This window comes from Cervus elaphus, chromosome 2 (genome assembly GCF_910594005.1).
Source record: "Cervus elaphus chromosome 2, mCerEla1.1, whole genome shotgun sequence".
Classification (NCBI taxonomy): Eukaryota; Metazoa; Chordata; class Mammalia; order Artiodactyla; family Cervidae; genus Cervus; species Cervus elaphus.
Genome location: NC_057816.1, coordinates 45,262,561 through 45,334,649, shown reverse-complemented (window position 1 = coordinate 45,334,649; position 72,089 = coordinate 45,262,561). Strand labels below are relative to the sequence as shown.

At 38.1% G+C, this 72,089-nt stretch overlaps 1 protein-coding gene across 1 annotated transcript; it reads right to left on the bottom strand.

Moving 5' to 3' along the window:
- Positions 1 to 25,597: 25,597 nt before the first annotated feature.
- On the bottom strand, positions 25,598 to 70,208 carry LOC122706527. The gene is given in 7 exon segments (XM_043921765.1): positions 25,598 to 25,710; positions 26,657 to 26,766; positions 26,932 to 27,230; positions 36,578 to 36,733; positions 62,173 to 63,021; positions 63,298 to 66,486; positions 70,137 to 70,208. Coding segments are annotated over 7 exon segments (4,788 nt in total).
- Positions 70,209 to 72,089: the final 1,881 nt, after the last annotated feature.

The window sequence follows — 72,089 nt, the reverse complement described above, 5'->3', positions numbered from 1 at the left end:
CTAACAATCATGATACTGCTGATAATTACTATTGCTGTGACACTTAACAAGGTTCAAAGCATCTTTGGCATTAAAATTTCATTGGAACTTAAAAGTATCTTGTAAGGTAGCTAGCGTAGTCCTCACCTGCATTTTACAAGTGTATTTATTTTAACATGAATAAATTTGTAGCGCTGCTCCTGTCTCTCAGTCATGATATAGGAATATTGAATGCCATGGTTTATATTACCTGCACATAGCCTCTGTTTCCTTTATTGAAAATTATCTTCTCATTGAAGATCCTGAAAAGTTGATTACAAAATGTTGTTGCTATTCTGCAAGGAAAAGTGATCTGATTTCTAACTTATTATTAGGAGCCAAGTAATGCAGTATTGCTAGTAATTCTCTCTCTTTTTCTCTCAAGCTTGCAGAAGAATTAGAAAGTAAGTGTCCAAACTTGCCTCATGATAGAAAATGAAATTAGCTGATGAATAAAGTTTCAGACTCACACGCTCCTCCAACACCACTGAGTTTTTAATGGCCTGTGTTTTAATTGCTTCTTCAGTTGGGCAAAAGCAGCATGTGATTGAGAGGTAGGGAAAAAGGGATGTGAGATGTTGATGGTTTTTCCTTTTGATAGTGTTATAGTACACATTACACATTTCTTAAAGGTTAAAAAAAGGATAGAGTAGGCAATATAATAACATATTCTGCTTCATAGAAATGTTCCATTTAAAATGTCTTGCCAGCATTAATTTATTTATTCATCACTGTTTTAAGCTGAAGGTACAAAATTTGCATAAGATTTGGCCACTAACCTCAACTGGCTCGCAGTCTAGTGGTAGAGACATGTAACCAAATGATGCTACTGAGTGTAAACTAGAGGCCTTGGTAGAATTATTCAGTCCATATCTTTTGTGTTATTCCAGAAGGTAATATACACATGGAAATACAATAAGAATGCTTTAGGAAAAATCTATGTGTATTTCACATTATTCATATTCTATGATGAACAAGATAAGCTGTTCTTTAACTTTCTTAGACGTGGAATAAATGTTGAATCGGGAACTGCATTCTGTTGTGTGTGTATGTGTTTAATTCTCAGTGTTTTGATTGAAGATACATTTCTACCAGCCAAATTGGGATTTCAGGAATGTGTGCATGAAGACATGAGGTGTTCCACTTAAGAGAACTTGGAAATAAAGGTCAAAGTGTTACTTCCTGAGATTTAGACAAGTAATTTAACATACTATTGATTAGATTAGATATATTTAGGCATAACTCAGAGATATCGCTGGTTCAATTCCAGACCACTGCAATAAAGTGAACAGTGAAATAAAGCAAGTCAAGCAAATTTTTTGCTTTTCTGGTGAATATGAGTGGTATATTTACACTATAGTATATTAAGTGTGCACAGCATTATGTCTAATAAAAACAATATACATACATTCATTTAAAAATACTTAATTGCTAAAAATGCTAACCATTTTCTGAGCCTTCAGTGAGTTGAAATCTTGCCAGTGACAGATTTTGCCTTTATGTTGATGGCTACTGACTCAGCGTGGTGGTTACTGAAGGCTAGGATGGCTGTGGCAATTTCTTAAAATCAGAAAATAATTAAATTAATTTCACTGTTATGGATTGACTCTTCCGTTTGTGAATGATTTCTCTGTAGTATGTAATGCAATTCAATGGCATTTTACCCACATAGAACTTCTTGTAAAACTGGAATCAATCCTCTCAAATGTTGTCACTGCATTATAAACTCAGTGTATGCAATATTCTAAAGTTTTTGTTGTCATCAACAATCTTCACTATAAATAGTTTTCATCTCAAGGAGCACTTTCTTTGCTCATCAATAAAAAGTACCTCTTCATTTGTTCAAGCTTTATCATGTGCTTGCCAAAATGCAGTCACATCTTTAGGCTCCACATCAAGCCTCTTAACATTTCTACCATTTTTGCCTTGAACATTACAGTCAAGCCTTGAACCCTTCAGAGTTGTCAGTTCTTTCAAACTCCTTTGAATGTAGATATTTTGATATTTTTTTTATTTATTCTTTTTTTTGTCATACATTGATATGAATCAGCCATAGATTTACACGTATTCCCCATCCCGATCCCCCCTCCCACCTCCCTCTCCACCCGATTCCTCTGGGTCTTCCCAGTGCACCAGGCCCGAGCACTTGTCTCATGCATCCCACCTGGGCTGGGGATCTGTTTCACCATAGATAGTATACATGCTGTTCTTTTGAAATATCCCACCCTCACATTCTCCCACAGAGTTCAAAAGTCTGTTCTGTATTTCTGTGTCTCTTTTTCTGTTTTGCATATAGGGTTATCGTTACCATCTTTCTAAATTCCATATATATGTGTTAGTATGCTATTGAAAAGATTCACCATTCTAGATGCCAGTGAGAACATTTGTTATTCATAAAAAAAATATGCATGATATTTTTTTTTATGAATAACAAATGTTCTCACTGGCATCTAGAATGGTGAATCTTTTCCAGAGGGATTTCAATTTACTTTGCCCGGATTCATCAGAGGAATCGCTATCTATGATGGCTATAACTTTACAAAATGTACTTCTTAAATTATAACACTTTGAAGTCAACATTACTTGATCCATGGACTGCAGATTGGATGCTGTATTAGCAGGCATGAAAACAACATAATTTCTGTTTTGCATATAGGGTTTTCGTTACCATCTTTTTAAATTCCATATATATGCATTAGTATACTGTATTGGTCTTTATCTTTCTGGCTTACTTCACTCTGTATGATGGGCTCCAGTTTCATCCATCTCATTAGAACTGATTCAAATGAATTCTTTTTAATGGCTGAGTAATATTTCATAGTGTATATGTAACCCTATATGCAAAACAGAAAAAGAGACACAGATGTACAGAACAGACTTTTAGACTCTGTGGGAGAAGGTGAGGGTGGGATGTTCTGAGAGAACAACATTGAAAGAAGTATACTTTCAAGGGTGAAACAGATCACCAGCCCAGGTTGGATGCATGAGACAAGTGCTCAGGGCTGGTGCACTGGGAAGACCCAGAGGGATGGGATGGGGAGGGAGGCAGGGGAGGGATCGGGATGGGGAACACATGTAAATCCATGGCTGGTTCGTGTCAAAGTATGACAAAAACCACTACAATATTGTAAAGTAATTAGCCTGCAACTAATAAAAATAAATGGAAAAAAAAAAAAGAAAACAACATAAATTCATTATACATCTCCATCAGAGCTATTTGATGACCAGGCACATTGTCAATGAGCAGTAATATTTTGAAATGACTCTTTTTCTGAGCAGTAGATCTCCATAGTGGACTTAAAGCAATCGGCAAACCATGTTATAAACAGATTTGCTGTCATCCAGGCTTTGCTGTTCAATTTACAGGGCCTAGGCAAAATGGATTTAGCCTATTTAATAGGTAGGCAAAAATTTAGATAATTCTTAAATCTGTTGTTTAGTGTATCAACCTTATGTTATTTTCTTAGTTAGATCTTCTGGATAACTTGCTATAGCTTCTATATTAGACCTTGCTGTTTCACCTTGCACTTTTATGTTACAGAGATTTTTCTTTTTCCCCTTAAATCTTAAGAACCAATAACTACTAGTTTAAAACTTTTCTTCTGCAGCTTCCTCTGAGAGAGCTCAGCCTTTGTAGAGTTGAAGAGAGTTAGAGCCTTGCTCTAGATTAAACTTTATTTTAAGGGAATGTTGTGGCTGGTTTCATCATCTATCCAGACCACTCAAAATTTCTCCATATCAGTAATAAGTGTGTTTCACTTTCTTATCATTCCTGCGCTCACTATTCCGTTCAGTTCAGTCACTCAGTTGTGTCTGACTCTTTGCGACCCCATGGACTGCAGCATGCCAGGCTTCCCTGTCCATCACTGACTCACGGAGCTTGCTCAAACTCACGTCCGTTGAGTCGGTAATGCCATCCAACCATCTCACGCTCTGTCCCCCCCTTCTCCTCCTGCCTTTAATCTTTCCCAGCATCAGGGTCTTTTCAGATGAGTCAGTTCTTCCCATCAGGTGGCCAAAGTATTGGAGTTTCAGCTTCAGCATCAGTCCTTCCAATGAACATTCAGGACTGATTTCCTTTAGGATGGACTGGTTGGATCTCCATGCAGTTCAAGGGACTCTCAAGAGTCCTCTCCAACACCACAGTTAAAAGCATCAATTCTTCGGTGCTCACCTTTCTTTATAGTCCAACTCTCACATCCATACATGACTACTGGAAAAACCATAGCCTTGACTAGATGGACGTTTGTTGGCAAAGTAATGTCTCTGCTTTTTAGTGTGCTGTCTAGCTTGCTCATAGCTTTTCTTCCAAGGAGCATGCATCTTTTACTTTCACGGCTGCAGTCACCATCTGCAGTGATTTTGGAGCCCAAGAAAATAAAGTCAGCCACTGTTTTCCCAACTGTTTGCCATGAAGTGATAGGACCGGGTGCCATGATCTTTGTCTTTTTAATGTTGAGCTTTAAGCCAGGTTTTTCACTCTCCTCTTTCACTTTCACTATATTGTGTTCACTGCAGTAACAATTTAAATTTCCTTCAAGAACTTCTGTTTTACAGTCACTGCTTGGCAAACTGGTTCAAGAAGCCTAGCTTTTGGCTTATCTCAACTTTCGCCATGCCTTTCTCACTAAGCTTAATTGTTTCTAGGTTTTGACTTAGTGAGATAAATGCAACTGTTCCTTCCATTTGGACACTTAGAGGCCATGGTAGGGTTATTAACTGGCCTAATTTCAATATCATTGTTTCTCAGGGAACCAGCAACTCACAGAAAGAGAGATGGAGAATTGCAATCAGTGGAGCAATCAGAACACACATGATATTTATCAGTTAATTTTGTGATTTTACATGGGCAAGTTAAGTGGCACCCCAAAGCAATTACAATAGTAACATCAAAGGTCACTAATGACAGAATCACCATAACAATGGTGATAAAAATGAACAAACTTGAAACATTATGAGAATTACCAAGATGTGACCCAGAGACACAAAGAAGGAAAGTCATTAGAAAAAGGGCACCAGCATTGCCCCAAACCTTGTTTTCTAAAAAATGCATCTATGCATGTCGATAAAACAAAGTGTAATAAATTAAAGTACGCCTGAACATTTATGCATTGATGGTACACCGTGGCTCCAATATTCATAATATCTTGTCTTAATCTAATTGAAGTTATTGGCTCATCAGAAGATTAAAAGCACCACCTGTTAAATAGGATAAAGACTGGTCAATCATGAGAATATGGATAAAAGAGGACCTACAAGTCAAGTGTTGACACTGTCCATTAAATACACTATTCCATGAAAAAGCTGGCCAAGTAGGACATAGCATGTTTTAGAAAGATTAACGTTCATATTCCATGTTCAGTCTGGGGCGTGAATATGAATTAAATACTAGCACATCCTATGACTGTATAAAGAATCCTGCATTTGTAATCGGAGCTGCTTGAATTAAGCATGGTTATAATTTTTTATCACTTCATTTATCAATTGCTGAGGAATCATTTTCTTTGCTTTATTTTTCAAATTAAGTCAAACAACCTTTGGTCAATTCTTTCCTGTCTTTCCTATATCCCTGCTCCATGATGCCCTACCTGAGGGGAAATATATTGATCCAGGACTATGAAATAATGAATTTAGTGATATTTTGAGCTGAAGAAATGGAGAATAATAGCCATACTCTGGCCAGATTTATAAAATGCCATCACATTGCTAAGAATCTTATATAAATTAACTTTATTACTTATTAAGTTTAATAATTTATTGAGTTTCATTTATTTAGATTTTATCTCACAATAATCAATATAAATTAATATTAAATATATAATTAATATATACTATATATTATCTTATATATAATCTTATATTATATAATTATGTATATTTATATAATGTATTATAATTATATATTCTATAAATATAATACATGAACATAATCTATTATCTTATATTTATTATATATAATAATATATTAGTAATGTAATTAATATACATTATAAATGTTATAAATGTTTACATAAGTTATAATATAAATTTATTGTATATTACAAATATCATATCTTATCTATAATATAAATATTATGTTTATATATTATACATTATATTACTAATATATAATAATATATCTTATAATGTATATTGCATTTCATTATATATTTATATTTAATGTATATTTATATATTTCTATATAATGTCCATAGAATTGTAGATAACATATATAATATAGTATATCTAATATATAATATATGATATGTTTATATTATTATATATATTTATAATATACCTTATATTATGTATTATATTTTATTTTATATTTTATATAATATATAATATCTAATATAGTATGATATATATGGCATATACATAATGTATATAATATATAATTATATCAAATGTGATTACATATAAAATTATATGATCTGTATATAATTATAAAAATATATATTCTTTAATATATAAAATATAAAATATATATTTTAACATATTCAATATAATATATGTGAATTATTAATATAATAATTTTATTATTATATATTTACTTTGTATTATAGGGGACATACTTTAAAAAATGGCATTTATATAAATATAAATAAAATTAATATTATAAATTATACTACAACTATATAATATATTATACATGTTATATATTGTAAAATACAGAATTACATATATAATATACAATACAATACATATTTATACATTTATATTCATAAATATATTAAAATATTGTATTTATATACATTTGCATTTATAATATATATACTATATACAATAATATACTTTATATAATTAGTGTATATATATAATTAATCTATATAATATATATAATGTATTATAAATATTAATTACACATATTATATAATTATATATATTATACTATATAATATTATTAAAATATAATCTGTATTATATAATATAATTATTATATATAATATATATGTATAATATAACTATAATCATATTGTATATAAAATATATATTGTATTTATATATTATACATAAATATATATTTGTATATTTATATATTATATAATATATAAATATATAATTTAATGAAACTTTGATATTTGATGACTGTGATGTTGGGCAAATTAGCCAACCTAACAACAGAAAGGAAATAATAAATTTATTAAATTATAAAACCTAATAAAATAATAAATTAATAAATCAAATACAATAAATTAATAAATGTAATAAATAAAATTTTCAATTTATAATAATTTAAAATAATCATAATTTTAATTTATTAATTATATTGTATTATAGATTATATACTGTACACTATATTGTATATATTAAAATATTATCTATATTGTATTATATTATTTTATGTATTATGTTATATATTGTATTATATAATCATATATAATTATATATCAGTAATATATTATAAATATATTATATATAATTTCATATATAATATTATATTATTAATATATAAGCACTATATCATATATTATCAATTATATAATTCATTATATAATTAATTAAATATAATTGAATATTAATACATATAATTAATCATATAATTATATGGTAATATTTATATTGTATCATATTATATATATTATTAATGCATAATTATATTTTATATTATATTATTAATTACATAATTGATTAAATATAATTAAATTGCAACATATTATTAATGATATAATTAAATAATAATATTTGTATATTTTATATAATAATCATACATTATATATAATAATCATATATAATATATAATAATATAAATATTATTGTATATGATATATTGTATCATATATGTATAAATATATAATATTTATATTATTATATATTATATATGATTATTATATATAATATATTATATATATTACTGATATATAATTATATACATCATATATTATATTATATGTAAAGAATATATATATTATCTAAATAGATACAGAAAAAACTTTTGACAAAATTCAACATCCATTTTGATAAAAACTCTCCAGAAAGCAGGGATAGAAGGAATATACCTCAACATAATAAAAGCTATATATGACAAACCCACAGCAAACATTATCCTCAATGGTGAAAAATTGAAAGCATTTCTCCTAAAGTCAGGAACAAGGCAAGGGTGCCCATTCTCACCACTACTATTCAACATAGATTTGGAAGTTTTGGCCACAGCAATCAGAGCAGAAAAAGAAATAAAAGGAATCCAGATAGGAAAAGAAGTAAAACTCTCACTGTTTGCAGATGACATGATCCTCTACATAGAAAACCCTAAAGACTCTACCAGAAAATTACCAGAGCTAATCAATGAATATAGTAAAGTTGCAGGATATAAAATTAACACACAGAAATCCCTTGCATTCCTATAAAAACAGAGGGAAAAATTAAGGAAACAATACCATTCACCATTGCAGCAAAAAGAATAAAATACTTAGGAGTATATCTACCTAAAGAAACAAAAGACCTATACATAGAAAACTAGAAAACACTGATGAAAGAAATCAAAGAGGACACAAATAGATGGAGAAATATACCGTGTTCATGGCTTGGAAGAAGCAATATTGTGAAAATGAGTATACTACCCAAAGCAATCTATAGATTTAATGCAATCCCTATCAAGCTACCAATGGTATTTTTCACAGAACTAGAAGAAATGATTTCACAATATGTATGGAAATAGAAAAAACCTCAAATAGCCAAAGCAATCTTGAGAAAGAAGGGAATTGGAGGAATCAACCTACCTGACTTCAGGCTCTACTACAAAGCCACAGTCATCAAGACAGTATGGTACTGGCACAAAGACAGAAATATAGATCAATGGAACAGAATAGAAAGCCCAGAGATAAATCCACATACTTATGGACACCTTATCTTCAACAAAGGAGGTAAGAAGATACAATGGAGAAAAGACAACCTCTTTAACAAGCGGTGCTGGGAAAATAGGTCAACCACTTGTAAAAGAATGAAACTGGAACACTTTCTAACACCATACACAAATATAAACTCAAAATGGATTAAAGATCTAAATGTAAGACCAGAAACTATAAAACTCCTAGAGGAGAACAGAGGCAAAACACTCTCCGACATAAATCACAGCAAGATCCTCTATGACCCACCTCCCAGAATATTGGAAATAAAAGCAAAAATAAACAAATGGGACCTAATGAAACTTAAAAGCTTTTGCACAACAAAGGAAACTATAAGCAAGGTGAAAAGACAGCTTTCAGAATCAGAGAAAATAATAGCAAATGAAGAAACAGACAAAGAATTAATCTCAAAAATATACAAGCAACTTCTGCAGCTCAATTTCAGAAAAATAGATGACCCAATCAAAAAATGGGCCAAAGAACTAAACAGACATTTCTCCAAAGAAGACATACAGATGGCTAACAAACACAGGAAAAGATGTTCAAGATCATTCATTATTAGAGAAATGCAAATCAAAACCACAATGAGGTACCATTACACGCCAGTCAGAATGGCTGCTATCCAAAAGTCTACAAGCAATAAATGCTGCAGAGGGTATGGAGAAAAGGGAACCCTCTTACACTGTTGGTGGGAATGCAAACTAGTACAGCCACTATGGAAAACAGTGTGGAGATTTCTTAAAAAACTGGAAACAGAACTGCCATATGACCCAGCAATCCCACTTCTGGGCATACATACTGAGGAAACCAGAATTGAGAGACACGTGCACCCCAATGTTCATTGCAGCACTGTTTATAATTGCCAGGACATGGAAGCAACCTAGATGCCCATCAGCAGACGAATGGATAAAAAAGCTGTGGTACATATACACAATGGAATATTACTTAGCCATTAAAAAGAATACATTTGAATCAGCTCTAAAGAGGTGGATGAAACTGGAGCCCATTATACAGAGTGAAGTAAGTCAGAAAGAAAAACACCAATACCGTATACTAACACATACATATGGAATTTAGAAAGATGGTAACGATAACCCTATATGCAAAACAGAAAAAGAGACACAGAAGTATAGAACAGACTTTTGGACTCTGTGGGAGAAGGGGAGGAGGGGATGTTCTGAGAGAATAGCATTGAAACATGTATATTACCAATTGTGAAACAGATCGCCAGTCCAGGTTGGATGCATGAGACAAGTGCTCAGGGCTGGTGCACTAGGATGACACAGAGGAATGGGATGGGGAGGGAGGTGGGAGGGGGTTTCAGGATGGGGAATGCATGTAAATCCATGGCTGATTCATATCAATGTATGGGAAAAACCACTACAATATTGTAAAGTAATTATTGCCAACTAATATAAATAAACAAAAAAAATTTTTTAAAGAAAAAAAAGAATTAAATATCAATGACATCATCTTTTACTATTGCAAATATTCAATGTGAATAATAAAAAAAGAGTCTAGAACTTATCTTCATGATAGAACTAATCCAAGCAGTAGGAAATAAAATTTGAAATGCTTCACTTTAAAAAATGATACAATATATGATATAATTAATATATAAAATTAATATAATAATTATTATAAATTAAATTTTTATTTATTACATTTATTAATTACATTTAATTTATTAAGTTTTATAATTTATTAAATTTATTATTTACTTTCTGTTGTTAGGTTAGCTAATTTGCCCAACATCACAGTCATCAAATATCAAAATTTCATTAAATCCAAATCTGTTAGACTCCAAAGCTCAGGATTTTAACCCAATGATGCATAAACTTTGAGTCTGTTTGTAATTTAAATTTTATGAAACTGTTCACAGTAAGCAGCAATGATGATCTATGAGCTGAGCTCTCTCTTAGAGCTATTATCATGCCTACCTAAAATTGCAGTAATAGAGCCAGAAAAGAATATAGTGCTTGTTATCTCACAAGATAGACTTTGGGGGCAAGGATTCATCTTTTAAAGTTAACTATTCAAATGCAAATGGAAGTATTCCTGTAATAAGAGAGATTAGAAAGTGGTTTTTTGAGTTTATGTCTTTGTCCTTGTGTCAAATTTCAGTGTAAGCCAAAAATACATTTATGCCTAGCTTGATTTTAGATATCTTGAAGTAGGTATTGAAAAAATTTTATTTTTAATTTTTTCCCTTGTTGGATTCAGTTCCTGGATATGTAACTTACATATATATAATTACTTTTTATTGTTTTTTGCATACTCTTCTTGCTTTTTTTGTCTGCTTATTCTATTAGTTATAAAAGATTTTAACACTTCCATCATGATTGTAAATTTCTCTATTTCTTATAATTGTCAATATTTGTTTTATATGTATTGAATCTATGTGATTGTGTGCATAGACATAGAATTATGATATTTCTGTTGGATCAACTTTGTTATCATCATGTAATATCACTGTTCTTCTCTAGCAATTTTTTTTTTTTGCATCACTCTGTTTACTCTGATAGTAATATACCTGTACCTTATTTGTTTTAGTTATTTCTCTGTTTAAGATACATCTCTTTTAAGCATAACATACTTTTAAAAAGTTTATTATGCTTTTGTATTCTTTATTTGTTAATCTAGTCTGACCACATTAGTTTTTAACTTGTAATATTTATTCTGTTTGTATTTATTATAACTACTGCTGTAGTTGGGTGTGTATTAATCTTTTTTTCTTTTTGTATTCAATAACACTGATAAAGGAGGAAAGGGGGCATGTTTTTAAAAAATGGCATAGCCTGAGGACATGGTATAAACTGATTAGAACCAAATAGGTCTAAGAAGGCAGATAAGTTACTTCCACTAGACCTGGAGCCTCAGTATACACTCATTGTGAATATATCAGCAAGCTAAACGACATACCCACCAGCACCGCGACAGTTCTGAGGCTAATCATCAAAGACCAGAAAGCGGATGGTGGCAATTTCTGGAAATCCCTGCCCCTTCCCCCCAAATAGTTGAAATAATCCTTCCACTCATTAACCTATGAAATCACCCAACCCATAAAAACTAACCACATCGTACTTCTCAGCTACTCTCTCCATCTGAGGTGGCCCATACTCTGTGGAATGTGTTTCTCTCTAAATAAATTCACTTCTTACCTATCACTTGTCTCTCCTTGAATTCACTCTGCAATGAGATATCAAGAAACTGAGTTTCATTAAGTCCTGAAACCAGGTGTGTGGATAGAATTATTGCTGTAGGATTTGATAAATCTATACTCTCCTTTTTGACTCTGAGGTTTTTCTCCTACATTCTGTGTTAATTCCTATTGCATTTCTGTCTTTCTTCTTTTAACAACATAAGAACTATGTAGTTGCCAAGATGTCTTTTTTGTTGACAAGTGCTGATCCTGTCTTTCCAACTAGATCAACTTTCAGTCATCATCAAGACCACTGAGGACGACTTCTGTGTTTTTCCTTTGAGACAACTTTTTGGGCACTAACAGCCCGTTGGGAAACTGCCTTGGAAGGGATAAAATCTAAAATCACAGGAGCAAGTCTTGAACAAATTGTGCAGCTAGAGACATCGCATCAGCGTTGAGTCTAAAATGGGCTGCTGCTGCTGCTAAGTCGCTTCAGTCGTGTCCGACTCTGTGCGACCCCATACACGGCAGCCCACCAGGCTCTCCCATCCCTAGGATTCTCCAGGCAAGAACATTGGAGTGGGTTTCCATTGCCTTCTCCAATGCATGAAAGTGAAAAGTGAAAGTGAAGTCGCTCAGTCGTGTCCAACCCTACCAGGCTCCTCTGTCCATGGGATTTTCCAGGCGAGAGTACTGGAGTGGGGTGCCATTGTCTTCTCCCCTAAAATGGGTTAGGCTGCATCAATTCCCACCCTCTGGGCTGTGTACTTTGGGATTGGGAAAGATTCAGACAACAGGAATTTAAAAAAAAAAAAAAAAAAGTATTAAGTTATGTAATCATGTTTGGCCACAATATGAGTTAAGAAATTTAAAATGGAGTGAAGTAACCTATGTTCAAATTTTCATGGACTTTTATCTAGGCAATGGAGCCCAAAAGGAATTGAAGGCAGGCGTAGGTCAGAGGGGTAACTCTACAAAGGACACAGACGGCATGTTTGCTGACTCTCCCCCACGTGACTAATGTGGACTCCTCCTCCCTCGAGGCACAGGCCCTTTTGGCTATGCATTCGGTAGCCCAATCTGCCCAAGACATGAGGCCCCAAATTCAGAAAACGGCTGCTTGTCCTCCGACTCTGAGGAATAACTTGTTCCAATTAGCTTAGTCAGTTTTCAATAACAGGGATACGGCCAGAAAAACTGATCCCATTGAGAGAAAAATGCAAACAGCCCAAATGAGGGCAGTGGTTTTGTCTCCTCAGAGTCCATCTAGGGAAAGTGTTAGCTGCTCAGTTGAGTCTGACTCTGCGACTCCATGGACTGTAGCCCACCAGGCTCCACTGTCCATGGAATTCTCCAGGCAAGAGTACTGAAGTGGGTAGCCTTTTCACTTTTCAGGGGATCTTCCCAACCCGCGGATCGAACCCAGGTCTCCTGCACTGAAGGCAGATTCTTCACTACCTGAGCTACCAGGTAAGCCCTAGGGGAAATCAACTTTTCTGGGCCAGTCTGGCCATGGTGGCCTGCTAGGCCCATGGGCCCCCAGACAGGACTAATATACCCTGTGTGGGCAAAAGGGATGCTGGAGAGAGGATTGCAACTGATGAGCCCTTTGCAATCAGCCAGGAAATCAGAAGCAGGAATTCCCCAGACATCAGAGAGTGATAGTGGCTTCTCAGCCACTGATGGTTTTGCAATCAGAAGACTGAAGTGACCCCAGGCCAAAGATGGCCCTGCTTAGAGACACGATCTATAGGGAGATACTGGTGACATAAGAGAAGTTGGTTAGCAAATAAGTGTCAAGCTAATAAGTTTCTATTATAGAGGCTTATTCTGTTTTGATTTTCACTTAAATCTTAAGGAAAGCAAGTCCAGGTCTCTCAAACACTAAAGAGAATATCTTGTCTTTTCCTAGTGTTCAGTCTGGTGCCAGACTTTCAGTGAAATTCAAATGTGCGTATTCTGAATTTTATCCACAGAGATTATCCTACTAGATTGATCCTTCTCTTTTAGTACATTCAACTGTCTTAAAATTTCCAAATTCAAACCACCCCATTCCTTGATTGACATGATGGCTTGTGTGTGTGTGTGTGTGTGTCTGTGTGTGTGTTTGCCTTTTTTTGCTTGTTTTTTTGTTTTTTAAGTGTGAGAAAAAGATAAACTAAAGAAAAACTCTCTTCTGGAATGCTAAAAAATCAGACTTTTTAATTGTAGAATTTATAGTCAGTATTAGGCTTCCCAGGTGGTTCAGTGGTAAAGAATCCATCTGGCAAACGAGAGATACATGCCAAACAGGAGACCTGAGTTCAATCCCTGGGTAGGGAAGATCCCCTGGAGAAGGAAATAGCAATCCCCTCCAGTATTCTTGCCTGGGAAATCCCATGGACAGAAATCCCATGGACAGAAAAGCCTCATGGGCTATAACAAATGCGGTTACAAGAAGAGGGACACAACTTAGCAATTAAACAAACAGCAGCATACTTGGGTTTATTTCATGGTTAGAGTAACATTTCTCAACTTTGTTTTAAGTTTATGAACAGTACAAATCCTCTACCAGAAACCCAGAAATGAGTGAGGGATAAAGCACAAAGAGGCAGGAAACAGAAGAATCTGCTTGAAAGCAGTCTTGTTGAGGAAGGAATCATGAGGAAGTAGTCACTCTTGAGAACTGTTCTTTAAATGCTGGTCTAGGCTGTAATCTCTTGGAGTTACAATGTTTGCTTTAGGGCCTATATCACAAGGTGGTAGCAATCTTCTTACACCCTAATGAAATTTAATTTTAAATTTTTCTGTACTTTCCATATATGATTAAATTAAGTACTAAAAGCAAGAAAATTGGGATTTTATTTTTCCTTGTCAACAAGGTTTCCAAAAGAGTGGGTTCTGCTCGTTACTGAGGCGTACTGATTTACAACTATCTCTTAATTGACTTTTGATAACTGCACTGAATGTTTAATAGTATACTATCATTAGCACATTTATTATTAATCTAAATCATACAATTGTGGCAATTAAGTTGGCTGCCTTTAAACACTTGCTTCATTGATCTTTAATTATACTTATAAGAATTGCACTGAATAGGGAATTTGCTAACTGATACAATTCCATTTTGTTGTCCCCTAATTTGTGATCACATCATTTAAATTTGTAAAATAGGACTGAAATTTTCAGTGAAATAGTTTTTGTTTATATGTTGTACAAATTTTCTATTTCTCTTCTTTTTTTTTTTAAAATTTATTCTCCCAAATTTAATGAGTACCTACTGTGTTTCAGACAAGATGCTACTAGGTATTTGGCATAAAATGATGAATAAGGTGAATAAGTTTCCTAGTTTATGGAGTTTACATCATTGAGAATAAATAAGAGATAAATAAGAAGTAAAAATAAAATAATTCAGATTGATACTAGGGCAATTAAAAAAAACATTTTCTAATAGAAATAATAAGTATTAAAGGGGTTCAGAATGAATCTCCCCCAAACATGCCACTTAGGCATGCAGACCATCTTGAGTTGAAGGCAGTCAAAACCCAGAGTATTCAAGAAACATTTTTACTTCCCTTTAACTACCCTAAATAACAGAGATAGGGGTCCTGGCCCAGAAAAAAAGCTATTATCAAGAGATAGCTTGCTATTTGCATGACTTATCCCCATGGCAGGACACACCTCTGGTTACCAAACATCTGCTCTGACCAGTCTGTGGCTCCTCCTCAGTCCAAAGGTTTCCAGCCCAGGCTCCTCTCCCATTTCTTAGCTCAAGATGGCATTTAAGACTGAATGGGTTAAAAAATAGTAGGTAATGGAATTTATGAATTGGAAGAAAAGTCAAAGAAAAATTTCAGAGTAAATAATATAAAGACCAGAAAATAGCAAGAGAGAGATATGGGCAATAAATATATAAAGATCACACACAATTTTACTTAGAGCCACAGATGAAAAGAGGAGAGATAATAGGGCAAATAAATACTTTAAGTGATGAAGGCTGAGACTTCATCCAAGCTGATGAGAACTATCACCTATAAGTTTGAGAAGCTTTGCAAGTCCCAGTCAGAATTAAACAACAACCACTACTTGTGCACATCAAAGGTAAAAATGCTAAAAGCCAAAGAGAAAATTTTAAAAGCAACCAGTTGTATGCACTTTTCTTTATGGATGTTACATTTCAATGAAAAGATTAAAAAATTTCAGAGAAAGCAAGTCTTTTAATTTCAAAGTAGCAAAAAGACCCCAGCTGACTGCTCAACAGAAGTTATTAGAAGTCATAAGAATATAATGATAGCTTCAAAGTTCTGAGAAAAATAACTATCTGTCTTAAATTCTATACCCCCCAAAATATTGCACAGATATGAAAGTAGAATTAAGATGTTTTCTGACAAAAAATAGAGAATTGGTGACCAATAAACTTATACCAAAAGATGCAATAATGAAAAATTTTAGGTAGAAATGCATCACTAAGGAAAACGTTGAATTAAAGGATGGTGTGAAGTGCAAAAAAATATTGAACATTTGGGGAAATATAAGGAATACTCAAATAAATTTTGAAAAACAAAGGACACCAAAAACTTTGGGAGGTGTTGTATGTGTCTATTACTTTGATTGTGGTGAAGAATTCATGCATATTTACATATCTTCAAGCTTATTAAATTGTACACATTCCATATATGCAATTCCTTGTATATCAATTACACCACAACAAGACTATTTTAAAAATAAAATTTGATTGAATCAACAATTGTAATACCTTCTGGGTAAAAATATAGAAAAATTTAAAATGCATGGCAATATTAATAGCTGGTATGTGATAAATACAGTAAAAGAGTCCTACTGTTCCTCTATTACTGGGAAATTTGTAAAGTAATGATTTGTATTGGAATGTAATAAATCAAAGATACATGTTTAATCTCAAATGTAATAAAAAATACATACACAACAAATTACTGTATAAGAAAAAAGTAAAATGAAAACACTTCATTAATCCAAGGGAAACTAAAAAATGTGGAGAAGAATATCATGAAACACATGGTTTTGAAACTGTGCAGCTCAGAATGGGACTTGAACCCCTGGACTTCTAGTTGAGACCACACATCTGATTTTAAGACTTCATCATCATTTTTCAGTCACTCAGTCATGTCTAACTCTTTGTGACCCCATGGACTGCAGCACGCCAGGCTTCCCATTCCTTCACGACCTCCTGGAATTTGCTCAAACAAATGTCCATTGAGTCAGTGATGTCATCCAATCATCTCATCCTCTGCTGTCCCCTTCTCTTCTTGCCCTCAATCTTTCCCAGCATCAAGGTTTTTTCTAATGAGTTGGCTCTTAGCATCAGGTGGGCAAAGTATTGGAGCCTCAGCTTCAGCATCAGTCCTTCCAATGAATATTTATAACTGATTTTTTCATGATTGACTGGGTTGATTTCCTAGCTGTCCAAGGGACTCTCAAGAGTCTTCTCCAACACCACAGTTTAAAAACATCAATTCTTAACCTTATTTATGGTCCAACTAGCACATCAATACATGACTACTGGGAAAACCATAGCTTTGATATATGGACCTTTATATGGCAGGACCTATATATGGCAAAGTAATGGCTCTGCTTTTTAATAGGCTGTCTAGGTTGGTCATAGCTTTTCTTCCAAGGAGCAAGCAACTTTTAATTTCATGGCTGCAGTGATTTTGGAGACCAAGAAAATAAAGTCTATCACTGTTTCCGTTCTTTCTCCATCTATTTGCCATGAAGTGATGGGAGCAGGTGACATGATCTTAGTTTTTTGAATGTTGAATTTTAAGTCAGCTTGTTCATTGTCTTCTTTTACCTTGAACAAGAAGCTCTTTAGTATCCTCTTTACTTTCTGCCATAAGGGTGGTGTCATTTGTGTACTTGAGGTTATTGATATTTCTCCTGGCAATCTTAATTCCAGCTTGTGCTTCATCCAGTCTGGGATTGTGCCTGATGGACTCTGCATATAAGTTAAATAAGCAGGGTGACAATATCCAGCCTCGATGTGCTCCTATCCCAATTTTGAAACAGTCCATTGTCTATTTATGGTTCTAATTGTTGGTTCTTGACCTGAATAAAAGTTTCTCAGGAGGCATGTAAGGTGGTCTGGCATTCCCATCTCTTTAGGACTTAATGAAGCTCATGTTCTTGATGTCTCATCACAGAGAGAATTCAGTGAGAGACAAAGTGTTAAATAAGAAGTGGATTTATTTAGAGAGAGACGCATCCCACAGACAGAGTATGTGCCATGTCAGAAGGAGAGCGTGGCTGAAAAATATGGTGTGGCATATTTTTATGGGCTTGGTGATTTCATAGGCTAATAAACGGGAAGATTATTTCCACTATTTTGGGGAAGGAATGGGGATTTCCAGGAATTAGGCCACTATCCACATTTTGGTCTTTGATGGTTGACCTCAGAACTGTCATAGGCTGGTGGGTATGTCATTTAGCTTGCTGATATTTTCACAATGAGTGTATACTGAGGACCAAGGTCTAGTGGAAGTGGATGCATCAGCCATCTTGGACCTATTTGGTTCAGATAAATTTATGCTGTGTCCTCTGGCTATGTCTGGGTTATGTCATTTTTTTTTTTTTTTTTTTGAGATTTTTGCTCTGCTCCCTTCCCTCCTGTTTCATTCTCCCTTCAGAGATTTTACTTCCACATGCTTATGGAAAGCAGACAGTTGCAATGGTTCATCTTCTATAACTGCTTCAAGCCTTAGTAGAGATGTCAACCTTGGCTGTCAGGGAGTAAAAATCTCTGGATATCTGATCTAAGTGCCCCAGGGGCAGGGCAGCTACTTGTTGTAAGTCAGTATGGGCTGGAAACCTCACAAAACCATCATCTTGCCATGGAACAGTTGTAACTGCTTCCATAGCCTTTCTATGAATCTACTTGATGATGAAGCACTTTTTGCAACAGCATCAGAGTGCAAATAGATCTGTAAATGATGCAAAACTTAAAAAGCATAGTTAAACATCTGATTACATTGTTGGTGAGAAACTTAGTTACAATAACCAGAATTAGGATTGATTACATTTAACTTAACAGGCCAAATAATCCTACTTAAACAATTTCTCTTTGGAATATATCAGAGACACCCTGAAACATCCTAAGGTTAGCTGGAAATCAAAGGAGCTTCAATTAAAATTGGTATTTGGGAAGTTTATCAAAAAGTTTTAAACTTGCCCAGATAAGATCACAAGTCATTATGAGATAATGCTCATTACTTAACCAAAGTTACAAAAGATCTCAAAAGCAAGTGCAGATCATTTGAAAGCAAAGAAGCTCATACTATCTGTTATTAAAAGCAGCATTTCAAGAAAATATTGAAGAAGCCAAATACAATCTCTTGTTCCAGTGCACTCTGAACAAAATCCATTTATCTAACTAAACTTAATCTGATCTCAGAAAATCCTGATCATGCAACTCTTTTCTCAGTACTTTTCCTCATTCTTCCCACCTTCTTTTACTGAAAATTTACGTCTTACTTTCCATAAGAGTTTTTTTTTTTTTTTTCCATGCAGGGTTACTTTTCTTGTGGAAAAATTTATAATAGCTAGAAAAAGGTCTTATTTGACCTCTGGTAAAACTAGATATAAGACCTTCTAGAACTAACAACAAACAAGACAACCTTTTCATCATAGGGATCTAGAATGCAAAAGTAGGAAATCAAGAGATACCTGGAATAAAGAGGCAAGAGTGGTCTTAGAGTACAAAATAAAGCAGGGTAAAGGCTAACAGAATTTTGCTAAGAGAACACACTGGTCATAGCAAACACCCTCTTCCAACAACACAAGAGAAGATGCTACACTAGGACATCACCAGATGGTCAATACTGAAATCAGATTGATTATATTCTTTGCAGCCAAGGATGGAAAAGCTCTACATTCAGCAAAAACAAGACCAGGAGCTGACTATGGCTCAGATTATGAACAACTTATGGCAAATTCCAGACCTAAATTGAAGAAAGTAGGGAAAACCACTAGACCATTCAGGTATGACTTAAATCAAATATCTTATGATTAAACAATGGAACTAACAAATAGTTTCAAGGGATCAGCTCTGTTAGATAGAGTGCCTGAAGAACTATGGACGGAGGTTTGTAGCATTGTACAGGAGGCAGTGATCAAAACCATCCCCAAGAAAAAGAAATGAAAAAAGGGAAAACGGTTGTCTGAGAAGGCCTAACAAATAGCTGAGAAAAGAAGAGAAGCAAAAGGCAAAGAAGAAAAGCAAAGATATACCCATCTGAATGCAGAGTTCCAAAGAATAGCAAGGAGAGATAAGAAAGCCTTCCTCAGTGATCAATGAGAAAAGGTAGAGGGAAACAAAAGATGGGAAAGACTAGAGATCTCGTCAAGAAAATTAGAGATACCAAGGGAACATTTCATGCAAAGATGGGCTCAATAAAGGACAGAAATGGTATGGACCTAACAGAAGCAGAAGATACTAAGAAGAGGTGGCAAGAATACACAGAAGAACTGTACAAAAAAGATCCTCATATCCCAGATAACCAATATGGTGTGATCACTCACCTAGATCATTTCACATCCTAGAATGTGAAGTCAAGTGGGCCTTAGGAAGCATCACTATGAATAAAGGTAGTGGAGGTGATGGAATATCAGCTGTTATTTCAAATCCTAAAAGATGATTCTTTTAAAGTGCTGCACTCAATATGCCAGAAAACTTGGAAAACTCAGCAGCAGCCACAGGACTGGAAAAGGTCGGTTTCCATTCCAATCCCAAAGAAAGGCAATACTAAAGAATGTTCAAACTTTTGCACAATTGCTTTCATCTCAAACACTAGCAAAGTAATGCTCAAAATTCTCAAAGCAAGGCTTCAAAAGTACATGAACCAAAACCTTTCAGATGTTCAATCTGGATTTAGAAAAGGCAGAGGAACCAGAGATCAAATTGCCAACATCCATTAGATCATAGAAAAAGCAAGAGAATTCCAGAAAAACATCTACTTCTGCTTTATTGAATATGCTAAAGCCTTTGACTGTATGGCTCCCAGCAAACAGTGGAAAATTCTTAAAGAGATGGGAATACCAGATCACCTGACTGGGCTCTTGAGATATCTGTATGTAGGTCAAGAAGTAACAGTTAGAACTGGACATGGAAAACAGACTGGTTCCAAATTAGGAAAGGAGTAAACGTCAAGTCTGTTTATTGTCACCATGCTCATTTAACTTATATGTAGAGTCCATCATGCGAAATGCCAGACTGATTGAAGCACAAGCTGGAATGAAGATTGCCAGGAGAAATATCAATAACCTCAGATGTGCAGATGACACCTCCCTTATGGAAAAAAGCAAAGAGCAACTAAAGAGCCTCTTGATGAAAGTGAAAGAGGAGAGTGAAAAAGCTGGCTTAAAACTCAACATTCAAAAAGCTAAGATCATGGCATCCACTCCCATTTCTTCATGGCAAATAGATGGGGAAAGAATGGAAACCATGAGAGACTTTATTTTCTTGGGCTCCAAAATCAATGTAGAGGGTGATTGCAGCCATGGAATTAAAAGATGCTTGCTCCTTGGAAGAAAAACTATGATAAACCTCGACAGCATATTAAAAAGAAGAGACATTACTTTACCAACAAAGGTCCATCTAGTCAAAACTATGATTTTCCAAGTAGTCGTTTATGAATGTGAGAGTTGGACCATAAAGAAAGCTGAGTGCCAAAAAATTGATGCTTTTGAACTGTGGTGATGGAGAAAACTCTTGAGAGTCCCTTGGACTGCATGGAATCCAACTAGTCCTGGAAATCAGTCCTGAATAGTCATTGGAAGGACTGATGCTGAAGCTGAAGTTCCAATACTTTGACTGCTTTTTGGGAAGACCGACTCAGTGGAAAAGACCCTGATGCTGAGAAAGATTGAAGACAGGAGAAGAAGGGGACAACGGAAGATGAGATTGTTGGGTGGCATCACCGACTCAATGGACATGAGTTTGAGCAAGCTTCAGGAGTCGGTGATGGACAGGGAAGCCTGGCATGCTGCAGTCCATGGGGTAACAAAGAGTCAGACACAACTGAGTGACTGAACTGACTGACAACAGATGTATTATTCTTAAACTGATGATTCTAAAGATCTATTTTAATCAAACTAACAAGCTTAAGCCACTTTCAATACCAGATATCAGCTTAGTACTGAATAGTTTTCAAATGACATTAACCTGAAATTCATTCTGGCTGGATAATTTTATTTCTGAGTATTGGAGAAGGAAATGGCAACCCACTCCAGTATTCTTGCCTGGAGAATCCCAAGGACGGAGGAACCTGGTGGGCTACAATCCATGGGATCGCAAAGAGTAGGACACGACTGAGCGACTTTACAAGTGTTTAATTTCCTTTAAATCAAGTAGATAGAGATTAATAGGTTAATTTATAGATTAACTTGGCAATACCACATGGCGACAACACACATGTAGACGTGTGCAAACACACAAAGCACAGAGACCTCAGTTACCATTTAAAAATGCCACCCCTGTGCCAGTCCCAGTGCCAAAGCTGCTGTTGTCACGCCTGACCTGTCTAGTTACATGTTTATTTATTCTTTGAGAAATTTGTCTCCAAATGCTGCCCTTTCCACAACCTTCTGAATATTCCATTTGCTCTGTGTCTTAAATGGAATCATGTTTTTCTACTCAAGAAACCACTGTGTTTCCAATAGCACATCTAAAACTCCAATTCCCATCCCTCATATTTATGTAGACAGATATTGTTAGTTACTACTACAACTTACAAACTTAATTTCCTCTCCTTTTAGCAAAATTACCAACACCAGGGGTGTTTATATCACCTGCAAACTGTTTTCCCACCATATTTAACTAATGTCCGATCTAGCCCCATCCTCCCCATTTCATGATTTTTTTTTTTAAATAGGGCACCAGGATATCTGCAGAGAATTTAGCAGGTTTCTGGCCCAAATTCTGGCTTGGTTTGGGCAGATCTGAACCTGGAAAGACCTTGTTACAATGAGGAGCCTTCTAAGACACTGCTAAAAGGAATGTCCAATAATGAAGGTCAGGACTCGGCATCCTGGGAGCCTACTCACTGGAGAGTAAGACTCTAAAACACTTGTGAATGCCACCAGAAGTTTGCAGCCATAGCCAAACACTAAGTAACATCCATAGCTCCAGGTAAATGATCTCTGCATTCAGATCATCTCCTCTAGTCTGTCTCTGACTCTCTACAGAAGGAAACCCCAGGTACTGTAGGCATGCATATTGCAACATGAGCCCAGACAACTTTTCAGGTGACCTTTTACTAACCTCCTGCTCTCATTCTCACCAACTCCAATAACCAAAAGATAACTCACTCAATGTCTTCAATGTTTAGAGTTTTGATATTAAAAATATTTCTAACTCCACCAGAGACACTAGCTGCTATAGTTCCATTGAGATTAGAATCTAATTAAAATTAGATTAAACCACTAGATTAAAACTTAACCAGTAAATTCACCAGCATTAAAGTTCTAACTTTCCAATCTTTTTTATATTTTTATGATGTATAAGGACTTTTAGATGATACTTTGCAATCTATTTAATCCAGTCCTATTCCTTTTAGTTTGTTCACTTACATTTTATATTTTGCTTTTTAAATAGATGTATTACATTCTTAAATTTTTATTGGGCTGTAGATGATTTACAATGTTGTACTGGTTTCTACTGTAAAGTGACTCAGTTAAACATATACACATGCCCACTCTTTTTTAGATTCTTTTTCCATATAAGTCATTACAGAGTTGAGAAGTGTTGCTTTGGCTATAGAGTAGGTCCTTATTAGTTATCTATTTTATACATGCTTTATACTTTATAATTCATCACTGTAATCACTCCATTTAAGCATCTGCAACATTTTACTCCTCTGTCATATTTACCTTGACTTTCCCAGACAGGAACACAATTACGAACATGTTAAATTTTCCTCATAATGGATTTTCTGATCAAAATAATATCAACTAGACCAAATGTTTTTGCCTACGAAGAACACCCAATACTACCTAAAAATCCTACTTCAATTTGGTGTTCCCATTACATGAAATAGACTTCCCTGATAGCTAATTAGTAAAGAATCCGCCTGCAATGCAGAAGAACCCAGTTGGATTCCTGGGTCTGGAAGATCCACTGGAGAAGGGATGGGCTACCTGCTCCAGTACTCTTGGCCTTCCCTTGTGTGCTCAAACATTCTCCAAGCCAGGCTTCAGCAATACATGAACCGTGAACTTCCAGATGTTCAAGCTGGTTTTAGAAAAGGCAGAGGAACTGGAGATCAAACTGCCAACATCTGCTGGCAAAGCAAGAGAGTTTCAGAAAAACATCTATTTCTGCTTTATTGACTATGCCAAAGCCTTTGACTGTGTGGATCACAATAAACTGCGGAGAATTCTCAAAGAGATGGGAATACCAGACCATCTGATCTGCCTCTTGAGAAACCTGTATGCATGTCAGAAAGCAGTAGTTAGAACTGGGCATGGAACAACAGACTGGTTCCAAATAGGAAAAGGAGTGTGTCAAGGCTGTATGTTGTCACTCTGCTTATTTAACTTATATAAAGAGTACGTCATGAAAAATGCTGGGCTGGAAGAAGCACAAGCTGGAATCAAGATTGCCGAGAGAAATATCAATAACCTCAGATATGCAGATAACACCACCCTTATGGCAGAGAGTGAAGACGAACTAAATAGCCTCTTGATGAAAGTGAAAACATTGGCTTAAAGCTCAACATTCAGAAAACTAAGATGATGGCATCCGGTCCCATCACTTCATGGGAAATAGATGGGGAAACAGTGGCTGACTTTGTTTTTTTAGGCTCCAAATTCACTGCAGACGGCGATTGCAGTCATAAAATTAAAAGACTCTTACTCCTTGGAAGGAAAGTTATGACCAACCTAGACAGATATTAAAAAGCAGAAACATTATTTTGACAACAAAGGTCCGTCTAGTCAAGTGTATGGTTTCTCCAGTGGTCATGTGTGGATGTGAGAGTTGGACTATAAAGAAAGCTGAGCACCGAAGAACTGATGTTTTTGAACTGTGGTGTTGGAGAAGACTCTTGAGAGTCCCTTGGACTGCAAGGAGATCCAACCAGTCTGTTCTAAAGATCAGTCCTGGGTGTTCATTGGAAGGACTGATGCTGAAGCTGAAACTCCAATACTTTGGCCACCTCATGTGAAGAGTTGACTCATTTGAGAAGACCCTGATGCTGGGAAAGATTGAGGGCAGGAGGAGAAGGGGACAACAGAGGATGAGATGGTTGGATGGCATCACCGACTTAATGGACAAGAGTTTGGGTAAACTCTGGGAGTTGGTGATGGACAGGGAGGCCTGGAGTGCTGTGGTTCATGAGGTTGCAAAGAGTTGGACACGACTGAGTGACTGAACTGAACTGTACTGTGGCTCAGCTCGTAAAGGATCTGCCTGCAATGGGAGAGACCTGGGTTCGATCTTTGGGTTGGGAAGATCCCCTGGAGGAAGGGAAAGTCTACCCACTCCAGTGTTCTGGCCTGGAGAATTCCATGGACTATACAACCACTTTCACTTTCTTTTCATTATGTGAAATGATAGCCTCAACAGATTATCCCCTCCTATAAGCAATCCTGATCCTGACTACTCACAATCAGCAGAGAGGCTGATCACAGAGGGCATTGAATCTACCAGGAAAGAAACCTTTGCCTCCTTACCACTCGCACTGCCACATGCATGAATGTTCACATGGTCACCTGTGGAGAATGACAGAAATTTCAGAGTGCTTCTACATTCCTCCCTCTCTCTCTTCAGCAAGTCCTGCCATTTCAGCTCCAACATCTCTCTCTGATCTCACGTCTACTCTGCCTGTCCAGAGCCGCCACCCTCCTTCTGGGTCCACTCTTCTCCTCAGGAACTAAGGACAAACTAGGCCCTCCAGGTCCAATCTTGCTTCATTCTGCCTACACTCTGTAAAGAAACTCTACATTATGACATAGCAAGCAACCTAACCTAATTCAACCATGACAACTACCTCTCCTTTATTTTCTTCTGTAAGTCACATAGGCCTTGGTGCCATTGCTGAGTAGAACCAAGAATGTTGCAATTCACTGTAGTGTAGGTCTTCTTTCAGAGGAGCACAAAATTCAAAACTATGAATGTCTTAAGCATAAAGAAGTTTCTCGTTAGGAAAGAATGCTTTTCTCCATGGAATTCACATGGCTTGGACAATAAGAATCCAAGGGGCTCAGTTTGTATATGCATCCCCTACCACAAACAAAAAGACATATTTTCTTCAAATTACGGGTTTTATTTCATTTAGCGAGCTACTTATTTGAACAGATCATGCCAAGATTTTAGTAATAAATGCCATCCATTATCTACCCTGAGTTTTTAATAAAGTTGGCATTAGTAAAAGACATACAATCTAAAACTAAAAATATTTCTAAGTTCATACATTCAGTATAATACTCTCTCACCACACACACACACACACACACACAAATCATGTTTAACATTATGCCAAAAGGGCAAAAGGAAGTTGTTATCAATATAAATGAATGGAATAATTTTTTTTAATAAGGATATCCTTCAATATATCACTTGTTCATTATAAGCCTGGTTTGTTCATCAGAAAAATGGAGTCCTAGAGCTTAACTTCCTTGCAAACTGTGTGAGCATTGGATTGTTTCTTCCAAGTACCCACACCACTGTCCCTCACATTGAAAGGATTTTGATGCCTACTTGTAGTCCATGTTCTATTTCCCATAAAATCTTTTTCTCCTCCACTTCCTTCCCTGGGTGGTGTATATCTGAAAAAAAAAAATCATACAGATAGCTTTTAGTGGAAAGGGCTTTGAAAATGTTTCTCACAGAAAGTGCTGACTTGCCCAAAAGTCCAGGCACAAGTTCTTACTAACAAAGGAGCTGAAACCAGCCAAAATCTTCAGCAGAAGCAGATCATGTGCAGAAAGCACCTTGCTGTTTTCTCCTTTGCTGCCTGGCGCAGCTCAGCCAGGCTGCTTTCCATGCCCTCAGCCTGCTGGAGACCTTGGCAGCGCTCACAGAGGATCAAAGCTCCAAGGGTGGCCGCCTCCAAGGTGTCCTCCACGTCCACGCTGATCACGTGCACCGGCTGGGAGGTCTCCTCTTCTCTGGCACACAGGTCTGCCACCACCTTGTTACAGACTCTCTCCTTACAGGTGAAGATGGCATCCAAGGGATCTCTGTACCCTTGAAGTCTTTCTGGATGGGACTTGATTCTCTTATATTTCCCCTAAGATTTGTAAGACTCCATTCCTTTGGTAGTATTTTCGGTCTTTACAGGAAAGGTCCTTGCGCATCTTCTTATATGAAGTTGAACATAACACACCACTGGTTGGTTGGGTGCTGGCCTTGGGAGCCTCACTCGGGATACTGCCCCGAAGGCCTGACATTGAAGCCTTTCCTCTTTAGGTTGCGTCAGGCTCCCACGCTCCTATTCACATTACTCATACAGACCACCTCCACCCTGAGGTGGAAGGCATGATGGCGCTCACTTGGGACTCCAGCCAGACCGATAGATTTCAGGGTCTGACTGGGACTCTGGAGCCACAGAGAATATCGGCTGGGTCCCGTTCTTCCAAGCAGTGTTAGCGTCAAGGAACAAAACCCTATTTATATGGAGTCACCTCCCCCCAGTGGAGCGGGAACTCCTGATTGGTTATTGGGTTAAATCTTGAGTGACTGGGTTTTTGCTTTTCAGTATTAAATTAATTGAATTTGGATAGGGGCTCTCACCAGAGAAGTGAATCCAATCTAGTCATCAGAATAATCTGGTGATTAAATCACCCTCTACTGCAATAACTTGCCCACTCACCCACCAGCACTGTGCAACCTTCAGTTAAACCTGTCGGTGCTGGTGTGTATGGGGCTAAGATCAGTTAGACAAAACAACTAATTGACTTGCCTGCCTATCACAGGCCTCTCCGATTACCTGAGGAATGCATACGGAAAACGTCTTTGAAATTTCCAAACCTACTAATTCAGTGATACAAAGAATCATAATGGCTGTTCTGTACTTCTCATGTACGGTTGATAACCCAGAGTGCAGTTGTGTTAAATCATATGAAGATATCTATAGTTATGCCCATCTATCAATAAATTCATTTGCCATTGTCAAAAGCAACCCCTGGCTTTTTCTCAATTCATAATGATTCTGAAGAGAGCAATGTGAACTCCCTCTCCCTTATATGTCTGCAAGAGCAGCTCTGTTTGAACACTCTGTGCTCACAACAGAAGACTTTCCATTACTTTTCATGATACAGTTATCAGAATTGGAAACGGGACCCTTCACTTTGAAATGGCACAGGAGAAAGATCTCTTCACAGAGCCACAGATTGAATGTTCCGATGAATCTGACTGTTGCGGTAATTCTCACATTGCAAAGAGCCCTACATCAATAAGCATCCCAAATCTATTCAGTCCCAAGACACACGGCATTAGCATTGACCAGCAACTTGTTCACAACAGAAATTGGGGCCCCAGATCACTAAATCAGATTCTCTGGGAGTGAAGCCCAAACATCTGGGAAGTACAAAACCCTTCAGATGACTGTGATGGGCACCAAAGATTGAGAACAACTAACTCAAAGCAGAGGTTTCTGAAACTTGGATGGACATCGATAGTTCCCAGGAAGGTGTTCAAAGCCCTGCCTCTAGATGGCAGATGGGATTTCTGAAGAGAAAAGCCAGATGAGAGAAAAGGCCAGGCATAACTGAAAAGGTAGTCAAATCTTAAACATGGTGTGAAAATGTTTTTATTGAAGTCAATGACTGAGACCTAAAGCATTCTTGGGGGAAAAGAGAAGAAAAAAAAAAAAAAAAAAAAAGATAAAGCAAGATCTTACAGTTCAGTCAGTCGCTCAGTCGTGTCCAACTCTTTGTAACCCTATGAACCGCAGCGTGCCAGGCCTCCCTGTCCATCACCAACTCCCAGAGTCCACCGAAACCCATGTCCATTGAGTCGGTGATGCCATCCAACCATCTCATCCTCTGTTGTCCCCTTCTCCTCCTGCCCTCAATCTTTCCCAGCATCAGGGTCTTTTCCAATGAGTCAATTCTTTGCATGAGGTGGCCAAAGTATTGGAGTTTCAGCTTCAACATCAGTCCTTCCAATGAACACCCAAGACTGATCTCCCTTAGGATGTACTGGTTGGATCTCCTTGATGTCGAAGAGATTCTCAAGAGTCTTCTCCAACACCACAGTTCAAAAGCATCAATTCTTCCATGCTCAGCTTTCTTTATAGTCTAACTTTCACATCCATACATGACCACTGGAAAAACCATAGCCTTGACTAGATGGACCTTTGTTGGTAATGTTTCTGCTTTTTAATATCTGTCTAGGTTGGTCAGAACTTTCCTTCCAAGAAGCAAGCATCTTTTAATTTCATGGCTGCAATCACCATCTGCGGTAATTTTGGAGCCCAGAAAAATAAAGTCAGCCACTGTTTCCACTGTTTCCTCATCTATTTGCCATGAAGTGATGGGACTGGATGCCATGATCTTAGTTTTCTGAATGTTGAGCTTTAAGCCAACTTTTTCACTCTCTTCTTTCACTTTCATCAAGAGGCTATTTAGTTCTTCTTCACTTTCTGCCATAAGGGTGTTGTCATCTGAGGTTATTGATATTTCTCCCAGCAATCTTGATTCCAGCTTGTGCTTCTCCAGCCCAGCATTTCTCATGATATACTCTGCATATAAGTTAAATAAGTTGGGTGACAATGTACTTGATGTACTCCTTTTCCTATTTAGAACCATTCTGTAGTTCCATGTCCAGTTCTAGCTGTTACTTCCTGACTTGCATTCAGATTTCTCAGGAGGCAGGTCAGGTGGTCTGGTATTCCCATGACTTTAAGAATTTTCCATAGTTTATTGTGATCCACACAGTCAAAGGCTTTGGCATAGTCAATAAAGCAGAAATAGATGTTTTCCTGGAACTCTCTTGCTTTTTCGATGATCCAGGCAATGTTGGCAATTTGATCTCTGGTTCCTTTGCCTTTTCTAAAACCAGCTTGAATATCTGGAAGTTCACAGTTCACATATCGCTGGAGCCTAGCTTTCAGAATTTTAAGCATTACTTTACTTGTGTGTAAGATGAGTGCAATTGTATGGTAGTTTGAGCATTCTTTGGCATTGCTTTTCTTTGAGATTGGAATGAAAACTGACCTTTTCCAGTCCTGTGGCCACTGCTGCGTTTTCCAAATTTGCTGGCATATTGAGTGCAGCACTTTCACAGCATCATCTTTAAGTATTTGAAATAGGTCAGCTGGAATTCCATCATCTCTGTTAGCTTTATTCATAGTGATGCTTTCTAAGGCCCACTTGACTTCACATTCCAGGATGTCTGGCTCTAGGTGAGTGATTACACCATCGTTATTATCTGGGTCATGAAGATCTTTTTTGTACAGTTCTTCTGTGTATTCTTGCCACCTCTTCTTAATATCTTCTGTTTCTGTTAGGTCCATACCATTTCTGTCCTTTATTGAGCCCATCTTTGCATAAAATATTCCCTTGGTATCTCTGATTTTCTTGAAGAGATCTCTAGTCTTTCCCATTCTATTGTTTTCCTCTATTTCTTTGCATTGATCACTGAGGAAGGCTTTCTTATCTCTCCTTGCTATTCTTTGGAACTCTGCATTCAAATGGGAATATCTTTCCTTTCCCCTTTGCTTTTTGATTCTCTTCTTTTCACAGCTATTTGCAAGGCCTCTTCAGACAGCCATTTTGCTTTTTTGTATTTCTTTTTCTTGGGGATGGTCTTGATTCCTGTCTCCTGTACAGTGTCATGATCCTCCGTCCTTAGTTCATCAGGCACTCTGTCTATCAGATCTAGTCCCTTAAATCTATTTCTCACTTCCACTGTATAGTCATAAGAAATTTGATTTAGGTTATACCTAAATGGTCTAGTGGTTTTCCCTACTTTCTTCAATTTCAGTCTGAATTTGGCAATAAGGAGTTCATGATCTGAGCCACAGTCAGCTCCCAGTCTTGTTTTTGCTGACTGTATAGAGTTTCTCCACCTTTGGCTGCAAAGAATATAATCAATCCAATTTCAGTATTGACCATCTGGTGATGTCCATGTGTAGAGTTGTCTGTTGTGTTGTTGGAAGAGGGTGTTTGCTATGACCAGTGCATTCTCTTGGCAGAACTCTATTAGCCTTTGCCCTGCTTCATTCCATACTCCATGGCCAAACTTGCCTGTTACTCCAGGTGTTTCTTGACTTCCTACTTTTGCATTCCAGTCCCCTCTAATGAAGAGGGCATCTCTTTTGGGTGTTAGTTCTAGAAGGTCTTGTAGGTCTTCACAGAACCATTCAACTTCAGCTTCTTTAGTGTTACTGGTCAGGGCATAGACTTGGGTTACCATGATATTGATATCTTACCATGTGGGACTTACAGCCAGAACTATAATTCTGATTCAAGGGGAGGGCCATGTTTCAACAGAGGTGAGATAGTGTATGTCTTCATAGAATGGTTCCAATGTCACACAGTGGAGGAAATCTTTACTTCTGATTTGTGTGCTCCTGAGTTTATCTCTGAGCCTTGGATGGGTCTTGTGAAAAGTGCCAGCACTGTGGCAGTCAGTACTTGAGCTCTCAGTGCTTGAGAAATGCTCGAGTGTCACTCCAGAGGTCTTCCTGATGTCTGCACTGCCGCCAGGGTCCCCAGACCCTGGGCCACAGACCAGCACTGGTCCATGGCCTGTTAGCAACCAAGGAACACAGCAGGAGTGAGCGAAGCTTCATCTGTATTTACAGCCACCCCCAGGGCTCACATTGCGGCCTGAACTCCACCTCCCATCAGACCAGTGGTGGCACCAGATTCTCATGGGAGCACGAACCCTACTGTGTACCAACCGTGGGAGGGATCTGGGTTGTGTGTTCCTTATGAGAATCTGATTCCTGACGATCTGAGGTGGAGCTGAGACTGTGATGTTAGCACTGTGGAGCAGCTGCAAATACAGATGACCATTAGAGGAGAGGTGTGACTGCGCAGAGACCATAATAAATCAACTCCTTGCAGACTCATATCAGAACCCTATCAACTGAGTGGCAATTAAGCAAGTGAGTTGAGGTGCTCCAAATGTGCAGCTGCCTCTGGTGGCAGGCCTTCAGAGTTACTTTAGTTCACACGTGGTCCACCTATTATTTTACTCACCGCTTCCAACCGTGCCTCTTTCCCACACTGTGCACTTGTCTCAGTCACAGTTTTGGTAAGCTCAGAAGCTAACCCTAGCCAAACTGAGTAAAAAACAAAAACATATGTCCCTACAGGTCTTCTTTGGAAAGGGGGAAAGACCCAGTGATGAGCAGAAGACTCTAAGACTACCAACAAAAAGAAAGCTGTATTTAAAAGTGAATGTCAAAATTACATGTGTTCAGTCATGTTCGACTCTTTGTGACCCCATGGACTATGGCCCACCAGGCCTCTTTGTCCATGGAATTTTCCAGAAAAGGATACTGGAGTGGGTTGCCATTTCCTTCTTCAGGGGATATTCCCAACCCAGAGGTTGAACCTGTGTCTTCAGCATCTTTTGCATTGGAAGGAGTATTCTTTACCACTGAGCCACCAGGGAAGCCAAATACCAAGGGTCCTACTTAAATTATGGGTTCATTGCAACAGATGATACACATTCTCCAAGCCAGCTTTGTATAATGTGGCAGTCATCTATCCAACAAAGGCATGACACCTTCAAAACTACTTCACCACATGAAGACTAAACACTTCGTATTAAAAGACAAGCCTTTGGAGTTTTTCAAAATGAAAAACAAACAACAACAACAAAAAAACTCATGAACATGAAGAACAAACTTCATCAAATATGTCTGAGCTGAAGGTATCATTCTTAGGGGCTCAGCACATTGCTAAAGCCAAGAAGCCCTTTACTCGTGGTGAAGAGTTGATCCTACCTGCTGCTAATGACATCTGTCATGAACTTTTAGAAGAGGTTGCCATTCAAAAGTGGGTCCATAACTAGACAAAGTGATGAAACAGCAAAGGATATTGAGGCATAATTGTGCCGCGGTATGCAATCCAGGTTGATGAGTCTATGGATGTTGACAACAAGGCAAGCATGCTTGTTCTTATGAGACACATTTTTCAGGAGGATATGCTTGAGGATATGTTACATGCACTTTTGCTGTCTACCAACAGCGTCACTGAAGAACTATTCAAGACGTTTAAAGAATACATATCAGGAAAGCTGAATTGGTCATTTTGTGGTGGTATAGTATGGATGGAACAGCTGCCATGACTGGACGACTTTCTGGTTTCACTACTCGAGTTGAAAAGGTCGCTCCTGAATGTGGGTCTATGCACTGTGTCATCCGTAGAAAAATGCTGGCTAGCCAAACACTGTCACCTGAAATTGACAACATTTTACAAGATGTGATTAAAATTATCAGCCATGTTAGAGTACTTGCCCTTAACTCATTACCTTCCATTTGTTGGCACAGCTCTGCGAGGTGATGGACACAGCACACACAAATCTTCTCTTATACACAGAAGTGAGATGTCTTTCTAAAGGTAGGCCATTAACCAGAGTTTTTGAATTATGTGAGCCATTTCAGAGATTTCTTTTAGAAAAACAATCATCACTGGCAGCACATTTCAGTGACAAAGAATAGGTCGTAATACTTGCTTACTTGTGTGATGTATTCAACCTGCTCAACAAACTCAATCTATCATTTCAGGGGAGAATGACAACAGTGTTCAAGCTGGCAGATAAAGTGGCTTCATTCAAAGCCAGAGGGTGCTTATGGGGGCAACGAGTGAACATTGCAACTTTTGCCATGTTTCAAACACTAGTAGACCTAATGTTTACTAATTAGTAGACCTCCTAATTAGGAGAGGGAGCTGGCAACCCACTCCAGTACTCTTGCCTGGAAAATCCCGTGGACAGAGGATTCTGGTAGGCTACAGTCCATGGGGTCGCAAAGGGTTGGACACAACTGAGCCAAGTTACCACCTACCACCAAACATTAGTAGAGAGTTTTAAAGATTAAGCCAAGGACTTCTTTCTCCCAGTTGGTGTGGGACCACCTATTTCAGCTTTCAAAAGAGAATGAGCATTACTTCACAAGCACAAAAGACCCCCAGAGTGGGAAGGAATGTATCTGCAATCCATTTGTGAATAAGTCAGGTGAATCAACCTTTTTTTTTTGGGCTGTGCTAGAAGAGTATCAACTGCTTGGCATCACAAATGATGGTGGCCTTAAAAGTATGTTTGGGACAGCTTCAAATCTCTATATATTCTGGATTAAAGTCAAGATGGAATATCCTCAGATTGCCACAAAAGCACTGAAAAGCCTGCTTTCATTTTCTACATCTTATCTTTGTAAAGCAGGATTTTCTGCAGTGAGAGCAACCAAAATGAGATTATGGAGTAGAATGGACATAGGCAACACACTTTGAGTGTCACTGTCCCCCCTCACCCCTAGAAAGGACCATCTAATTTCAGGAAAACAAGCTCTGGTCTCCCCTGATTCTGCATTAAGTTGAGTTATATAATTATTTCATTATCTATCACAATGTAATAGTAATAGAAATAAAGTGTATAATGAATGCAATGTGCTTGAATCATCCCCAAACCACCACACTCACCCCCAACCCCCCAGTCAGTGGAAAATTGTCTTCCGTGAAACCAGTTCCTATTGCCAAAAAGGTAGGGGATCGCTGTACTATCGTATTTCAGTTAATGAAAGCAAATTGGCCTTGACCCAAGGAATTTTAAACCTCGGTGAGTTGAGAATTTACAAAATGTCTTTCCTTTTGTGTAACAAAATGCATTCCCTCCAGATATTACTTCTGCTTTACTGACACTAAAATCTATCAAAAGGTCTCTAGAGTCCAATTTTTATATCTCCAGTAGGATTGCTAGATTTTGATCCTTAAAATATCAAGCTAACAGAGTTTTGTTATATCAAATATTTATTTAATTTCAATATAAAAGCTTTTAATATTATTATTAAAGTCTCCTTTATATATATGAGATGGATGACAAACCCTAAGAGTCATAGAGGTGGAAGATGTGTGTTTCAGGTGACAAAATTAACCCTATGTATTCTTTTTTATTTTAAAGATTTTTTTAATGTGTTGTTGTTCAGTCACTCAGTTTTGTCTGACTCTTTGGGACCCCATGGACTGCAGCATTCCAGGCTTCCCTGTCTTTCATTGTCTCCCAGAGTTTGCTCAAACTTATGTCCATTGAGTTGATGATGTCATCCAATCATCCCATCCTCTGTTGCCCCTTTCTCCTCCCGCCCTCAATCTTTCCAAGAATCTGGGTCTTTTCCAATGAATTGACTCTTTGCATCAAGTGGCCAAAGTATTGGAGCTTCAGCTGCAGTATCAGTCCTTCCAATGAATTTTCATGCTTTATATTCTTTAGTATTGTTTGGTTTGATCTCCTTGCTGTCCAAGGGACTCTCAAGAGTCTTCTCCAACACCACAGTTCAAAAGAGTCAACCCTTCAGCAACAATATCTACAGACAGTGCTTTTTTTTTTTTTTCATTTATTTTTATTAGTTGGAGACTAATTACTTTACAATATTGTAGTGGGTTTTGTCATACATTGACATGAATCAGCCATGGATTTACATGTATTCCCCATCCTGATCCCCCCTCCCACCTCCCTCTCTACCCGATCCCTCTGGGTCTTCCCAGTGCACCAGGCCTGAGCACTTGTCTCATGCATCCAACCTGGGCTGGTGATCTGTTTCACCCTAGATAATATACATGTTTCGATGCTGTTCTCTCGAAACATCCAGTGCTTTTTTTCACTCTGTGATTCTGTTGCCTTTAGTTGCCATGGATGACTGACTCTTCATGGTAAGCTCTCTTGATAGTTTCAAGAAAGACACAGTATTCACCTTGTAAGTCATTTGTGTTGTTGAAATTTGGGGGTTGATACACCAAGTGGACCATCTCAAATCAGATATCCTGGGCTTTAAATCACCTGTACAACATACTAGCCATGTGATTTAGGGCAAGTCTCACTTTTCTAATCTTTGTATTTTAAATTATAACAATAAAAGTTTTAATGATATCTTTAATAATTTTGTGTACCAAATGAGAATTTTAAAAAATGGCTAGACTGTACTAAGCATTAACTATTAATTAATGTCAATTGTTTGCATATCTTTGCACAAATACATAATGCATTGTTTTGGTTTTACTCTCATAGGGTAGCAATTTCATTTTTTCCTACATTTTGGAGAATGTCTCACACTAGATTCCAAGTTTTAACAGCAGTATTTTGTGACCTTATTGATAACTAGTGGTTTGTTTGTATGTCAGTTTCTCCCAGGGGGCATAGAGGAAAGAATCTGCCTACCAGTGCAGGAGATGCAAGGGGCTCGGATTTGATCCTGGGTTGTTAAGATTTCCCTGGAGTAAGAAAGGGTTACCCCCTCCAGTATTCTTCCCTGAAAAGTTCCAGGGACAGAGGAGCCTGCTGGGTTACAGTCCATGGGGCCACAAAGAGTCAGACACAACTGAGCAACTGAGCACACAGACATTGCCTTTTATTGAATACATCTTCTGCACCTCCTTAAATTCTGTCAGTCAGATCTCTCTTTCACACCTGTGGCCACTTATCCCCCACAACTTCTGGTCTACTGATGCCAAGGCAGACCATGAGGGGTTTTTTCTGAGGCCCGCCGGGCTCAGAGCTGGAACTTCTGTCTCTTTCCAGAAATTTCAGACATATCAAGATAACACAAGACATGGATCTGACATTCTGAAATGTTGCAAAAAGGTTATGTGATCTGGAAGTGAGTGTGAGGTGTGGGATCTGATGTGGTTAGTTCCCCATAGGGCAAACTTTAAGCAAGGGAAGACAGGAGACAGATGGACCAGGAAGATGGGTTGCCTTTATCTCCTTTTTTCTTTCTGATGTGTAGTTCTGAAGAGTGTTTTCTCTATGACTGGTCGAGTGAATGCACTTGAGGTGTTTATTGTGGCTGGTCAAGAAGGAACAGCCAACACAGCGAGTCATCGCCTTGTGTTGCTTCTGATAGCTCAGCTCTCTTTTCCTTCAGTTGCCTTGCAAGTATGTCGTTGCTATAGTTTAGTGACTAAGACATGGTTACATGCAACTCTTTGCCACCCCCGTGGACTGCAGCCCACCAGGCTCCTCTGTCTGTGGGATTTCCCAGGCAAGAATACTGGAGTGAGTTGCCATTTCCTTCTCCAGGGGATCTTCCTAACTCAGGGATCGAACTTGTGTCTCCTGCATTAGCTGGTGCATTCTTTACTGCTGAGCTACCAGGGAAGCCCTTTGAAATTATATGCCCTATAAAAATCTTTGGCTCTTCCCTGGTGGCACAGATGGTAAAGAATCTTCCTGCAACATGGGAGACTGAGATTCAATCCCTGGGTTGGGAAAATCTCCTGGAGAAGGGAGTGACTACCTACTCCAGCATTCTTGCCTGGAGAAGTCCATGGACAGAGGAGCCTGGTGGACTAAAGTCCATGGGGTCACAAAGAATCAGACATGAATTGGTATCTTACCCTTGGTTGAGGCTTTGTTTCTAGGAATTCAAAGCTATGACACACCTCTTTATTCATAAGTCTTCAAATACAGTAGCAGTCTTCTCACTAGCTCTCATTTATGCATTCATTTATTTATTCCATCACAAAATCCATTACTTATGTTATTTAAATGCGATGTGCACAACTGGAGATACAAAGGTGACCAAAATACGTTTTCATGCTTTATGGAAATTAAAGTCTAGTAGCAGTGTCTCTACAAGTATCTGTATTAAAATTGTAGAGTAATAAATGCCTTGAAGTGAAATATATTTGAAGGGCAGAGTTTGAAGGGAACAATTTTAGCTGGGAGATTACAGAAATCAAATACTCTGCTGCTGACATTTGTTCTGGGTCTTTTTGTTCAAGTAAATGTGTCACTTTTGACTGAGTCAATGAGTCAATGTGTGGATAAATAAAGTAATAGCTTAAATACACTATAAGCTCGTCTTCATTGCTGAAATGATTTACTATGTTAGAAAGTTTAAGAACTCAAAGATATTGTTACTTATAATGGGCTCAAAATGATTATATTTAGTTTAAATATTTAAATAAATAGGTTTAGACATTCCCCTACATGAGAATATGATTGTTATAGAAAAAATAAGAAAATAAAAATGAATAACATTCATAATTCCACCAGCATTAAACCACTAAGTTAACATTTCAGATATTTTCACAGGTATCCATTTTTAAAAATTGGATTATATAGGAGATAAAATTTTTGTCATCTTAGTATTATTCTGTGAATATTTTTCCATATCAGTAATGCTAGAGAAGCTTTCAAATGATTGCATAGCTAATGTGCTTAATCATTTCATTGTACTCTTGTGCCATTGTTTATCTATCCAAAGCTTTTTTGTGGTCATTTATTTTGTCTCAACTTTTTTTCAATATCTTAAATTATTTTACATTAAGCTTTCCAAGTTAGTGTAATCTTTCTGTGTAATCTTTGTTACATCCTTACATAAAATTTTATAAGTACAATAGTTATATTAAAGAACACAGGCATTGCTACAATTTTTTTCAATTGTTGTTTAGTTAGCAGCCAAAAATATTATCTTAACATATAGGCTTACCAGTACTAAGAAATACTGCCACTGTTCTAGGATATAAAATGGATTTTATAATTGAAAATACATGTCATTGATTGGGAGAAACTCATGTCTCATCTGTAAGCCAGAGATGGTAATAACTACTTCATATATTTTGTCAAGATTAAAAAAATATTTTATAAGTAAATATGTGAACATTAATCTGGACAGCAAAAATAGAAAAGATTAGATGGGGGAAAAGGACACAACCACAGATAAAATAGTTAAAAATTTACAAGAGAATAGCTGTGCAATTCAAAGATATTTTATTTCAAAACTTAGAAGTGAATAATTTCTGAGCAAAATATAAAATTTTTAAAGTTGACACAAAATTAGAAATCTGCAATGGAAACATCATAATAGATGAGATTGCAAAGTGATTAAAAATCTATTGTAAAAGGACAATAGGATCAGAAGGGTTTATTAAATAGTTTCTGTTTTCCTTTAAATATTAATAGCAAGTGGTATTCATATTCAAAAAACTTTTCAGACCATAGAAACAAATGGAAAATTTTCAAGATCAGAATATTTTTAGAGGTAACATTTGATTGGGAGTTCACATAAAAAGAAGTCCATAGAATGTATTTATATATATACATAGACAAAAGATTTAAATGAAATATTAAAAGTTAAATCCCTCCATATTGTAATAAGAATAATATACTATAGCAATGTGGGTTTAGTGCCAGAAAAATGATTCAATATCAGGAAGCCTAATGACATTGTTTATTATAATAACCAATTAGAGAAGAAAATAATTAGGTCATATGAATCAATGATGAAAAAGAATTTGATAAAATTTAGCAACTCTTTCTAATAACTCTATAAGTAAAATGGAAGCAATTACTAGAATATTATAATTACCATTTATCAAATTTCCCCAGTATGCACTGTAACAAGGATGAAACATTAAATCCATTCCAATAAGGAAAATTATAAGGAGATATCACAGCACCATTTAATAATATCCCAGGAGTGTAATGAGTCAAAAACATAAAAGCCACTATAAACATTGTTAAAGGCATAGGGTGTCCATTTTTTTCAATCATATGATTACTTGTCTATAACACCAAGAAAGTTCTAGTAGCAAGCTGTTAACATTGATTTTTTTGAATATATAAGACAGCTAGATATGAGTTCAATATTTGTACAGAAGTTCTGTTGAGGCAGGAGGGGGGATCGGGATGGGGAACACATGTAAATCCATGGCTGATTCATGTCAATGTATGGCAAAAACCACTACAATATTGTAAAGTAATTAGCCTCCAACTAATAAAAATAAATGAAAAAAAAAGAAAAGAATATACACAATTTATAAAACTTTTAGAAATGAATAAAATAAGGTTATGAATGATTTTTATGAAAAGAGACTATAAATTATTCTTGATAAAATAAAAATATATCAACTTTTGCAGACATTGGCCATCTTCTCATGTAGAGATTCTTTATATGATAAATATATCAATTGTATAGAAATAGGATATAAATTTACTGCAGGCACAGTTGGAGCATTGACTTTTATGCAGAAGAATCATTGTTGAAAAGTAGTAAAGAAAATTTTGAAGAACATTAGTGCTGCTTTAATCAAATCAGCAGAAGTAAGAGAGGAAATTCAGAAATAGATCACAAGATATATTGCCCATTATAATTTTTATTTTCATTTTCCTTTTGAGTTGTTTATTTTCTGTTGGATCATTGAAATTTTTATTTGCTTTGCTGTGAATTGCCTCTTTAAAACTCGATCTTAATTACCTTCTTAATGATTTTCAAGAGTTTTTGTATTATATTTCTGTTTTCTATAAGCTTTATTGCAAATTTTTTTAAGTATTATTAAAAATGTATAAGAAAACAATACATTATATTATCTGAACTGAATAAAACCAAAAATTATTTCAATCCCTGCTACTAGCAAGATGTGGGCAAAAGTTACTCATATATTTGTTGCATAACTGTAAATTATTTGAATTTATTAGAAAGTAAAGTAGGAATAGCTAATAAAATTATAGATAAATATATCCTTTAACTACAAAGTCTCCTCTTTGGAATCTATTACACAAAGTAAATACTAGTAAGGATACAAACACAAGTATGTGCAATGTGCTTAAATTATTTTATTGTCATAAAATGCAAGTGATAGGTATATTTCTAATGGATATAAATGTGCATAATTTCTGAAAAGTGTATTTTGTATGACAACATGATCCAAGAGGAAAATATGAAAGTGTATAAATTAAGCTTTCAAGGACTTTAGAGAAGTGGGAGAAATGAAAGAGGGAAGAAACATAATTAACAGACTAATAACATGTGCACGAAAACACATGTAATGCATATATGTATGTGCTTATGTAAACATCTATATACTTATGTATACCTGAAATATTAAAATGAATCAGGGGTAAAAACTGTTCTTGAAGTTTCCAATCTCTTCTGAAACAGACAAACAAACAAAATGGACTTTTTATAGCAGTGTTAAACTCCCTTACGTTACATTTTTGCTTATTTTACTTGCTTGCCCACACTATTTTTTCAATAAATTAAGATGAATGGTATAAGCAGAGATTGGTGCACTATGACTTGTTAGCAAAATCAAGACTATAGTCTATTTTGTTTTTTCTTTTTTAAAGACCTGGAGGTAGAGACCAGCTTTTATATTTTTAAATGATTGTATTCTCTTGGATATATATATATATATATGTATGTATGTATATTATATATATATATGAATTTTATTATTGGCCCACAAGGCATAAAATATTTAGTACCATTTCTTTCAGAAAATGTTTCCCAACCTGATACAAAGGTCAAAGACTAAGTCAAGGTGTTTCCAGTAGGTGTATGGTCAATTGGTGGGTGAGAGTTTATCACAAGCTGTGAATATTTAACCATACACTGTGAACTGACGTAAGAAAACTGACCTATGAAGGACAGAACCTTAATTGGCTAATCACCATGAAAGTGATTTAATCTGTCTTAAAATGATTCCTTATCTTCATTAAACTTTTTGAATTAATGTCAGTTTTGGGGAATTTCAACCATAACTTCATGAAACACTTTCCTTGCTACTTTGACCATTCCAGAGTATACAAAAATGGAAAGGCTACCACAATATTAATATTATATTGATGCCAAATGCTGATAAAAATTGCATGCAAAAACTAATGTTGGAGACTTCTGTAAGTGTAGATATTACAATCTCAAATCAACTCCCTCCCATGGAATATTTACAAGTATCTTAAGAGTCAGATATGACCGAACAACTGAACAAAAACAACTCTAAGTGGTATTTATTCCACAAATGTAAAGATGATTGAAAATGAGAAAATATATCATTCTAAATCATTGCTTTAATAATCAAAGGAGAAAAATGATAACTCAATGATGCCTAAAGGACATTTAATATTTAAAATCCATTCAGAATCTTTGTTAGTTAGAAATAAAACAATGCTGTGGCAACAAGGTAAAGAAAACCAACTCAAACCTAAAACATTATTTAAAGAAGAAACATTAGGTATGTTCTTATTAAAGACAGAAATTACTGACAGATGCCTGCTGTTACTTCTTTAACTTCTAAAAGAATAGCATGAAATTATCTCAATGTCACTTGGTGTTAGCAGAGGTTATGGATACATTTTATTGTGTCTGCCAGCTCATCTACTTTGTAATAAGTCCTCTGAGAATCATTTTCCCTCCCTCCCACATCTATAGAACACAAAGGTGGGTCTTTGTGGTGGACACATGCTAGGGTAACCTCCAATATGGAACACAGTTTTAAATTTTTTAAGCAATGTTTGGAACCAGTGCCTTGCTTCTAACTAATAGAATATTCTAAGTAGCATGATGGCATGTCACTCCCTTGGTTAAGCTGTATTAAACAGAACAAGCAATGAGATGCCACTCTCTGATTATCTTTTCTTAGGGTATATCTTATTGAGAGTGACAGATTCTCCTCTTTTTCTTGAAGAAGTAAACATCCACATTATGAACTTTCTAAGGAGACAGTCCCATGGCAGGGAGCTGCAGGTGGCCTCGGGGACCAGAGGGCAGGTTCTGTCAATTGCCTGTAAGACCTGGGACTTTCAGTCATACAGTCCTTTAAGGATATGAACACTTAATGAGTTTGGAAGCAGATTCTTTCCTAGTGGTGTCTTCAGTTGGGATTAACAGATGCAACTATTATATATAAAATAGTTAACCAGTAAGGACCTATTGTATAACACAGGGAACTGTATTCAATATTTTATAATAACCTATAGGAGACAAAAATCTTAAAAAGAATATATGTGTGTAGATATAGATATAGACATAGACATAGACATAGACATAGATAAAGACATATCCCTGGAGAAGGAAATGGTAACCCACTCCAGTATTCTTGCCTGGAGAATCCCATGGACAGAGGAGCCTGGCAGGTTACAGTCCAGTGGGTCACAAGAGTCAGACATGACTTAGCAACTAAACCACCATCATATATATATATATATATATATATATAAACTGGATCACTTTTCTGTATGCTGGAAACAGCACTATAAATCAACTGGTCGCAGAGTCGGACACAACTGAGCACACAGAGTACAAACCTTTTGATAGTAATTTTTTACTCTGTTACCAAATTTGGGGTCCAGCTGCTTGTTGCTCAAAAGTCAATACTCAAGAGGTAAGACTGATGGAAAGGAAAGTTTGCTTTATAAAGTTTGCTTTATTCCAGAAGCTGGCAATTGGGGAAGAGGATGAACTCATGTCCAAGGGCCAACTCTCTCCTGACAATCAGCGACAAGAGTTTTTAAATGGGAGTTTCAAGAGCGTATTGGTGGAGGGAAGGGGCTACATGTAGAAACAGCACAGTCTGCTCTGGCAGCCATCTTGACATTGGTCATGTGGTTGTCCGATCAGCATCCTGATCACGTTAAGTGCGTTTAATCTTCAAGCCCAGGGTTAGTTTGTTTCCATTTATTTGGGGCCAGTTTTTGGAACTGTGGCGGCTTTTGTAATGGCTACAGCCTGGTCATCGTGTCATTAACTTCTTCCTGGTGGGAGAAGGTGGGGGTTTCATTATCTATAAAATAGCTCCAAGGATATTAACTAGAGCCATTGTACGTGCACATGCACTTAGCCGCGTCCAACTCTTTGCGGCCCCATAGACTGTAGCCCATCAGGCTCCTCTCTCCTTGGAATTTTCCAGGCAAGAGTAATACTGGAGTGGGTTGCCATTTCCTCCTCTAGGGCATTTCCTGGCCCCGGGATTGAACCCATGACTCTCCGGTCTCCTTCATTGGCAGGCGGATTCTTTACCACTAGCACCACCCAGGAGCACTTAGGGAAGAACTAAAAGTCCTTGATTTTTTTTAATGACAAAAATATTGTTATTTTTGCCCTGATTGATGACTTTTTTTTGTTTCTCCTTTTTCTCATTTCTCTGATTAAATTTTTTCTTTGAATAAAGTTTTTCCAGAGACAGAAAGCAGCAGGACATGGAGGGGAAGGACCCTGTGATCCTGCTTCATTTCAAGTCTACTGCATGAATCGGTAAGAAAATGAATAACTTAAAAAATGTGTTACTTACACTTGTCTCTATTGTTATTGTTGTGTGTCATTCTATGTCATTTCAAAACAATTGATGGAAATGTGACTATTAAGCTAAAACACTGCTTGCTGTTATGAAGTGAAAAATGAGTTCCCCTCAACTTAATATCAAACAATTAAATTCTATCAAAATAATGTGTAAACTCATCCATTGCACCCAGTATTTCAAAAATTAGTTATCGCACATGATTAAATGACTAGCCTACATACTTGTACAATTTGACACAGACCCTGAAAATCTTCCCCATGTTATTCTGAACTGATGTGTCATAAAGTTGTCTTATAAAATCGGAATTGGTTTTGGTCTAAAAACAGAAAATTAAATGATAGATGCTTTCTGCTAATATTATACATAGCATCCCTATAGAACACATTGCCAAAATATAGCCACTCCAAAAGATATAAGATCTAGACCCTCTTTAACTGTCCAGCATCACTATAATTCAGCCAAGGTCTTCAGAAGTCAAAAGGAACCTCCTAACTGAGAGTTATAGAACCTGGAAATGACTGTTACTCTCTTGTAAGCTAGGCCTTTATCACATTTTACTGTGATCTTTAAATCCCTCCAGGATAGAAATGCAAGTTCAGTCTTTGTTTCAGAGTCACACAGTCTACCTAGAGTCAAAGCATAAGCTCCTACTTTTAAGACTGCAGAGGCTGTTAACCACTTCATTTCACTAGTGAGCAGGGGGAAACATCACTAAACTGAACCAAAGGAAAGGCCTAATGAGATACTGACATTTAGAGAGGAAAGATTTGTTTCATAAGACCAAGATCCATGCTCCATGGACCCTATTCAGATGGAGGACTGCAGCCAAGCAAAATGTGAGGGTTAGCTGCTGTGTCCTTGATACCACCGATTCCGCGGGCAAAGTGGCTGGCTGGCAGGTTTGAATTGTGCATGCTTCAGCACGTTTGCAACACCATTTACAAAATAAATGATTCCCTTGCCATCATGTGAACATTCAAGGCACGTTGGTCATTAATTCCCAGGTCAACCAAAATTAAGAGCGTAAATGGCATTGAGAAGTCTTTTGTCTTCTACCTTGTGGTCGTAATACAGGGCTTTGGGGAAGTATTCTGTTAACGTTCCTTCTACCCGCTTTTATCCAGACTGCCAAGCTCTTCTTTAGTTTCCATGTCTTTCTTAAGGGGTGCTTTTCTATTTGAATCCTGAACCAGAACACACACATCACATCTGTATTTTCACATTCCCAGGAGACTGCAAGTTCTATATTCTATATGTATGTTAGACTGATTATCCCTTCAAATCCTGAACAGTTCAATGTCTTCTGTTCTCAGATTTTAATTTATATGCTTCAATATTTTTGTTATGACTAAATCTAATCAAACCCAGGAAATGCTCAATAACAAAGTTGTTTCACACACAGCTGAATCTTTTGAGAAGTCAAGTTATGAAATGTAAACTATGATTCTCATTTCCAGTGATGATTTATATGCAAAATAGTAAGAGCTGCAGTGTTAGAAGTTTGATATCATAAGAGAAAATAAAAAAATATATACCAAGTTGTAAAATAGAGGCTGTTCAGAAAATAAAAATGCATGGTTTGGGGAGGAGGGCATTTGACCATTTAAATCCCCTCAAAAATCAAAACCTGCTGTCTACTTTCCTAAAGTAGATTTAAGAAGACTCTCAACATTTCTATATAGTCTGTGTATGTGAGTTGAATACAAAAATGAACAAGATTGGAATGGTAGGAACCATGTTTGTAACCCCATATGGTTTAAAAATTCACTTATTACTGTGATAATTAATGAAAACCAGGAGTGTAAATTATTTTTAAAAGCACCCTTCCTTTTCAGTTTTGTAATGATGTGCACATAAAACTAAATGTTTAAAAATTAACTGAAAAATATAATCAATTATCAAGAAATTAAAAAACATCTAGTAACAAAAATATCCAGACTTTAGGCTGATCCCCTATTGGCATTTTCAAACACATTCTTGGAATGAAAGTCAAAAAGTTTTTTTTTTTTTTTTTCTTTTTAAGATAAAAGCAAAAATGGGAATGTGCCTACTTAATGATTTTTTTTTTTAATAAGAAAATGATTTGCATTTCTCTGAAATGAATGATGTTGAGCATCTTTTCATGTGTTTGTTAGCCATCTGTATGTCTTCTTTGGAGAAATGTCCGTTTAGTTCTTTGGCCCATTTTTTGATTGGGTCATTTATTTTTCTGGAATTGAGCTGCAGGAGTTGCTTGTATATTTTTGAGATTAATTCTTTGTCCGTTTCTTCATTTGCTATTATTTTATCCCATTCTGAAGGCTGTCTTTTCACCTTGTGTATAGTTTCCTTTGTTGTGCAAAAGCTTTTAAGTTTCATTAGGTCTCATTTGTTTAGTTTTGCTTTTATTTCCAATATTCTGGGAGGTGGGTCATAGAGGATCTTGCTGTGGTTTATGTCGGAGAGTGTTTTGCCTATGTTCTCCTCTAGGAGTTTTATAGTTTCTGGTCTTACATTTAGATCTTTAATCCATTTTGAGTTTATTTTTGTGTATGGTGTTAGAAAGTGTTCTAGTTTCATTCTTTTACAAGTGGTTGACCAGTTTTCCCAGCATCACTTGTTAAAGAGGTTGTCTTTTTTCCATTGTATATTCTTGCCTCCTTTGTCGAAGATGAGGTGTCCATAGGTGTGTGGATTTATCTCTGGGCTTTCTATTCTGTTCCATTGATCTATATTTCTGTCTTTGTGCCAGTACCATACTGTCTTGATGACTGTGGCTTTGTAGTAGAGTCTGAAGTCAGGCAGGTTGATTCCTCCAGTTCCATTCTTCTTTCTCAAGATTGCTTTGGTTATTCGAGGTTTTTTGTATTTCCATACAAATTGTGAAATTATTTGTTCCAGTTCTGTGAAGAATACTGTTGGTAGCTTGATAGGGGTTGCATTGAATCTATAGATTGCTTTCAGTAGTATACTCATTTTCACAATATTGATTCTTCCAATCCATGAACACGGTATATTTCTCCATCTATTTGTGTCCTCTTTGATTTCTATCATCAGTGTTTTGTAGTTTTCTATGTATAGGTCTTTTGTTTATTTAGGTAGGTATACTCCTAAGTATTTTGTTCTTTTTGTTGCAATGGTGAATGGTATTGTTTCCTTAATTTCTCTTTCTGTTTTCTCATTGTTAGTGTATAGGAATGCAAGGGATTTCTGTGTGTTAATTTTATATCCTGCAACTTTGCTATATTCATTGATTAGGTCTAGTAATTTTTTGGTAGAGTCTTTAGCGTTTTCTATGTCGGGGATTATGTCATATGCAAACAGTGAGAGTTTCACTTCTTCTTTTCCCATCTGGATTCCTTTTATTTCTTTTTCTGCTCTGATTGCTGTGGCCAAAACTTTCAAATCTATGTTTAATAGTAGTGGTGAGAGTGGGCACCCTTGTCTTGTTCCTTATTTTAGGGGAAATGCTTTCAATTTTTCACCATTGAGGATAATGTTTGCTGAGGGTTTGTCATACATAGCTTTTATTATGTTGAGGTATGTTCCTTCTATTCCTGCTTTCTGGAGAGTTTTTATCAAAACCTCAATGAGATACCATTACACGCCAGTCAGAATGGCTGCTATCTAAAAGTCTACAAGCAATAAATGCTGGAGAGGGTGTGGAGAAAAGGGAATCCTCTTACACTGTTGGTGGGAATGCAAACTAGTACAGCCACTATGGAGAACAGTGTGGAGATTCATTAAAAAACCTGGAAATAGAACTGCCATATGACCCAGCAATCCCACTGCTGGGCATACACACAGAGGAAACCAGAATTGAAAGAGACACGTGCACCCCAATGTTCATCACAGCACTGTTTATAATAGCTAAGACATGGAAGCAACCTAGATGCTCATCAGCAGACGAATGGATAAGGAAGCTCTGGTACATATACACTATGGAATATTACTCAGCCATTAAAAAGAATATATTTGAATCAGTTCTAATGAGATGGATGAAACTGGAGCCCATTATACAGAGTGAAGTAAGCCAGAAAGATAAAGACCAATACAGTATACTAACCCTCATATATAGAATTTAAAAAGATGGTAATGATAACCCTATATGCAAAACAGAAAAAGAGACACAGATGTATAGAACAGACTTTTGGACTCTGTGGGAGAAGGCAAGGGTGGGATGTTCTGAGAGAACAGCATTGAAACAAGTATACTATCAAGGATGAAACAGACCAGCCCAGGTTGCATGAGACAAGTGCTCAGGGCTGGTGCACTGGGAAGACCCAGAGGGATGGGATGGAGAGGGAGGCAGGAGGGGGCATCGGGATGGGAAACACATGTAAATCCATGGCTGATTCATGTCAATGTATGGCAAAAAACACTACAATATTGTAAAGTAATTAGCCTCCAACTAATAAAAATAAATGGAAAAAAAAAACTATAAAAAAAAGAAAATGATTTCAACATAATCATTACTCTTGGAGCAATACAATGTTTTGTTACTGCTTCACCAGTAATTCATCACCTTATTTGAAAAAAAAGCAAAATGAAACTTGTCCACCGAGAGTTCGGAACATCTGTGTGGAATACAAGGCATTCTCACATCCAACTGACTATCTCCATAGTGCATCATACAAATGTTTGTATACCCGAGCTCACCATAAGGACATCTGTGAATATGCTTTGGCCACAATAACAAAGCATAAAGCAAAACATAAAACAGCAAACCAAAGCAATCCTAAAGGAAATCAACCCTGACTATTCATTGGAAGGACTGAGGCTGAAGCTGAAGATCCAACATTTGACCACTTGACGTGAACAGCCAACTAATTGCAAAAGACCCTGATGCTGGGAAAGGTTGAGCACCAGAGGAGAAGGGGACGATAGAGGATGAGATGATTGGATGGCATCACTGACTCAATGGACAGGAGTTTGAGCAAGCTCTGGGAGACAGTGAAGTGCAGGGTGTGCTGCAGTCCATGAGGTCGCAAAGAATTAGATACAACTTAGCGACTGAACAATAGCAAAGCACTGCAGTGCCAAAACCATCAATGTTGATTTATACAATGGTTATGTCCTTTGTTGAAGGGAGGAAAAATTTTGGTAGTTCATAGACAAAAAATAAAAGGTTATTTAACCAACATAGTCAGTCAGGCTGTTTTATTTTACAAATACACTGACAAAAGTATACAACTAAAAAAACTTGCCCAAAATAACAATATAAATCAGCTAATAGGTTTAGTAATCAGAAATCAGAGAAAAAAGATTCTTGGTTATTCTTTATTATGGCATAAAAGTGAAGAAACTGTTATGGAACAATTACTATAACTGACAGAAGGGTATACTAACAAGTTCATGTATATTATCTGTATTGAGTTAAAAAGGATTATCCATAATATTTCTAATGTCCAGCAGTTTTAAATGAAGATTATATATACATATATATGATTTTTTCTGACATATATATAATTAATTTCTTAATGTAGATATATTCTTCAGTAGTAAATAAGAAATCCTGTTTTGCCTGTCAGTTCAATATTACAAAACCCCTTTGTTTTGTCAGTAATTTAGGATGCACTAATATTTGATCTCCCTATTATTCCTATTAAACAGATGGTGATCTTTTACCTTCTTTATTATATACCCAAGATAGTTCTGTAGAGCTTTCCCTTCTTTCTGCCTGATATATTACATATTTTCACTAGTTCTCTGTCTTTTCCACAATCAAGTTTACAGAAACAACTAAACTCAGATTTTCCCATTTATGATCCTGTTTGTGGTCTAGTTAGTAGTAAACCTCACCATAACCAACTGCCTATTGACAAATGGATGCGTTTCCACAGGACCTACTCAGATAAGTCAAAGTGTAGCAACTTTTCTTGCTGAATGATAGAATTCAACATAAAATGGTAAAATTGTATTTGAGTATGTTTTATTTGGATTTACCTAATTTAGAGATTTGAAACAGTAGCATCTAAATGGCAGATAGACAATCTCTGATGCTATATCAAAAACACTTAAAAAAAATTGATGTTGGGATCATGGGCTCGTTAGCAGCAGGGACACAGTGATATTCAATTATTTAGCAAACACTTATTGGACAACTATTCTCTGTTTTAAATGCTGGAACTATGAAAGTGCACAGTAAAGGCATGAACTCTTTTCTAACAGAGTTTAAAACCTGGTTGAGGGACAGAGAAAAACAAGTTAAAAAGTAATTTTTTAAAGAGGAAGAAGTTGTGATATGTGATACAATAGAAAATAAATGTGGGTTGAGATAGATATTAACAGGAGGAGAGAGAGAGATGCTTTGAGACAGGCTTAAAGAAAAGGAGAAAACCTATTTATGCTGAGCTATAAAAATTGAGGAGACAATCCTTTGAGGATCAGAGAATAAGCATTCCAGAGAAGTTAGCATGAGTTAGTGATTTGGAAAGGCACAAAGTGGAACATTACATTGACTACAGGGCAGACATAAATGCCTATTTACTGTAACATTTCATCTCAAATTGCCCCCCTCCCTTTTTTAAAGTGTACTCTGACTTACCATTTGGAACTCAAAGAGAAGGTTAGTATACTCATTGGGAAAGGGCATTCCTGGAGATGAATTATTATTTAATATATTGGCATAGGAAAACGGTTCATATTTTCTCTAAGCAGACATTTCTTAGATGTTCATGGCTCAGATAATCATGCCACAGTTTCATTTTTAATTTTCACTGTAACGGATCCTTCCTTGTGATTAACTTAAATTCTCATACCATGTATTTTTCTGCTCTATTTGTCATTTCTTGTAGAAAGAGAAAATTAAAGTTGAACATTTCTCAGTGAATTTTCATTAAAATATAATGATATGTTTTCCTTTCCCTTTATACTTTTCTTCCTATATCAGGCAATGTTAAGCCAGAGAACCAGAATCATTAGGAGATATACTCAGAGATGTATTGCAAAGGGTGGATGTACATGATTGTGGGGCTGGTTAAGAGAGTCCAGATACATAGAGCTAGTTGTCAAGAAGGGCAGGCTAGAACTTTGGAACATGGATGGAAGTAGGCAAAAGGTACTCTTTTCAGGGAGGCCTCAGTCTGCACTTATGACCCTCCAGCTGATTGAATCAGGTCCACTCACATTATCTAGAGTAATCTCCTTTATTTGAAGTACACTGAATATGAACTTTAGTTGCATAACAAATGTGTTCATAATGACTCCTAGATTTGTGTTTGATTGAATAGCTAGGAACTGTAGAATCACCAAGTGGACCAATACAATTGACCACCACACTGCCATTTCCTACTCTTCCTTTTCATTTCTTTCCTTAGTAAAATACTGAGTTCAGGATGTATTGGTTGGATCTCGGTAAGAAAATCCTCATGTAAAGGTAGAGCTGAACAGCTACAGTAGACTGGCTTGAGGAATCAGAGTCCAGTTAGAGAAAGAAAACAATGCTTGTGAGGGGCGGCAATAGCAGCGATTCAGAGGATTATCAGAGTCAAAGCTGAGCAAAGAGACATTTGGTTTGGGCAAGAGCATGGAAGGGGAGGTCATGACTAGCTGAGCAAGCCCAGCATGGAAGCCCAGCATGGAAGGGGAGGTCTGTGTGGGATAACAGGGAAATTCACCGTGGAGAGGAGAAAACAGTGATGGTCTAGTATGAGATAGCAAAGCCTCAGAGAAAAGGTGCTTAAGTTCATATGGTGGGGGGCCGGTGGTAGAGGTGGCCCCCTCAAAAACACAAGGGTTTTGTCTATTTATTTATTTTTTGTATATATATATATGAATGAGGTGATGTATGTATGTGTGTGTGTGTATATATGTTTCCTAGCTTCATACTCATAGTTGGACTGGGAATAGAATTATCCCAGTACCAGTAAATACACCTAGAGCCCAGATCTTGGCTTCGAGTTTCATTCTCCATCCACAGAAACCATTGTTTCTTGGGGAAATAGCTGTCTCTGGGACTGGGGAAGGATAAGTCTGAAATAAACCCAAAATATCCTATTGTTCTAAAAAGTAAGGAAGTGCTTTAAGAATGAAAAGAAACTTCTCCAGGGTTCCCGCTGGGTAAATCTGAGAAAATCCAGGCATCAAAATAAATAATATAGTAGTGGATTATTATTTATAGAATAAAATGAGTTTCTTCCTATATAAATAAATTTAAAGTTGATAAGGAGCAGGATATTTTTCATAGCCTCAAACTATCTCCACCCAAGATAGCTATTAATAACAAAGGGGAGAAATGAATAATTTTACACTGGAGAATTTCAGGAGGTACTATCTTAATTAAATGATCAAAGTCAACATCACCAGTAAAGGGAAGAAAAGGAATCATACATCACCTGAGATAATGCAATAAGAGCAGCATCAATTCTTTCATATTTCCCCTGTATTTAGTCATGAGAACACATCAGACAAGCACAAACTAGAAGACATTCCACAAAATAGGTGATCTATAAGTCAGGTCCATATTAATCTAATTCTTCCAGGGAATTTGAGAAGAATGTGTGTGTGTGCACGTGTGTGTGCATGTGTGTGCATGTGTGTGTGCATGTGTGTGTGTGTCTCTGTATGCGTGTGTGCATGTGTGTGTGTGCATGTGTGTGTGTTGTGCTCAGTCATGTCCGACTCTTTCTGATGGCCTGGACTGTAGCCCACCAGGCCCCTTTGTCCAACAAACTTCCCAGGTTAGAATACTGAAGTGGGTCTCTATTTTCTACTCTAGGGTATCTTCAGGACCCAAGGACTGAAACTGTGTCTCTTGCATCTCCTGCATTGGCGGGCGATTTCCTTACCACTGTGCCACCTGGGAAGCCCCTTGAATACAGGGAGAATATTTTTTATCCCGATTAGATAAAGAGAGACTTGATGATTATAGAAATAAGATTTGCAAGTACTTCTAGTTAAGGAAGAGTTGGGCAATTGCACATCTATTCAGTTCTTTGAAAATGTAGGTAACCAATGACTGCTATTCTTAAGTTTTATTTTTGGTGTATCCTATGAAACAGTGCTTTTCAAACATTACTGGGCATATGAATCACCCAAAGATTTCAGTGAAACATTATTTCTGATTCTGCGGATTTAAGGTGTAGCCTGGGGTTTTGAATTTTAATAAGCTTCCAGGTAATGCTAATGCCTCTGACCCATAGAACATACTTTGAATCATGAGGTTCTCCTCTAGCACAAGGCATGGGTAGGGTACGATCATAATATAAATGGTACTGGTCTTGTATAAATGTTACTATTAGAATTTGCTTAAATATATCATAAATGGAATAAGGGTTTGCTTTTAATTCCTTAAGAAAATTACAGGTTCTTGATATACTTAAGTTGCATGCAGACGCTCAACGTTGCTATGACAGGTGCACACATGCATTTAAATGTCTGTAAAATGAATCTCTTTTAGTGGCTGATCAAAGTTCTCAATCCACTCTTCCTTTCTCAGCAAATTTAATCTGGTGATCTCCAGTTGGCTAGATGCATTATGGGTTATGTTTTGTCTGCCCCTGAAACAGCAGAAATAGGCCTCTGCCAGAGAGGGCTGTTACATTAAATGGACAATTAATGTGATTCTCTGTGCCAGCTCATGTGGAGTTTAGCCAAAAGGCTGAATAAAGTGACCCAGACTAAACATTTAATGCAAAATGGAAGTGACGTGGAGACAAAGTCCTAGGAAATTTGTTATCTGAAAAAGAACTGTACTGCGTTCAAGGAATAGCTTCTCCCTATAATCTTTGCAACTAACAATTATAAGCAGATGGCAACAGACGGGCCTTCTAAGAGGCCAAAGTGCTTTGATCTAAAGAAATAAATCTTTGAATCTGAGCTCTCCATAAGAATCTTATTCTCCAGAGGTATTGTTTTACATGCCATGCACCTGTTTTCCCAGAATCTTCCTTAAGAAATAAATTCCCTGCTCTTATTATAGACAATCTCTGCCCCAGATATGTCATAATTTATTGGGTATCCAAGTTATTAAATAAATTTAAGTCACTAAAGACTATTTATAAGCAATACACACACACATGCACGTGCTCACATGCACGCATGTGCGCACACACACACACACACACACGCCCAAGTGGGGATAAATGCAAAGCAACATAGTAAGTTTCTAGTCAAAGTGAAGGCAAATGCAATTATCAAATCGAAGTTATTTTAAAAATCCAGGCTTTCCACCAAGCCAGACATAGTTCTTAGACTAACCATTTGGAAAAACATCGCATAGGCCTCCTAATAGTTTAACCAAAAAGGTTTTATTAGAAAGTATATTATCCACAAGGAGAATAAAACAGGTGAGAAAATATATCTAGAAAAAAAGGAAATAGGAGAAAAAAAGGCAACAAATCTATGCAATTAGCAGGGATAAGAGCAATTTTATTAAGCAAAACACAGCCAGGGGTAAGACAGAGTAATAACATGTTTCCTGTAAAAATTTAGTACTTCATGCATCATTTTATTTTTAATCCCATTCTTTAGGTCTAGTATTATTCTAGTTTTTGCTTTAATAAGACTCTTCTTGTTAGAAATAAATACATTTATTCTAAAAAAATCTAGAATTTAGGAAAAAGACTGTTTTGAATATATGAAGTTATTAATGTAACTAGTTCAATTTATCTCTAAAGACCACAAAGATGTGTGTCTAAGAAGCACACACAAATATAGAATAATCTGTGTTTATAATATAGAAATCATTGGTGTTTCTCTGACGTCAAAGTCCGTAACACAGAATAGTGAGGAGATAGCAGTATACATGTATGCATGCCTGGATCCCTTCGCTGTCCACCTGAAACTATGACAACATTGTTAATCAGCTGTGAAAGCGAAGGTGTCAGTCACTCATTCGTGTCCAACTCTGTGACCCCATGGACTGTAGCCCACAAGGCTCCTCTGTCCATGGAATTCTCCTGGCAAGAATACTGGAGGGGGTTGCCATTCCCTTCTCCAGGGGATCTTCCTCACCCAGGGATCAAACCTGGATCTCCCACACTGCAAGCATATTCTTTACCATTTGAGCCATCAGGGAAGCCCCAATGCTTATAGTTAATCAGCTACACCTCGATTCAAAAAAAAAAAAAAAATGTAAAGATAGCTGGATATCTCAGTCAGCTGACACTGTCTCAACTCTTTGCTCTGAGTTGTCCAGTAGCATATGACCGAGAGCAATAAATATCTAAAAAAAAAAAAAAAAGATACTAGTTCTTGGGACAAGGGAGTTAAACGGTCATAGAGTCCCATGCTGTCAAGTAATTCTTTCTTTCACCACCAAGGTCTTCTTGAGGGAACTTCCAACTCTGTGCAGACCCAGAAATTCCAAATCTGAAATTTGGAGGTGTCCAGTCCTGGATCACTCAGGCTGGTACTTGATGAAATTGGTGGAGCTTTACAGGCAAGGGTTTAATTTGGGAAATCTCAAATTAACTATTTCCTTTTGCAACTATTTCCTGGGTATCTGGCCCCCAACAGGGAGGTGTGTGAATGACACCATCTTCTCTTGTCAGCCAATTACAAAACTGGGGTTATCACCTTCCCCTTTTTTCACCTCTTCTAGTCAGTCATGTAATTCCACCATTGATCAATTTTCTACCCTAAGGGAGTGCTCTTAAATATTTTCCCAATGGAAAAAAATGTATATATATGAATATATACAAATATATTGCAAATGTTACTGATATACATATGTCACAGATAATTTATAAGTAATCATTACATCTACACTACTTTATTGAAATTCCATATAGCCAATCAGATCTAATAGATGTATTAGTTGATGCCCAAGTTTTGTGTACGGAGCCAATCAATAGTTGAAGGTGAAGAAAATGGATGACCTATTGTGGTTCCTACAGAGATGTCAGTTCATGATTTTATTTGTATCAATGAGTAAGACAAAAGTGAAGCAACGATGAGGGACATGGTAACTTAACTCAGTATATACTGCAGGTGGTATAGTTGATGAATTAGATAATAGTTTTTGAATACAGGCAGAATATTTATTTAATATTTGCACTATTTAAAATGTAATAGTACAGATATGATACACTCTTATGTTGAGCCTGAATCGTTCTCTTTTCTTAGCACTTTCTTTAGTCTAAAAAAATAACAAAACAGTGTATCAGGGTGGATTTCTAGCATTTTCAGATTTCTGTGTGATAAATACTACTGCCACACCTGGTGCCTAGCTACTGATATGATATCACTGAATGCAACTTTGGAAAGATATGAACAGAGTCACATAGCACTTCTGCCATATAGATACAGTAGATGTAAGTAGTCTAGAGAACATAAACATAATAAAATTAAATAGAATACTAAATAATGGGATTTGGTATTTATTACCTTTGTTTCTAATATGGAATAGTTTATATAACTTTATAATCTGGGCTTTATTAAAAGTGGTGTGTAACCACAATTTTGTACAATTCTTGAAAATTTAATAATAAGTTCTATGAGCCAGTGGGAGTTGTGTCCAGCACACTGGTGTATTATCTACCCTCCACCAAACCCTAGTTACCCCTATATTACCTAGTCTATGCCCAACGCTTCCTTTCCTGGGCTTTTATGGCAACATATGAGCTGACCTAATTGTGACCTACTCTTGACTCCCTTTGAAGTTGGAGGGAGCTTGTGCAAGGTTTTGTATGACATTTTCCTCTTTCAGTTCAGTTCAGTCACTCAGTCGTGTCCAACTCTTTGTGACCCCATGAACCGCAGCACGTCCAGGTCTCCACGTCCATCACCAACTCCCAGAATCAATCCAAACCCATGTCCATTGAGTCGGTGATGCCATCCAACCATCTCATCCTGTCGTCCCCTTCTCCTCCTGCCCTCAATCTTTCCCAGCATCAGGGTCTTTTCAAATGAGTCAGCTCTTCTCATGAAGTGGCCAAATTATTGGAGTTTCAGCTTCAGCATCAGTCCTTCCAATGAACACCCAGGACTGATCTCCTTCAGGATGGACTGGTTGGACCTCCTTGCAGTCCAAGGGACTCTCAAGAGTCTTCTCCAACACCACAGTTCAAAAGCATCAATTCTTCCATGCTCAGCTTTCTTTATAGTCCAACTCTCACATCCATACATGACTCCTGGAAAAACCATAGCCTTGACTAGACAGACCTTTGATGGCAAAGTAATGTCTCTGCTCTTTAATATGCTGTCTAGGTTGGTCATAACTTTCCTTCCAAGGAACAAGCATCTTTTAATTTCATGGCTGCAATCACCATCTTCAGTGATTTTGCAGCCCAGAAAAATAAAGTCAGCCACTGTTTCCACTGTTTCTCCATCTATTTGCCATGAAGTGATGTGACCGGATACCATGATCTTAGTTTTCTGAATGTTGAGCTTTAAGCCAACTTTTTCACTCTCTTGTTTCACTTTCTTCAAGAGACTCTTTAGTTCTTGTTCACTTTCTTTGTTCATAGTGATGCTTCCTAAGGCCCACCTGATTTTACATCCCAGGATGTCCGGCTCTAGGTGAGTGGGAGTGATCACACCTTCATGATTATCTGAGTCGTGAAGATCTTTTTTGTACAGTTCTGTGTATTTTTGCCACCTCTTCTTAATATCTTCTGCTTCTGTTAGGTCCATACCATTTCTGTCCTTTATTGAGCCCATCTTTGCATGAAATGTTCCCTTGGTATCTCTAATTTTCTTGACGAGGTCTCTAGTCTTTCCCATTCTATTGTTTTCCTCTATTTCTTTGCATTGATTGCTGAGGAAGGCTTTCTTATTGCTCCTTGCTATTCTTTGGAACTCTGCATTCAAATGGGTATATCTTTCCTTTTCTCCTTTGCTTTTCACTTCTCTTCTTTTCACAGCTATTTGTAAGGCCTCCTCAGACAGCCATTTTGCTTTTTTGCATTTCTTTTTCGTGGGGATGATCTTGCACCCTGTCTCCTGTATAATGTCATGAACCTCCGTCCATAGTTCATCAAGCACTCCGTCTATCAGGTCTAGTCCCTTAAATCTAGGAAGCATCACTACAAACAAAGCTAGTGGAGGCAATGGAATTCCAGTTGAGCTACTTCAAATTCTAAAAGAGGAAGCTGTGAAAGTGCGGCACTCAATATGTCAGCAAATTTGGAAAACTCAGCAGTGGCTGCAGGACTGGAACAGGTCAGTTTTCATTCCAAACCCAAAGAAAGGTAATACCAAAGAATGCTCAAACTACCACACAATTGCACTCATCTCACATGCTAGTAAAGTAATGCTCAAAATTCTCCAAGCCAGTCTTCAGCAATATGTGAACCATGAACTCCCAGATGTTCAAGCTGGTTTTAGAAAAGGCAGAGGAAGTAGAGATCAAATTGCCAACATCTGCTGGATCATCAAAAAGCAAGAGAGTTCCAGAAAAACATCTATTTCTTCTTTATTGATTTTGTCAAAGCCTTGACTGTGTGGATCACAATAAACTGTGGAAAATTCTGGGAGATGGGAGTACCAGACCACCTGACCTGCCTCTTAAAAAACCTGTATATAGGTCAGGAAGCAACAGTTAGAACTGGACATGGAACAACAGACTGGTTCCAAACAGGAAAAGGAGTACGTCAAGACTGTATATTGTCACCCTGCTTTCCTGCTTAAATTCTATGAATAGTTCCGTTTGGCTCAGACAGTAAAGAATCTGCCTGCAATGCAGAAGGCACGGGTTCTACCCCTAGGTGGAGAAGATGCCCTGGAGAAGAGAATGACAACCCACTCCAGTATTCTTGCCTGGAGAGTCCCATGGATGGGAGCCTGGTGGGCTACAGTCCATGGTGTTGCAAAGAGTCAGACGCAACTGAGCGACTAACACTTTCACTTCACTTTACTTTTTATTTTGAAAATGAAATTAAATTTTGTTATTAGGTACACCTTTAAGTTCTGAAAGTATATATTTCTCAATTTCACTTCCAAAACACTACCAGATGGATTGTAATGTTCTAGACAAAATAAAGCAAATAAACACAAAACACCCACATGCTTACTATCCTGGACGCTTCACCCTTCTTTACAAATTCCTACATTTGATTTCATTACCTTTTGTCTGCCTACAACTCTATTCCTCTAAAATGTGCTAAAATACTTAATACTTGTCTTTGAACCCTCTTGACCTACCTTGACTGAGCCAGGTAGACTTTCCTTGTGTAGTATCCATGAACAGCCTATTCACATCTGCAGTCAAAATTTTAATAGAGAATTTATTTGACTACACCCTTAAATAGTTTGAGAGTGACTGTGTAGAAGCAAATTGACATTAGTTTCCTTCAGCGTGCAGGACACTGCTCTAAGCACTTTCCATATTTATCTCATTTGCCTAAAGGGACAATTAATACACACATTAGGAAGCAGAAGCTCATAGAGCATATATACACAGTCCAAGGTCACAAGACTCACAAATGGTGAGCTCAGGATAAAATGCAGAGAAGCATAAAGACAGAGTTGCTTCCTGCAACATAACCTGCTTCCTTATTCATCTCCAGATTCCAGGAGCCTGGCACGGTACCCACAATGCTCAGTAACAGTGAAGAATTTCATCCAGAAATTCAGTGGTTCTCAAGTGTGTTCCCTACAGATGAGTGTTACTGGAAGAATTGATTAAACTGAAGATTCATATGCCTCTTGCCACACCTGCAGAATAAGATTCTACACGCACCAAAAATATTGAGAAACTCTGGCCTAATTGTGTGTGTGTTTGTGTGAGACTAACTTTAGAAATTATCTGATATCCTTTTATACTCTGATTCACTGCAGCATGGCACACAGTGGCAGAGAATCACACAGTGTTTCTGCCATGCAGATACAAGGGACGGAAGCAGCCTCAGGAACAGCATGAAGCTCCTCCTTCCTCTCCGTGAAGAGTCAGCGAATCACAGGATTTCTAACACAAGACCTAACAGCTTTATTGGTATCCCTCCTGTGCACACACACTGCCCCCCACCCAACCATGGGATGCCCTGTAATGAAGCCAGTTGGAGTTGACTGTGTTCATCACTTCCTGACTCCAAGTTCATTGTCTCTACATTATTAGCTTGAAATGAGTTTTGATGGGATAAATACACCAAATACACCATGGAACCTGGCAAAGGCTACAGATCAGTCCACCCTCCCGTCTCCCCAAGAGCCAGTCTCAACATTTTTACCAGCATGCTATTGAATCACAAACCAAGTACCCATGGTCACTGTGAAGCAATCTTGTATCAGAGGTTGGTGACCGTGTCTCTCTTAGATTTCCTCTGTCTTACATCCTCCAAGTCAGTTGCCAGAAACCTCTTTTTCAAAAACATTACCTTTACGATTTTCCTAGCTCAGTCAGTATTCACTTCCTTGTGCTACATGCTTTTTTTCAACATCTTTAAATTCTCAGTAGCAGTTTGGTGCTGTTTTGGGATTCATGATGGCTATTTATATTACCTTCCCATTTAGAAGCATGTATTTGTCTAAATCAATGTCATTTTTTTTTCTCTTTGAAGTTGACCTTGCTAATATCATCCCATAATCTGAATATTGTTTCCTATCTTATTATTCACTGATTTTAAGACTTCACTGAACAACTAATCCATGTGATATTATTTCTTGCCACTTTATTTTAGTCAAATTTAAAAGAAAGATTGTAGGAGACAGAAACATTAACTTCACACAGTGTTTACTCATCTCTCCATTATCAAATTTTGTTTTAACTTCATTTCAAGTCAAAATTATAGTGAAGTAAATAGCTTGTTTTAAAGTCATAAAATGTATTTCCCCCTTTGGACACAAATATTTTAGCTCATTAAAAATGGAATTGTGAATTTGAGTTCTTTAGCCTAGAAAAGAGAAGTCACACTTTACAAAGTAAACTGGGTATAAATTCAACCTATAGAGCTAAAAACAATATTTCAGGAGATATTCTTGCCAAATATTCCACTGGTTACAAAGAGTGGTTTAAATTTCCTTTCTTTGTGTGTTACTTGAATGGTTTAGATTCTTTGATTGCATAAAGCAGATATTAACTTGAGACAACTGTATTTAAAAGGATAGATTATTATAAGGATACAGAGATTTGTCACAGCAGATAAGTCAAGAAATTTTAGAAAGTGTAGTTGTTATGCCCGATGTCCAAATCCCTGAGCGGGAAGAGAGAAGGCTTCCAAGACAATGCAACTTGCAGGAAGGGAAGTTTATTACTGACTCGAGCCAGGACTCTCCACCCGCAACCAACGCAGTGGTGCGAGCCAGAGAACCCCGAGCCCAAGCTGTTACACAAATTTATAGGGTGAGAAGCGGATTGGCTATACGTTTGCAAAGCAATTTCATTGGTCAATACTTTCGTGCGTGCCAGCCTTTCCTGGGGGTTTCTGCCCCGTTCCTAATTTCCTAATTGGCAACCAGCGGTCAGTATTAAGTGAAAGCTAATTGGTCCTAATTGGCTAATTGGTTGTATCCAGGTGGCCTGATAATCTTACCAAGTAGGAAGGCCTACTCCTAATCTAAGCTGCGTTACCTCTGCTCGCCTCACATTCCCCCCTGTCTGTTGTTCAAGTAGAGGAATCTTCCTCTTTTCCATCCTGGGCCACTGACACTATAAGTGGACCCAGGAGGGTGAAAATTAAGGTAGTCAGCCAGGGGGAGTGTTGAAAACAAGAACCAAACCATCTCTGCTGGGCTTCCCGTTCTCTCTTTCTAATCAAGACCACCTCAGACAAGGAAGTCAAAGACTTCTCTAAATGACTGATTGATTCTCTTCATCTACAGCAGCTCGTAGGGAGGAAAGCCCTTGGCCTTGCAGAGATAGTAAAGCTTGGTTCACCCATATCTGAGGTACTTGGCCCTGCGGGTTGCGCCACACTTGGGGCCACCAAATCTCTGTTTCCTATGTCCCATTCCCGGGGCCCATCACAAGAGGTTACACAGCTTCAGCTCCTGCCATAATCAGCAGGAGAATTAGGAGACCTCCCAGCGGACAAGTTTCAGTTTCAAAGGATTTGATGGGTGAGGACTCGCCTTCCATTCTTCTTGCGCTTTTTCCTGTTCTTCCGGTGTGGCTTGCCGCACGTGATTGCAGTGAACCCAGGGTCCAATCCCGTCGACTTTGACAGCAGTAGGAGTGGTAAGGAGAACAACATAAGGGCCTTTCCATCTAGGTTCTAATGCTTTAGATTGGTGCCGTTTTACCCAAACCCAATCACCTGGGCCAATATCATGTGAGGGGATGGCCCCCTTATTTTGACCCTCGTGTATCTCTTGAATCAATTTCCAAACATGGTTATGTACTTTACTTAATGCCATCAGAGTTTGCTGGAATTGTCCCAAAGTAGGGGGTGGCAGGCATTTTCCTTTAGAAATAGGACACACAGGAGGGGGTCTTCCATACAGAATCTCAAAAGGGGTAAAATTCAGCTTATAAGGGGTGTTACGCGCCCGAAAGAGTGCAAAGGGAAGGAGGGTCACCCAGTCCCCGCCAGTCTCTATTGCCAACTTTGTCAAAGTTTCTTTTAGAGTCTGATTCATTCTCTCAACCTGTCCTGAGCTCTGGGGATTATATTCACAATGTAACTTCTATTTCTTCCCCAGAGCTCGGGCCAGCCCTTGTACAATCTGGCTCACAAAGGCAGGTCTGTTATCAGAGCCCATAGTCATCGGCAGCCCATACCTAGGCACTATTTCCTCTAAGATCTTTTTAGCAACCACTGTTGCTGTCTCTCCCTTAGTGGGGAGGGCTTCTACCCACCCTGAGAAGGTATCTACCAGAACCAACAGATAGCGATACCCGTACTTGCCTGGCCTTACCTCAGTGAAATCTATCTCCCAGTGTTGCCTTGGCTTTTCCCCTCGGTACCTTGTTCCTGTGTGCTGCTTCTTCTCTGCCCTCATCAGCTGGCATGCTTTGCAAGCCTGAATTATCTCTCGTACAGTTGCATTTTGTTTAGGGAACCTCAGGCAGGCTGTCTGGAGAAGTGTTAGGGTCTTTTTTTCTCCCAAGTTTGTAGTTATGTGCAGGTGTTCACACAGGTGACGACCCAGGGTGGCAGGCAATATCAGGTTGTTGTTTTGGTCTCAGTACCATCCATCTTTGTCATCCTTCTGGAGGGTGGTATCCTCATTGATCCAGGCGAGATCAGGGAGGGAATATTCGGGAACTGGTGGCAAAGTCCCCATACCAGGAGGTGGAAGTCCCACGGCTAATATGGGGACGGTGTAGTCCCGGCTAGCCGCTTCTCGAGCGGCCGCATCAGCGGCACAATTGTCCCGTGCCTTAGGGTCTTCTCCTTTCTGGTGACCGGGGACATGCACTATTGCTACTGCCCAGGGCAGTTGGACGGCTTCCAGGAGCCTGTGAATCTCTGGCAAATTTTTTACCTCCTTTCCCTCAGCTGTCCGAAATCCCCTTTCTTGGTATATAGGACCTTGAATATGCGCAGTGCCGAAAGCATATCAGCTGTCAATAAAAATGGTAACTCTCTTCTCTTTGGCTTGCTCCAGAGCCTGCATTAGGGCAATCAATTCTGCTCTTTGTGCAGAAGTGTTTGGGGGAAGTGTCTCAGCCCATATTGTCTGTCCTGAGTCATCAACTATAGCGGCTCCCGCTTTCCTTTGCCCGTCTTTTACATAGCTACTCCCATCCATGAACCATACTAGCTCACTGTTGTCTAGGGGTACATCAGTTAAGTCTTTTCGTGCTGCCAGGGCCTCAGCCAGTATCTCGCTGCAATCATGGAGAGGGCGGTCTTTCTCTGGGTTGGGTAAGAGCGTGGCCGGATTCAGGAAGCAAGGGGTCTGAAAATGCACCCGTGGGGCATTGAGCAGCAAAGCCTGGTAATGTATCAAGCGGTCATTGGAGATCCACTTACCCGGTGGCTGCTTCAAAACCCCTTCAATGGCGTGGGGGGTGTGAACCAGGAGTTGCTGTCCATACGTCAACTTGTCAGTGTCGCGGACGAGGAGGGCAGTGGCTGCGATGATGCGAAGGCAAGGGGGCCACCCAGTGGCCAACGGGTCTAATCGCTTCGAAAGGTATGCCACCGGCCGTTTCCATGGTCCCCATTGTTGGGTCAAGACCCCCTTTCCTATTCCTTGCTTTTCATCTACAAACAGCTGGAATGGCTTATTTGGGTTAGGCAGGGCAAGGGCTGGGGCTTCTAGTAGGGCCCGTCTGAGTGTCTGGAAAGCCTGTTTCATTGGCTCAGTCCAAGTCCAGTTTGGGGTCTCTTTACTTCCCTCATACAAGGGCCGGGCCTTCTCAGCAAACCCCATGATCCACAGTCTGCAATATCCAACAGTCCCCAGAAACTCTCTCACCTGGCGGGGGGTCTTGGGCTCTGGTATCTGCAATATCATTTCCTTCATGGCCTGAGTTAGCCACCTTTTCCCCTGCCTGATCTTATACCCCAAATAGGTGACCTCTTGCCGGGCTATTTGTGCCTTCTTTGGGCTAGCGCGATACCCCAAGATGCCTAGGGTCTGTAAGAGGTCCCTAGTGGCATGGTTGCATGCCTCCTCGGTGGTTCCAGCCAACATAAGGTTGTCTACATATTGTAGCAGGATGACCTCTGGGTGGCGAGTCTGATATTCGTAGAGGTCCTCACTCAGAGCCTCATTAAACAAGGTAGGGGAGTTCTTGAATCCCTGTGGGAGGCGGGTCCAAGTTAATTGTATTACCGGTTGGCCTTCCCCCTCGGTCCACTCAAAAGCAAATATCTCCTGGCTCTGGGCCGCCAGGGGTAGGCTGAAAAAGGCATCTTTCAAGTCCAACACAGTATACCAAGTGTACTCAGGTAGCAAATTGCTCAAGAGGGTATAAGGGTTAGGGACAGTGGGATGTATGTCACTCACCCGTTTGTTGACTTCTTGCAGGTCTTGGACAGGTCTGTAATCTGTCCCCCCTGGCTTCTTCACCGGCAGTAAGGGTGTGTTCCAAGGGGATTGGCACCGCTTGAGAATTCCGGCATCCATGAGACGTCGAGTGTGGGAAGTGATCCGCCACCGAACTTCCTGGCTCATGGGGTACTGTCTCACCCTCACAGGAGTTGCCCCAGCCTTTAGCCCGATGACGACCAGATGTCTCTGTTTGGCTAGTCCCATTCCTGCCGTTTCTGCCCAGGCCAATGGGTATTTATGGACCCACGGTTGTACATCTAGTGCTATAGTCTCTGAGGGCTTTGGTGCAAAAAGTCTGTATTCATCTCTTAAGGCTAGGGATAAGACATGTATCGGCTGTCCAAGTCCATTCGTGGCCATCATTCTCCCAGGGTCAAAATGAATCTGAGCATTAACTTTAGTCAACAAGTCTCTTCCAAGTAGAGGGGCTGGGCATTCTGGTATCACCAAAAACGAATGGGACACCTGGTGGGTCCCCAGATCTACTTTTCGTTCTGTGGTCCAATAATATCTTTTTGTCCCTGTGGCTCCTTGCACCAAGCTGGTTTTCTTAGACATTGGTCCCAGTTTTTTATTTAAAACAGAGTGTTGGGCACTAGTATCTACCATGAAGCCAACAGGTTTCCCCTCCACATGTATGGTTACCCAGGACTCGGGGAGGGGTGCCGAGTCTTGACTCCCCCAGTCACTGTCTTCCCCCACATATAGAACTCGAGTTCTAGGGGAGATTTTCTTTCTCTGGGTCATTCCTCTCCTCAGGTCCCTCTTAGGGCACTTGTTTTTCCAGTGCTCCTGTTCTTTGCAGTAGATGCACTGATCTTTCTTTAGGGCCTGCCTTTTTGGTTTCTGTTTTTCTCCCGTCCAGGGGTCTCGAGGTTCCCTCAATTCTGTTCCGGCTTTTATCCACGCAAAAAGAATCTGGGCTAGCTCCCTCTAGTTCTTCCAGTTTTCCCTCGTTTTATATTCTCTATCTTCCTTCCTGATCTTCTCAGCTAATTCTCTTTCCTCCCGTCGAATTCGTTCTTCCCTTTCTTCTGGGGTCTCCCTATTATTAAATACCTTTTCAGCTGCTTTCAATAAATCCTGTATCATCTGTTCTCCCAATCTCTCTATCTTTTGTAATTTCTTCCTGATATCTGGGGCTGCCTGATTTACAAACGCTAACAGAACTGCAGCACGTGACTCCTCAGCCTGGGGATCCATAGGTGTATATTGCCTGAAAGCTTCCATTAGCCTTTCTAGGAAGGCTGCCGGGCTCTCAGTGGGCTCTTGCCTTACTAAATTTACCTTTGCCAAATTTGTCGGCTTTCTTGCTGCGGCCCACAGGCCAGCCATCAGAGTCTGGCGGTACACTCAGAGATGTTCCCTACCTTCCCCTCCCTCAAAATCCCAGTTAGGCCGCAACAGAGGAAACCCCTCGTCCACTAGATGAGGCTGGGCGGTTGGCCTCCCGTCGGCCCCTGGGACCCGTTTCCGCACTTCTGCCAGAATTCGCTCCCACAACAGCTGCTGACAATCGTAGTGAAAGGAGAGTTTCACCTGGTTGGGCTCTAGTTACTGAGGCTCACTTATTGTAGGGCCTTCAGAGTCCGCCAGAGTGTAGCCCTGGCCGGGACTCATCAGTTGCCCCCACAACCGCTCGCCTGTTCATTGAAACTCCTGAAAAGAGTAGGACAATGCTGGCACACACACAAACACGGACTAACACGGAGAGCCGAAGACAAACACATGGACAGACAAACATCGGCCGACAACACAGTGGTGGGTTTTCGGGCCCCCTGACCAGACTCAGGATCAGGAGAGGAACTCTCCTTCCCACAGAGCCGGCTGCCTTCCAGCGTGCTCGCTGCCCTCGGCCTTACGCCAGCTGGAGAAAGCTTTCTCCTGTGCCAGATACCTTCCTGCTTCACAGCAGGGCCCTGGAATTACTCTGGACTTCCTGTCCTGCCTGAGACAATGCCGGCACACACACAAACATGGAGAGCCAAAGACAAACACACGGACAGAGACAACACAGTGCTGGGTTTTCGGGCCCTCTGAGTTTTCCTGAGCACCGGTGCTATTATCTATCCTTCCCCTCTGTCCTGGAAGTGTTCTCTTCCCCTGGTAAAGAGATCCCGGACGAGCCCCCAAATGTTATGCCCGATGTCCGAATCCCTGAGCGGGAAGAGAGAAGGCTTCCAAGACAATGCAACTTGCAGGAAGGGAAGTTTATTACTGACTCGAGCCAGGACTCTCCACCCGCAACCAATGCAGTGGTGCGAGTCAGAGAGCCCCGAGCCCAAGCTGTTACACAAATTTATAGGGTGAGAAGCGGATTGGCTATATGTTTGCAAAGCAATTTCATTGGTCAATACTTTCGTGCGTGCCAGCCTTTCCTGGGGGTTTCTGCCCCGTTCCTAATTTCCTAATTGGCAACCAGCGGTCAGTATTAAGTGAAAGCTAATTGGTCCTAATTGGCTAATTGGTTGTATCCAGGTGGCCTGATAATCTTACCAAGTAGGAAGGCCTACTCCTAATCTAAGCTGCGTTACTTCTGCTCGCCTCACATAGTTAGCTTGCATTATTGTTTGCTTTTTAGTTGCTCAGTAGAGTTAGACTCTTTGGGGGCCCCATAAACTGTAGCTCTCCAGGTTCCTCTGTCCATGTGATTTCCCAGGCAAGAATACTAGAGAGGGTTGTCATTTCCTTCTCCAGGGAATATTCCCAATTCAGGGATCGAACACAAGTCTGATGAATTGTCAGACAGATTCTTCACCACTGAGTCACCCAGAAAGCCACTCATCTACATTAAACGGATTAAACTCAGAAATGGGATGCTAAATGAAAATCCAGAAGAATTCTTTTTCTACTTCTCATTTCTCTTCTTCTCAGATACTCTTACTGTCTCTCTGTAGACCAGTTTTCCTGCTCCTTAGCTCCAACTGTCAGTGATTACTTCTTTTTCTTTTTTTCATTTATTTTTATTAGTTGGAGGCTAATTACTTTACAATATTGTAGTGGGTTTTGTCATACATTGACATGAATCAGCCATGGATTTACATGTATTCCCCATCCCAATCCCCCCTCCCACCTCCCTCTCTACCCACTCCCTCTGGGTCTTCCCAGTGCACCAGCCCTGAGCACTTGTCTCATGCATCCAACCTGGGCTGGTGATCTGTTTCACCCTAGATAATATACATGTTTCAATGCTGTTCTCTCAAAACATCCCACCCTCGCCTCCTCCCACAGAGTCCAAAAGTCTGTTCTATACATCTGTGTCTCTTTTTCTGTCTTGAATATAGGGTTATCATTACCATCTTTCTAAATTCCATATATATGTGTTAGTATGCTGTAATGTTCTTTATCTTTCTGGCTTACTTCACTCTGTATAATGGGCTCCAGTTTCATCCATCTCATTAGAAGTGATTCAAATGAATTCTTTTTAATGGCTGAGTAATATTCCATGGTGTATATGTACCACAGCTTCCTTATCCATTCGTCTGCTGATGGGCACCTAGGTTGCTTCCATGTCCTGGCTATTATAAACAGTGCTGCGATGAACATTGGGGTGCATGTGTCTCTTTCAGATCTGGTTTCCTTGGTGTGTATGCCCCTCATATGGCAGTTCTATTTCCAGTTTTTTAAGAAATCTCCACACTGTTTTCCGTAGCAGCTGTACTAATTTGCATTCCCACCAACAATGTAACACCATACACAAAAATAAACTCAAAATGGATTAAAGATCTAAATGTAAGACCAGAAACTATAAAACTCCTAGAGGAGAACAGAGGCAAAACACTCTCCAACATAAATCACAGCAGGATTCTCTATGACCCACCTCCCAGAATATTGGAAATAAAAGCAAAACTAAACAAATGGGACCTAATGCAACTTAAAAGCTTTTGCACAACAAAGGAAACTATAAGTAAGGTGAAAAGACAGCCCTCAGATTGGGAGAAAATAATAGCAAACGAAGCAACAGACAAAGGATTAATCTCAAAAATATACAAGCAACTCTTGCAGCTCAATTCCAGAAAAATAAATGACCCAATCAAAAAATGGGCCAAAGAACTAAACAGACATTTCTCCAAAGAATACATACGGATGGCTAACAAACACATGAAAAGATGCTCAACATCACTCATCATCAGAGAAATGCAAATCAAAACCACAATGAGGTACCATTACACGCCAGTCAGGATGGCTGCTATCCAAAAGTCTACAAGCAATAAATGCTGGAGAGGGTGTGGAGAAAAGGGAACCCTCTTACAGTGATTACTTCTTCACAACTCCTGCTAAATTTCCTCTGCTCAAGACACAAGCCCAGCCTGAGACTGAAAACTTTAGTCTCATTTCCAAATTTTCTATGAAAGGACCCTGACTCCATTTATACCTCGTATCTAATTCTATAATACAAACATAACCAATGGGGACAGTATTTACTTTCTGTACTGCATGATGGATTACTACAAACTTAGAGGCTTATTAATACAGTAATGAGTATTTATTATCTAATAGTTTCTGTGGGTTGGGATTTAAAGCATAGCTTAATTGGGTTCTCACAAGGCTGTAATCAAGGTGTTGTCTGGACTGCATTCTTTTTTCCTTTTTTCCTTCTTTTTGTTTTTATTGAATTATAGATGATTTATAGTGTTGTGCTAGCTTCAGGCATATAGAGAAGTGATCCAGTTTTATATATATATATATATATGTGTGTGTGTGTGTGTGTGTGTGTGTGTATAAAATGGTGGTTTAGTTGCTAAGTCATGTCTGATTCTTGTGACCCAATGGACTGTAACCTGCCAGGCTCCTCTGTCCATGTGATTCTCCAGTAAAAATATAACTACAGACAAAGAGACAAAACCTGAATTAAGGGTCAGGAAATTGCCTATGATTTCAGTCTCCATTGAGAAATAAAGTATCTGGAGTATTAAAACATCCCGGAGAATATAAGAACAAAAGTATTTCATTTACCAGTACATTGAATGAGTCACTATTAAAGGTAGTTGGGAGATGCTTTGATATAAGTCACTGAGAGTGGGAAGATAACACCTCTAAGAGGAGTGTTATTCAGGCTGAACAGCATCTGAATTAGATTTACTCTGATACTTTTGCTTTACCACACAGACATGAGTGCACACATATACGAACACACATACTAGGTGCTGAATCACAGAGGAGAGGCTGTATGCCCCACGAGCAGTCTCCATCATGCTCTCTCTCTGTACCATGCGGGTCCTCTCCTGGAAATAAAAGCTACTCCAGTATTAAACTGATGTTAGTTTCATGTTACATTTTCTTCTCAAAACAGCCATAGCCTCACTTACATATGATGCACGTGTGTGCTCACTCAGTCGTGTCCAACTCTGTGCGACCCCATGGACTGTAGCCAGCCAGGCTCCTCTGTCCGTGGAGTTTCCCAGGCAAGAATACTGGAGTGGGCTACCATTTCCTACTCCAGGGTATCTTCCCGACCCAGGGGTCAAACTCATGTTTCTTGTGTCCCCTGCATCTCCTGCTTTGGCAGTCAGATTCTTCACCAGTGAGCCACCTGGAAATTCTCAAAAGCTTTATAACACTGCTACTATTAACATATAGTAATAGCAATTACATATTACTACTGTAATTACATATTAATAATAATTACATATTTCCTCTGTAATTGCATAGTACTGTAATATTACATAGTGCTACTGCTGGAAATAATATGACAAGAACAACAATAATTTTAAAAGAATTCTTTTCCTCACTACCTCTCATAATATCCTTCCCTCCTAGGGACTGTTCTGGTTTTAATCGCCAAATCTTGTGCCTAGAAACCTTTCAGTACCTGGCTAACCAGGAATATTCATTACCCTAACTTAAACAAAAGTACCTTCTCATGGTAGCTAGATATCTGGAATACCAGTAATACCTCAAAAGTCTTTCTATATTTACATTACCATCATTGAATTAGGTTTTATATAATTATAACCATGTAATACTATGATAGAGACAAGTAGTATTATGATGATACTCCCTTTTTCATATTGCTATTTGGTCTTCTTAAAGGTAATAATTTGTATTTATTTCCATTTGTATAATTTGCTATTCACATAGGCTTATTTTGTTTAAAATGCTGTATTATTCCATTAAATCACTGTTTTTAATGAAGACCTCTTTTCCATATTCCTTTTCTTTTTTCCCAAACTGACACATTTTTGGGCTTTAAGTCACCAGACTTCACTTTCTTAAGCACATTGTTCTTTCCTCAGAAAAAGTGCGAAAAAAAGATATCGCTGATTCCTTCCATTAAAAAAAAAAAAAAATTGAGTCATACCCTACCTTCATACTGAGTGTATATTTTTACTTGGCATAGTTTTCAAGGTTGAAGAATATTTGCGTTCAGAATTTTGAAGATAATTCTCTCTTAGAATTCATAGTTGCCACTGAGAAACCTGAAATTTTGTAATTCTTACCTTATGTATATGGTATTTCTCCCCTCTCTTTAGATGTTAAGATCTTCCTTTTGTCACAGACACTAGGACATTTTATGATAATTGACCTTGGGGTAGACTTTTTTATTTGGTTATATCAAGCAGTCTGTAGTCCTGTGAACTTTAGCTCCAGAAATTTTCTTGGCTAATTCTTTTTATTTATATTATCTGTCTATTCTTCCTGGTATTTTTTTTTTATCAGACACAGTTCTAAGATCTGATTCTGAAGTACATTTTATTTCATATTTGTTAATTTTGTGTCTTCTGTTCTACTTTCTCAAACTTATTACATTTAATTAGCCTAGTTTTTGCAATATTTTCATTTCCAAGAGTTCTTTCTTCTTTTCTGGTTTTTATTTTCATAGTACTTTTTCCATAGTATTTAAAAAATATTGCATGCATCAACCCCTCTTTATGAGGAGAGTAATTATTTATATAATTTTTTGCTTGATTATTTAAAAGATTGATCTCTTTCTTCAAGACTAAATTATCATTTTTCTACGTTTTTTCTCTGCCTTTTATTTTGAGATCTTTCTTCAACTGTCAGGTGGGCTTTAACTCTCTCTTCTTATATAAGAAGGAGTTACTAAAATATCAGTTTGAAAGCCCTTTGTTTACTGGTGGACAAAAATCTGG